This window comes from Micromesistius poutassou (assembly GCF_964030765.1).
Source record: "Micromesistius poutassou genome assembly, chromosome: 3".
Lineage (NCBI taxonomy): Eukaryota > Metazoa > Chordata > Actinopteri > Gadiformes > Gadidae > Micromesistius > Micromesistius poutassou.
In genome coordinates, this window is record NC_140273.1 from 4,793,625 (window position 1) to 4,860,226 (window position 66,602).

At 47.2% G+C, this 66,602-nt stretch overlaps 4 protein-coding genes and 1 pseudogene across 7 annotated transcripts; 4 read left to right on the plus strand and 1 right to left on the minus strand.

Annotated features, from left to right (window-relative positions):
- Positions 1 to 3,899: 3,899 nt before the first annotated feature.
- On the minus strand, positions 3,900 to 26,320 carry LOC311340173 (signal-induced proliferation-associated 1-like protein 2). Of its 3 annotated transcripts, none has more exons than XM_084465055.1 (22): positions 26,113 to 26,320; positions 21,742 to 23,045; positions 19,557 to 19,684; positions 18,707 to 18,895; positions 18,081 to 18,237; positions 17,749 to 17,852; positions 15,884 to 16,023; positions 15,244 to 15,793; positions 14,750 to 15,024; positions 13,601 to 13,822; positions 11,846 to 11,989; positions 10,591 to 10,673; positions 9,564 to 9,670; positions 8,784 to 9,142; positions 8,425 to 8,589; positions 7,494 to 7,544; positions 6,813 to 6,903; positions 6,331 to 6,679; positions 5,776 to 5,877; positions 5,404 to 5,485; positions 4,950 to 5,031; positions 3,900 to 4,162 (listed from the first exon to the last, which is right to left on the minus strand). In XM_084465055.1, exons 2-22 carry the CDS (start codon positions 22,868 to 22,870, stop codon positions 4,013 to 4,015), a joined length of 4,659 nt encoding a protein of 1,552 aa, XP_084321181.1. In that variant the 5' UTR covers positions 22,871 to 23,045; positions 26,113 to 26,320; the 3' UTR covers positions 3,900 to 4,012. The 3 variants fall into 3 exon arrangements, with proteins under 3 accessions (XP_084321181.1, XP_084321180.1, XP_084321182.1); XM_084465054.1 differs by having other exon boundaries at positions 3,901 to 4,162; positions 10,591 to 10,676; XM_084465056.1 differs by lacking the exon at positions 7,494 to 7,544 and having other exon boundaries at positions 3,901 to 4,162; positions 10,591 to 10,676.
- Positions 26,321 to 36,901: 10,581 nt separating this feature from the next.
- rbbp9 (retinoblastoma binding protein 9) lies at positions 36,902 to 39,184 on the plus strand. Its single transcript, XM_084465069.1, has 5 exons — positions 36,902 to 37,044; positions 37,316 to 37,358; positions 37,514 to 37,616; positions 38,234 to 38,319; positions 38,906 to 39,184. The coding sequence occupies exons 1-5, from the start codon at positions 36,949 to 36,951 to the stop codon at positions 39,127 to 39,129; spliced, it is 552 nt and encodes a 183-aa protein (XP_084321195.1). The 5' UTR covers positions 36,902 to 36,948; the 3' UTR covers positions 39,130 to 39,184.
- A 3,308-nt stretch (positions 39,185 to 42,492) lies between these two features.
- pld6 (phospholipase D family, member 6) lies at positions 42,493 to 47,584 on the plus strand (the record flags this gene model as incomplete). The annotated part of the gene is made up of 3 exons (XM_084465382.1): positions 42,493 to 42,665; positions 44,907 to 45,136; positions 47,343 to 47,584. 3 exons carry the CDS (start codon positions 42,493 to 42,495, stop codon positions 47,582 to 47,584), a joined length of 645 nt encoding a protein of 214 aa, XP_084321508.1.
- Positions 47,585 to 48,735: 1,151 nt separating this feature from the next.
- Positions 48,736 to 53,639, plus strand: LOC311341242 (ras-related protein Rab-3D-like; annotated as a pseudogene). The gene is made up of 5 exons: positions 48,736 to 48,840; positions 50,131 to 50,373; positions 51,358 to 51,476; positions 52,825 to 52,949; positions 53,449 to 53,639. The product of its transcript is annotated as a ras-related protein Rab-3D-like (transcript).
- A 3,129-nt stretch (positions 53,640 to 56,768) lies between these two features.
- Positions 56,769 to 59,966, plus strand: LOC311340509 (tetraspanin-1-like; the record flags this gene model as incomplete). Its single annotated transcript, XM_084465383.1, has 6 exons — positions 56,769 to 56,825; positions 57,436 to 57,651; positions 58,314 to 58,388; positions 59,208 to 59,333; positions 59,464 to 59,556; positions 59,913 to 59,966. The coding sequence occupies 6 exons, from the start codon at positions 56,769 to 56,771 to the stop codon at positions 59,964 to 59,966; spliced, it is 621 nt and encodes a 206-aa protein (XP_084321509.1).
- Between the last annotated feature and the right edge of the window lie 6,636 nt (positions 59,967 to 66,602).

Sequence of the window (66,602 nt, forward strand, 5' to 3'; positions counted from 1 at the left end):
GTTGTGGACCCATGATATCTGGCCCCTGGTGATGTACCTACTATAAATACACACACATTATACACACTTTATTCACACACACGCGATCATAGTATATATAGTGTGTGCTGGGGAATGATCATGATTATGAGTCATGGTGTGGAGCCCAAGGGGTCAGCTGCTGTGCTACTACGTCCATTATTAATATTATTCTTAATGCGTGATTGAAGGGATGCCGTGCCACAGTGCTCTGAGGTTTGTCACAGGCTGCAGAGTTCTCACCCACCACCGCACCCTATGTGCTAGGGTTCAGTGGCCTGCATTGGCCTCCCACAGACTCACTACATATTTATTAGCCCATCCTTGGTCTGCTCCCTCCTCACTTCAGACGCTGAGGACACCATCCTACTATCCATCCCTAGCGTTCGCACTGAATCCGGTAAACAGGCCTTTGAGTTTCAGCCCTGCAGCCTGGAACATCTCTCAGACAGATCCGCAGCGGAGGACCTCTTCCATATTGAAGCATTCAAAAATGTAGACTAGGGTTTGGAGGCAAATCGAATTAAATGGGAGTTGCCTGGTAAAATAAAGGTTTTATCCATGTTATTTTAAAAATAGTGCCTTGCTTTAGAGAGGGGGAATGAAACCCCAGCTCTGGAGGTATCTTGCTGTGCTGAGAGGTGAACTGTGTCAGGGCTGGTGTGTGTTAACATGGTGCTGTGGCTAGAGGAGCATTCCGTCCACCCTGGTTAGCATCGCCATGCGTCTGCAGGCACCGCTGGATTACCAGGGCAATGTTTCCACATGACTGGGAGGAGCCGCCAACTAGCTGCTATCAAGTTGAGTAATTATTTTTAAAAAAAGGGGAATCGTCATGCTGTGCTATTTTTAACATAAGATAGGACTGCTACAATGCATGTTGTGAATATGGCAGAATGCAACATGAACTCGATCTGACCCCTGACGCTTTATAGGTCTGATGCTGAAAAGTATGTGTCGATGTGGAATAACCTTTTGACCTTTCTGGTCAAGCTGAACTTTAGAAGTTTAGTACAGAAAAGTTAAGGTTAAGGTAAGGACCTAAAACTACTCGTCTCTTAGAGTTCAGATTCTAAACCCTAGAACCTAAGCCAAAGACCATAAACCCTCTCACTGATCAGGACAGCTCATGTCTCACTGATCTGACAAGACCAGGAGTAGATCTCGTGGTGGAACACAAACTGGACAGAAGACTGTCTTACCCTCAAGTCATCTCCACATTCCGTGTCCATCAATTCAGCTCTGATCACCCTCCTAGCGTCCCTGAAAGGAGGGTCCTCTTGTGTTCCTTCTCACAGTCTCTCCCCTAGATAAAGACAGACTGTAGCTGTGATAAAGACAGACTGTAGCTGTGACGAACAGACTCTAGCTGTGATAAAGGGCAGACTTAAGCTGTGATAAAGACACTTTAGCGGTGATGGACAGACTGTGATAAAGGCAGACTAACTGAGATACATTTTAGACTCTAGATGCGATAAAGATTCAAAAATGAAAAACACACAACCTGCTATTGAAGCAGGTCATCTTCCGTTGTGGTTTTTAGAAGCAGGCCAATCGGTTGAATTATTAAAGCAAAGAACAAAGTGCAGCTGAGGCCTCGCTGGTCTGTTTTGTAGCTCGGGCACGCCTGTACGGCTGGAGGGGCTGCAGGTGCATCATGGGTAATTGGGGGGTCCATTATGGATCTGGGCTAACAGAAGCCGTCTGATATTCAGGGGAGTGCTGGCTCTCTTCCTCTCCCTCAGTGAGGAACCGCCTCAACTTCGCAAGAGCTTCAACACATTCACAATTTATCACCACTTCAACATGAACACATGAAGCCTTCACCCCCCCTCCATTCCATCACTCCGCCATCATACTATTTCTCCTCTCATGCCTCCATCATTCGGTCTCTCCTCTCATGCCTCCATCTGTCTCTCCTCTCATGCCTCCATCTGTCTCTCCTCTATCATCCCTCCATCCTTCTTTCTCTCATTTTCCTTTTATCATCCTAATTGCCATGATATCATTGGTCAGTCAGCTGACCTGTACATTTTAAAGGTTAAATAAAGACGTCACTCCATCTCACTTATTCACACAAAACATTTATTTAAACGGGCAGATAAAACAAGTCAAAACATTTGACACCAAAACCTTTGAATTCGGCTGGGAATCTAAACCAGACTACACCAGGAACCTACTGGTCCAGTAGAGACCAGGATAGACCAGACCAGGAACCTACCGGTACAGCAGAGACCAGGATAAGACTAGACCAGGAACTTACTGGTCCAGCAGGGACCAGACTACACCAGAACTACACCAGTAAAGACAGCGGTAGTCCAACAGCTAGGGGGTCTTTAGTATTTCAGGAGGGAACATCATCATCATCATCATCACTACCACATGACTCATGAAGGTCAGCGGGCTTCCATGTTACCATGGAAACACTGGGTTCTAGGTCAACGAAAAAAACCCTGGCAACATGGGTCAGGTCTGTAGTAATACTACTGTACCATGGTAGTATTACTAACCTGGCAGTACAACTTATGGACCTGGCAGTACTACTTATGTACCTGGTATCACTCCTACTGTACCTGGTGCTACTCCTACTGTACCTGGCAGTACTCCTACTATACCTGGTAGTACTCCTACTGTACCTGGTACTACTGCTAGTACTCCCCCCCCCCCCCACCAGGTATTCGGGTCAGTACTCAGAGCTCAGACCACCAAAGATCCAGCATCTCGCCCAGGCAAAGGTTTTAAATAGTCTTTTTTGTAGCAAGAGAGTTTTGTATTCCCGTTCCCACAACAGTAGAACACATCAGTGTAGAAAACAGAGACATTAAATACATCTCGGGGTAATAAGGATCTATTTACAGTAGGCATCATCGTGGCAGAGGCAGCAGAGGATTATTGTGGCTTGGTTTGTTTGAATCATGCGTGTCCAATTATGAGGACCTAACAGAAGACAGACAGAGGGCGCTGGAGGTTTAGCGGACATAAAAAGAGTTGCACATTATTTGTCTGCTTAGCGACAAAAAAGAACGCACACGCTGGCGTGGCCAGCTCCTTGCGAGCGGGTATGTTGATTGGCTGTTTGGAGCGCTGTAGGATCCAGTGGTTATAGATGGCCTGTGTCTACATAGCACAGGGTTAAGTGGTCCGGACAGTGTCAAGACAACAGATTTAACACACTCTGTGTTAGTGTCACAGCTAGCATCCCTGCTATCACAACAGCTTTTCAGAGGCCTCTGTGTGCTAGCCTCTGCATGTTAGCGTCGTCGTGCTAGCCTCTGTGTGCTAGCCAGTCTTTATAAAGCCTCATAGCCTGGCCCCCCAACAGTGTGTGTGTGTGTGTGTGTGTGTGTCCAAGCACACAAGGTGCATATCTGTGTGCATATTTGACAATGTGTGTGTGTGTGTGTGTGTGTGTGTGTGTGTGTGTGTGTGTGTGTGTGTGTGTGTGTGTGTGTGTGTGTGTGTTATTGGTGGGGGGGCTGGGGGGGCTGGAGGAGCCAGTGTGTGTGTGTGTGTGTGTGTGTGTGTGTGTGTGTGTGTGTGTGTGTGTGTGTGTGTGTGTGTGTGTGTGTTATTGGTGGGGGGGCTGGAGGAGCCAGTGTGTGTGTGTGTGTGTGTTATTGGTGGGGGGGCTGGAGGAGCCAGTGTGTGTGTGTGAGTGTGTGTGTGTGTGTTATTGGTGGGGGGGCTGGGGGGGCTGGAGGAGCCAGTGTGTGTGTGTGTGTGTGTGTGTGTGTGTGTGTGTGTGTGTGTGTGTGTGTGTGTGTGTGTGTGTGTGTGTGTGTTATTGGTGGGGGGACTGGAGGAGCCAGTGTGTGTGTGTGTGTGTGTGTTATTGGTGGGGGGGCTGGGGGGGCTGGAGGAGCCAGTGTGTGTGTGTGTGTTATTGGTGGGGGGGCTGGGGGGGCTGGAGGAGCCAGTGTGTGTGTGTGTGTGTGTGTGTGTTATTGGTGGGGGGGCTGGGGGGGCTGGAGGAGCCAGTGTGTGTGTGTGTGTGTTATTGGTGGGGGGGCTGGGGGGGCTGGAGGAGCCAGTGTGTGTATCTGCTGAACTGAGCTGCAGTACTCAGACTCTCCTGGTGGAGGCGCATGTTGTCGTGACGGAGGAGCTGCACCTCCTGCTGCAGGAGCAGCTTGTCCTCCTGCTCCTGGTGTGTGGGAGGGGGGAGAAGGTCGCGTTAGGGGACAGAGTCAGGTGAGAGGAGAGAGGAGCGAGGGAGTCAGGAGAGCGGAGGGGACTCAGCAGTTGTTTCATGAGGGACTAGGAGTTTGGTCAGAGCTAACCGTGGGTGTTCTGAAGCCAAGGAGGGACGATTAGTCGATGAATCAATAAGGGGATCGACAGGTTTATCTAAATCTATTTTGATAACCGATGAATGTTACATATTTCTTTTTTTTTTTTAAGATTAATTTTAGCATTTTAATGCCTTATTATAGAGTGAGATAGTTAAGGTATGGGAGATAGAGGGGAGGACATACAGCAAAGGACCACGGGCAAGGTATCGAACCCGGGTCGCTGTGATCAGGACTGAGGAATAACCAAACATTGCTGCCTAATGAGGCAGATCAATTCACATATTTGGTTCATGGATCATAATAAAAGGAATAGTTTAGTTTTTCTTGGCTCTTTGTTAGATAAAGAAAGAGCGTTTACGACATCGCTTTGGACTGGATTATGATGGCATTTGGTATTATTAATGATTTTATAGACTCAATTATTTACAGATTAACTATTGAAAATCAATGGCTGCCCTAGAGTGTTGTTAAGGTCAACCTGATAATGGGTTGTGCAGTTTGTATTTGAGGAAGTTATATCAAGTTATTCTGGGTATGATTAGGTAGTATAACCGGTAGTATAACCCCTCAGAAGGGGAAACAGAAACCATGTGCAACATTATGAGTTGTGAGTTTAGCTATGAATTATGGGTAAGCTACCTTCCTCAGGTCCAGCTGCAGCTGAAGAAGAGCCTCCTCCAATTGGTCGACTTTACCTGAGAGCAAGGCAGCAGACTTGTCACTGGATAGAGGAGGGAAAAGAGGAGAGAGGAGAAGAGAGGAAGACAGGAGAGTAGAGATGGACAGAGCAGAGGAAGGAGGAAAGGAGAGAGGTTTGTTCATTAATCAGCACGTTTAAAGATTCAACAGAATGAATTATTCTCCAGAGTAGCAGTGAAACTGATCTGAGGATGTTGCTGACAATGTAATCATTCTGTAGTACTACTACTACTACTGTATTACTGTTTTGATACTGCAGTAGTACATTCTGTGTAAAGTACTACAGTAAAGATTTAATATAACTGCACCAGTGCTACAGTAATACCGTAGTAGTACCGTATTATAACTGTAGTACTACTGCTGTATGTACAGTGCAGGTGGTGCAGTACCATACCCGTCCTGCAGGGTGTCCACCCGGTGGCCCAGCTTCTGGTCCTGATCCAGGTCCAACATGGAGCTCACACCAAATTGGTCCACTAGACACACACACACACACACACACACACACACACACACACACACACACACACACACACACACACACACACACACACACACACACACATATGGAGTTCAGACTCCACTTTGTTCAAACGGTCCACCTCCTCTACCTACTACCTACCAATAACACACTGAACTTGTAAAATGGGAAAGTTGGAGCAGCCCGAATGTGTACGTCATTTCTGACGGTTCTCCCTTAGTCCGCAGAACCTTGTGTGAGCTCTATCCAATCAGAGCAGCCCGGGGGCGTGTCCTGGCGGGTTACCTGTTGAGCTCTGTGCTGCGGTCACCAGCTGAGACCAGGCCCTCCCCACCTCCGCCATCTTGGTCCGCTCTGCCAGCGCTCCGTCAGAGCAGCTCAGCCGGTCTGCAAAAAATGACCACTGTTAACGTCATCACTTCCTGTTAGCATCCTCACTTCCTGTAAGCAGCCGGCATAATCACTGCCTGTTAGCAGAACCACTTAATGTAAGCGTCATCGTTTCCTGTTAGCATCTTTTTTTAGCTACATGTACTTTGTTGACACATTCTTTTGTAGATCTTATCATCACTACTTGCTACAGCATCGCTTCCCGTTATCCACACAACCCCCTCCCATCCTCCTATCTGTCTCTCCTAGTTCCTATCGTCATGGTGATTGCCGCTGGTGAACCAGGCTCAGCGGGGGGGCTTAGGAAACAAGGCCCCCGCGGGGGGTCTCGAAACAGACAGCCACCAAGGGGTCCCCCTTAATGAGCATGTAACCATGGAGATAGAGCACCGCCTCTTTCTCACAGCATCCCCAGCCCCCGCCCCCCCACTTAAAACCCCTTAGACTCACTCTTGCGCAGGGAGGCCCAGGCCAGGCTGCTGTCCCACGGCAGGGTGCTGACGTGTGGGGGCGGGGTGCTGCGGTACGGCAGGGTGCTGCCATAGGGCAGGGTGCTGCGGTACGGCAGGGTGCTGCCGTACGCCAGGGTGCTGCCGTAGGGCAGGGTGCTGCGGTAGGGTAGGGTGCTGCCGTAGGGCAGGGTGCTGGTGTCCGCGGGGGTGCTGGCCTCCAGAAGCGAGCTACGGGAGCTGATCAGAGACAAACTCCTCTGGTGGCTCCAGAGACTCTCCTCCGACATGGACCGCTGGAGGGGTCGCCATGGAGACGCTGGGAACAGGGGCGTAGGTGAGAGTAGAGACTGAGAGGGAGGAGGAAGAGGAGACAGGAAAAAGAGGGGTAGGAGAGGAGAGGAGACGGGAGTTATTTTTTCTATCACATTTAATTTCCTAGTCTTTACATCACGCTCCACGCTCCTGGTTTTCTGCGGTCACCTGATCCGTGTCTTCAGGACCGCAGGAGTCGGACGTTATCATCCGAAGGAAGGCCTCCCTGGCTGGGTAGGGCTGCAACTGGAGCTGCAGGCTTTAGGCCCAGGGAGAAACAAGGGTAGATTTAAATAACCGGAGTGAGTGAGTCAGTGAGTGAGTGAGTGAGTGAGTGAGTGAGTGAGTGAGTAAGTAAGTGAGTGGACCCTGACCTAAAAGCTCATACAAATCCACCATTAGTGTGATTTAGGAAAAAATCTGGAGACAGGCAAAGACAGAGACTATGACACAGGCTAGGGCAAAGGCTTGGGCACAGGCTAGGATATAGGCTAGGAGACAGGATAGGAGACAACCTAGGACACAGCTAGGAGACAGGCTAGGACACATGCTAAGAGGGAGCTAGGAGACAGGCTAGGAGACAGGCTAGGGTACAGCTAGGAGACAGGCTAGGACACATGCTGAGGGAGAGCTAGGACACATGCTAAGGGAAAGCTAGGAGACAGGCTAGGAGACAGGCTAGCAGACAGGCAAGGAGACAGGCTAGGAGGCAGGCTAGGAGACAGGCTAGGAGACAGGCAGGAGACAGGCAGGAGACAGCCTAGGACACAGCTAGGAGACAGCCTAGGACACATGCTAAGGGGGAGCTAGGAGACAGGCTAGGAGACAGGCTAGGAGACAGGTGTCTACCTGGACCTCAGACTGAGGCTGTTAAGCAGGTAGAGGAGGGCGTCGGCTCCACTAAAGGACCAAGACCAAAGGTACGAAGTTCAGCTTCACCGTGACGACGTCATAATGATATCACCACATACACAACCATGTGACCGCTCCATCACCACCCTGAGACGCTCCATCACCACATACACAACCATGTGACCGCTCCATCACCACCCTGAGACCGCTCCATCACCACATACACCACCATGTGACCGCTCCTCATGGAGATGGGTTGTTATGGTGCTGCTCTACACTCTGGTCCCATTCTGCTCTACACTCTGGTCCCATGCTGCTCTACACTCTGGTCCTATGCTGCTCTACACTCTGGTCCCATGCTGCTCTACACTCTGGTCCCATGCTGCTCTACACTCTGGTCCTATGCTGCTCTACACTCTGGTCCTATGCTGCTCTACCCTCTGGTCTCATGCTGCTCTACCCTCTGGTCTCATGCTGCTCTACACTCTGGTCTCATGCTGCTCTACACTCTGGTCCTATGCTGCTCTACCCTCTGGTCCTATGCTGCTCTACCCTCTGGTCATATGCTGCTCTACACTCTGGTCCTATGCTGCTCTACACTCTGGTCCCATGCTGCTCTACACTCTGGTCCTATGCTGCTCTACCCTCTGGTCCCATGCTGCTCTACCCTCTGGTCCTATGCTGCTCTACCCTCTGGTCCTATGCTGCTCTACCCTCTGGTCCTATGCTGCTCTACACTCTGGTCCTATGCTGCTCTACCCTCTGGTCCCATGCTGCTCTACCCTCTGGTCCTATGCTGCTCTACCCTCTGGTCCCATGCTGCTCTACACTCTGGTCCTATGCTGCTCACTTGCGAGTCTCTCTGTAAAATGACAAAATGTGCTCATTTTGAATCTCTCTCTGATTGGCTCGAGAACATGTCACTCACCTGTCAGGACGCTCACGACCGGAGCAGCCCCCCGCCTTCTTCCATCCAATCAGATTGTCCTGTGTAGGTTGCCCCGCCCCTCGGTTCAGAGGAGAGGTAACGTCAGTGGCGGAGGGGGCGGGGCTTCCTCCCATCCTTCTGAAGTTCTTGGAACACCGAGAACCACTAGATAGAAAGAGACAGAGAGTTTTGATTTCATTAAATATTTGTATGACTTTTACACACTGGTTATTTGACATCTGTCAGTTAGTATGCAGAAAGAAAAATAATAATAACAAATGGAGGAAAAAAAAACAACACATTTCACAGAGGACACAGCCAGCCAGCCAGCCCTAGAGTAATCCCAGAGTGTATCCTACCTGGACAGGGAGGAGCTCTCACTCAGGCTCCCCAGGCTGCCATCTCTAGGGTTTCCGGAGGCGGTTGCCCGGGCAACACCCTGAGCCTGAGCCCTGTCGTGCGGAGCCGTCGCCTTGCAGTACCCTTCCGGGCACCGCCCCTCCTCCTCACCCACGGACAGCGGCGGGGCGGGGGGCGTGGCCACGGGGGGGGTGTCGATGCCGCTGTCGGTCGACGCTCCCTGAATGTAGGTGAGGCCCAGTTCCTGGGGGTCCATTGGGTCGGAGGAGCCGAAGGGCCGGTCCGCACCGCTGGAGGCACTGGAGGTTGTGCTGGACATGGTGTTGGTACTGGACACACTGGAGCTGCCCCTCACTGCCTACTGGGCCAGAACACACCATTAGCCTGCTAGCAACTAGCCTCGCTGGGGTGGAACACACCGTTAGCCAGTTAGCAGCTAGCCGTGCTAGGGCAGAACACACACCCACACACACCTGTGCTAGGGCAGAACACACGCGTGCTAGGAGCTAGCCCTGCTGGGGCAGATCATACTATTAGCCTGCTAGGAGCTAGCCCTAGTGGGGCATAACACACACCTTAAGCTTGCAAGGAGCTAGCCCTGCGGGGGCAGAACAAACTGTTAGCCTGCTAGGAGCTAGCCCTGCTGGGGGAGACCACCGTTAGCCTGCTAGGAGCTAGCCCTAGTGGGGAAGAACACACAGGATTAACCTGAGCTTGCACAACCATAGGTTTGTTAGCTGTCTGCTAGCTAAAGGCCCTGCTGGGTAAAGGGGACCCACCGTGGTGCGGCTGCTGGCCAGTCTGGCTCCTGGCTGGGCTGGGGGCCTGACTGGGGGCCGCTCACGCAGCTTGTGGAGCTTGGCGGAGGGGCGACGGCCCTGTGCGTCTGGAGGGATAAGGGACAGGGTTAGTCATGTGTTCTCCCCACACTCAGACCACGTAGGTTCTCTTCAAATAGATAGATGATGCAATAAAAAGACCTTCAGAAAACAAGGAAAGTCCTAATATGGTTTGTGACTGAACCATATTTGACCAGATAAGCCAGGGGTTTACAAACTTTGAGTGTGTGTGGACCACTTTTTATAATCAAGAATATTTGCGGACTACCTTATAACACACATAATAAAATATGTCTACACACAGTCCTACCTGAATTACCCACACCTCTTAATAGGCATATATTAGCACTAAAAGTAACAGAGAATCAGTACAACAGGCTTGTTAAAAGAACGTTTAGGCAAGTGCACACAACGGCTGCCACATATTTAATGTATTTATTTAAAGCGCCCAAGGGCGTAATCAGGATCATTTGAACACCAGGCTTATATCCATAGCAATGATAATGGAGTATTAAATATGTACAGTAATCACAAATGAACTGAACTGAACTGAACTGGATAAAGTCAAATATCAAATCTTCTCAAAGTCCTCAACGAACAGGCTGGGATTTTGTCTAAGTAACATATGCAAAACATTTCAGAAACGGGAGATCAAGAAACTTACTGGAAATTAAAATAATAATAGGCCTTATTTTTTCCATTTATAATTTAAAACAAATCGTTCTAATCTTTGCACTAGCCTATTTTAGTAATCACACAACACCTTCAATTTAATTTAAATTGTATATCATACATACATATTTTTTATTTTTTATGAAAAATATTATTTTATATTTTAGTTTGCTTTTCCACGGACCACCTTCAGTACCGTCACAGACCACAGTTTGAAAATAACTGAGATAAGCTATATTTGACAGGTAATGTGTTCTAGGGATTGATAGATGATAACAGGTCTGGAGTCAATCACCTGAGGATCTGGTTCTCTGGTCCTGTTTTGACTGATCTCTTCCTTCATCACCAGCGGGATGGGTGACCAAGGTAGGAGAAGGACTGCTACAGAAAGAGAGAGAGAGTTCATGGTATGATATAGGTGTGTTTATCATCCCAGTCTTGTTGGAGTCAGTTTGATGGGTCAGGTCATGGTAGTATTTGAGGCAGTATTTGATAGAGTATATGGGTCATATTTGAGATGTAATTGGGATAGTATTTGAGGTGTACAGAGGTGGAAAAGTGCTGTGGTGAGGTGTACAGTAAAGTGGAAGCATTCAAAGCAGTAAAAATGAAGTATAAGAGAGTATTTTAGGAAGTAAAGAGGAAGTATTTGAGGCAGTATAGAGATAGTATTTGAGGTGGTATAGAGGAAGTATTAGGGGCAGTAAAGTTATGGTATTTGAGGCAGTATAGAGGAAGTATTAGGGGCGGTATAGATATGGTATTTGGGCATTTTTTGAGGCAGTATTGAGGTAGAATTTCAGGCAGTATCAAAGCTAGTACAGAGGAAGTAGTTGAGGCAAGATGTTAACTGCGCCGGGCTGGAGTCCCAAGTAGACAGACTGTCCAGATCTAAACTTTGCATTCTATTTCCAGAATGTTCTGATGTAACTGGATCTGGTGGTACTCCGGTATTCCGGCTGCCGCACCAACATTCCCAGCAGCGGATGTGGAAGCTTGAGGAAACCCAAGCCAGGAGAAGCAGGCGAGCGAGGAGCCACCAGACAGGAGCGAGGCAGAGATCTGTGGAATGTGTGGTTGACGGAGCGCGTGTGTTTGTGTGGAGACTTCTAGCAGGTGGAGCTCTCGGTGTGTGTGTGTGTGTGTGTGTGAGTGTATATGTGTGTGTGTGGTCAGGGTCTAGGGGTCAGGGTCTAGGGTCTAAGGGTCAGAGAGTAGATGCTGAAACAGTGAGGATGGTCTGCCTAACAACAAGTTTGTTAGCAACAGCTCACAAACTGGCTGATGCTTACAAACTGGCTGATGTTATTAAAACTTGTTAATGCTAACAAACTGGCAATGGCTAAAAAAACAGCTCATGTTAACAAATTGTCTAATGCTATCGATAGCTAGGCCTAAGTAAAAAAAGAAAAAGATTTCCAGTCAATACATTTTTTTGACTGGAAACAGTACAGCTACATCTCCTGCTGGGAATTTAACCCCTAATCAGCAGTGCAGCTACAACTTCTGCCGGGAATCTAACCCACAACGAGGAGTCTGTAGCGTCTTACCTGCGATAGGTGCTGCACTGGGACCAAGTGCCGTTCGGACCCGGATCGCTGGTGGTTGATTGGTTGCTGGGCGAGCTGCAGAAGACAAGTCCCTCCCCCCGACTCTGAGTTCCGCTCGGGGACACGGCATAGCCCTGGTGCATCCTGGGAAATTAAAAACAACCCAAGCCAGTGGTGGTTAGTAGGGCATCAAGATCAAAGTGACCTTGTTAAAGTGGAATCGCACACTCTGCTATTATCTAGTACTGTTATAATAGAACATGAAGCAGTACTGCTATAATAGAACATGAAGCGGTACTGTTATAACAGAACATGAAGCGGTACTGTTATAATAGAACATGAAGCAGTACTGTTATAATAGAACATGAAGCTGTACTGGTATAATAGAACATGAAGCGGTACTGTTATAACAGAACATGAAGCGGTACTGTTATAACACAACATAAAGCGGTACTGTTATAACAGAACATGAAGCGGTACTGTTATAGCTCAGTGTAGTTAGAAAGGCCCAGTGAGCGTGTTAGGCTTGCTAAAGCTAAGAGCTGACGTAGTGTGATTAAAAGGCCCAGTGAGCGTGTTAAGCTCGCTAAACCTTAGAGCTAAGAGCTAAGAGCTAGCGTGGCGTAGCGTGTTGGGCTCGCTCAAGCGATCGTTCTCCTCGGCTTCGCACAGAAACCACACGGTCGCTTGGAGCCCTGAAACATTATTCACACCCACGTGAACGCAACAACTTATAAATTCATGAATTAATGAACACATCAACTTATCAACTTATTAATACATGAATCGCCTGCTCCTCGGGAACATTTAACAGGGAAGTAGTAGTGCCACAGTCCCCTGCAGTGAGGGGGACCCACACACAGGTCACTTGTGAAGTCCAGAAGGTCACATTCGTATTTTGTTGCTGGACTCTCCCAGAAAAGTAGAAACAGGATTTAAAAATAACATTTACGAAACGATGCAGAACTGACAAAAGACCATGTATAAATATATATCGTGTCAGAAACAGGAATTAAAAATACAACTAATAGAGTATGTAAAAGTATCTCCCAAGATATCCAAAGACCACGACAGTCCCGTCTCTCTGGACTGGGGAACACCGTGGTGCTGATGAACGCAGTGTTAGGAATGTTACCAGCTGGTGTCGGAGGCGACATTCCCACCATGCATTCAGATCCCAAGCAGAACCCAGTGAGCGACCGGACACGCTCCCTCCCCCCGCAGTGGGGGTCCCGCCAGAGAGGAGGCAGAGGTTACGCTATGACTCGCTCCTCAACTCACTTGAATGCGTAGCGCAGTGGTGCGCGGTAGGACCTCGAGATGCCGATTTGACATAGAATTGATTGCATGAGATGTTTAGAGCACATACAAATGTGGTCTAAACATCTCATGCAATCAATTCTATGTCAAATATATTTACAAAAATACACCAAAAAATGTATTTTAACTCATTAGATAGTTCAGTGGAGCAAAAACTATTTGACCGCACAATGCCTAGTCCTACTTGCTCTGTCACCATGGTAACTAGGGTCTGTAACCATGGTAACTATGTTTCTACCTGCTCTGTTACACTGGTAAAATGGGTCTGTAACTAGGGTCCTAACTGCTCATTCACTATGGTAACTAGGGTTTATAACCATGGTAACTAGGGTCTGTACCCATGGTAATGAGGGTCCTAACTGCTCAGTCACCATTTTAACTAGGGTTTGTAACCAAGGTAACTAGGGTTGGTACCCATAGTAACTAAGGTCCTACCTGCTGTTCTCTGGCCGGTCGAAGGAGCTGCTACGCGAGATGGAGCCTGCAGGAGCATAGTGGAACATCTTCTGGGATGGGCTGGGGCCCTGACTGGGCGAGGCCCGGGGGCTGGGGCCCTGATTGGGCGAGGCCCTGGAGAGGGGCGGGGCCCCAGGTAGGCCACTGTGCCAGGGCTGAGCAGCCGTTCTGAAGTGACCCGGGTACATCTCGGTAAAACTCCTATAAAAACACAAACACACTGATGTAGACACAAACACCATCCCCCGAATCACTTCACCCTGGGAAACTCCACCCCTTCAAGAACACCACCCTCAGAAACACACCACCTTCAGAAACACACTAATCCAGAAACACACCACCCTCAGAAACACACCACCTTCAGAAACACAGTAATCCAGAAACACACCACCCTCAGAAATACACTAATCCAGAAACACACCAACCTCAGAAACACACCACCCTCAAGGCCAATTTACACAGTTTTTTAGTCGGCCGTCAGACTTCAGCTAGTGATAGAATTCATTCAAACTAGTGCACTGATTCACACCGGCAGCGTTCTACGCCCGTCTCACGGCCGACCAAAGCTTAACTTTATGCTTCACTTCTATTTTCAAGCGTTTCTGAAGCGTCTCGGTTATGATGTTATCTGATGAATCTTGAAAATATAGCGAAATAAACGGCGGTGGTGTGAATTGATACGCCTACGTTACGCTCACATCTCTCTCTCGCCTGCGGTGTAAATTCGCAGGCGACACACCATCCTCAGAAACACAGTAACCTCAGAAACACAGTAACCTCAGAAACACAGTAATCCAGAAACACAGTAATCTCAGAAACACACTAACCTCAGAAACACAGTAATCTCAGAAACACACTAACCTCAGAAACACAGTAACCTGTTAGGAGGCTGGCTGGTATCTCAAACTGTTTGAAAAGGTCTGGTATCAAACACACTAATGGTTGGTGCCTAATGGTCCAGAGCAGATGTTCTCAAAGCTGTTGATACGTTAGTGGTTCTCCTGGGACCATCCCAGTACCTCCCCCGGCGGTAGTCGTTGTGTAGGCACTAACAGTGGTTGCGGGTACGAACCCTTACGGCATCCTGGTCTAGTCTGCAGGAGGAAGATGACGAAGATGAGGAAGTACCTGCGCGGGGAGCCGTCCTCGTGCGGCGCTATAACGACCACAGCCACGGGGCCCGGGGTCCTCAGCAGCTCGATCATCTGCTGGTGGGCCAGGGTTGCCACGGCAACCTTGCAGATCTCCACCAGGCGGCAGCCGGACCGCAGCCCCGTCTGCCAGGCGAAGCCGTAGGGCTCCAGGTCCGCCACCACGCCCTCCGCGTTGACATGGAAACCCAGCTGGCCCAACGAGTTCCTCCTCAGCACCGCCTCCACCGCCAAGCAGCCCCTCGTCACCAGCTACACACATTAATATATACACACAAACACACATTAATACAATGAGAGATTCATGAGATTCTCTCTCTCTCTCTCTCTCTCTCTCTCTCTCTCTCTCTCTCTCTCTCTCTCTCTCTCTCTCTCTCTCTCTCTCTCTCTCTCTCTCTCTCTCTCTCTCTCTCTCTCTCTCTCTCTCTCTCTCTCTCTCTCTCTCTCTCTCTCTCTCTCTCTCTCTCTGACCTGGAGGCGCTGGCTGAGGTCCCTCCCTTCGTCCTGAAGGCTGAACGTCACGCGCTCTCCTCTGTGGAAGTAGATCTTCCCCTCGCCGCGCGCCACAGTCCAGCCAATCACGTCGCGGCAGGAGCAGTTGAACAGCACCTCCCCCGTGTCCTCCTCCACCAGCACCACCGTCTCCTGGGACACGGCGAGGAGACAGGCCACGCCCGCCACCGCGGCGGGCCAGGCCACGCCCCCGGCGGCGTGCAGGTTCGCTTGGCCCGGGGGCCTGGAGCGCTCCTTCTTCTTCCCGCCCAGCGTGATGAAGCTGAAGCGGGGGGCGGGGCCGTCAAGGGGCGTGGCCGACTGCCAGGTGGCCACCAGCTGTCGCAGGGCCAGGTGGCGCTCCTGGGCGCCGCCGGGGCCCGAGCCGGCCGCCTTGCGCACGGCATTCTGGCCGTTGATGACCTTGGCGAGCAGGAAGTCCCCGAGGGCGGGGCCGTGCGGGAAGGTGGCACCCGGGGGGAGGGGCGGGCCAAAGGCGGGAACGTCTCTGGGTCTCATCACGGCCACGCTGAACAAACAAAGTAAAACAGCAGCTCCTTCACACACGGCCCCCGCTACTGGTTCAGTGAAAGAGCTTCACACGAAGGCGGCCACTGACCTGTAGCAGAGCTCGGCGGTACCGGGCCCATGAACACGGACCACCAGGTAGACCCCCTGGGGGGAGGGGCCGATGGGGGTGAAGGGAGGGGCCCCTGGCTCCTGGAAGACCAGCTGCACCCCCTGCTGGTTCCTCAGCAGCTGGAAGCAGATAACACAATTAATACTCCAATTAACAATCTGATCCTTCAGCAGACCTATGATTCAACACAGTCTGATCCTATAAGACCTGAGACTATGATCCAACACATTCTGATCCTACCAGGCCTGAGACTATGATCCAACACAGTCTGATCCTACCAGACCTGAGACTATGATCCAACACAGTCTGATCCTACAGGCAAAAAACACTGTCTTAAGCAGAATTTGAATTAAACATTAAGTTTCTCCAGCTGCCAACACACACACACCCCAGACCCCCACCCCAAACACACACACACACACACAACATTGAATCGTTGCTACAGCAACAACTCCAGCAACAGCGATTCCAATTATCACGCGCGTGTAAAGAGCTTTCGTTAGCGGGTGAGAAGCCTCCCTCCGTGTGGGAGGCGAGGGGAGGGTGTCAATTCTGGTTTATTTCCAATTAAAAATCTACAACCTCGTTCACACCGAATAATTACAAAGCACAGCCTCCCCAACATCGCACTACAAAAGGAGGAGGGGTAGGGTGTCGGTCCTCCATCAAATCCACTCACCTCCATCTCCAGAACATCAGAAGGTTTATCAAGAGGAGCCACATTAAAAACACATGTACCGTCTGCAAATAGACAGACCGCGATGTTAGTGGTTAGTTAGGTTAGTGATGGTTACTTTAGGAATTAGGTTAGAGATGGTTAAGATGAGGTATTAGATTAGGAGGTGGATACGTTTAGGTATTAGGTTAGAGGTGGTTAGGTTAGGTATTAGGTGAGAGATGGTTTGTTGAGGCATTAGGTTGGAGGTCATTGTTTTGCTATTAGGTTAAATAATAAGTAAAGGGGTTAGGTAAGGGGTTAATGTTTCTGGTCAGCCAGAGTATAGTTTGATCAGAGGACCCTTCAGACATCGGAACAAAGCGGTTGGAGATGTTCAAACCTCCAGAGCTTCAGGAGCACAGGAAGGGAACCTTTCACTCTGCTGTTCAGCCAGCCGCAGGATAAGGGCTTTATGAAAAATGTACTTGAGAACAAGAACTGAACTCTCAGACTACAACTGGTTCTTCAGTGCCTCACTGAACTTCCATGCAGAATCACAATCATTCATAGTGATATTGTTTAAATGATGTTCAGACGTTGTCCGGGTTAGAGCTTTCTAGCTCTAGAGAGTTAGGGTTAGAGGGTTCACAATAAAGGATTGTCGTTGGGGTTAGAGGATCCGTATCAGGGTTGTCAGGGTTAGAGGATCAGTATCAGGTTATCAGAGGATCATTAGAGGGTAAGAGGATCCGTGTGAGGGTTAGAGGGTTAGGGATAGAGGATCTGTGGTAGGGTTAGAGGGTTAGGGATAGAGGATCCATGGTAGGGTTAGAGGGTTAGGGATAGAGGATCAGTGTTAGGGTTACAGGGTTAGGGATAGAGGATCAGTGTTAGGGTTAGAGGATCAGTGTGAGGGTTAGGGATACAGGATCAGTGTTAGGGTTAGAGGGTAAGGGATAAAGGATCAGTATCAGGGTTAGAGGTTTAGGGATACAGGATCAGTGTTAGGGTTAGAGGGTAAGGGATAAAGGATCAGTATCAGGGTTAGAGGTTTAGGGATACAGGATCAGTGTTAGGGTTAGAGGGTAAGGGATAAAGGATCAGTATCAGGGTTAGAGGGTTAGGGATAGAGGGTCAGTGTTAGGGATAGAAGTCAGGGATAGAGGATGAGTGTGAGGGTGTTCACCTGCTGGGGGTCGCTGGCTATGCTGGACGTCGGCGTGGAGATATGGAACATGACCTCGTGGTCCTTGTAGGTAGCATACACACAGTGACTTCCTGCTGAGCCCGCTAGGAGATAGGAAGTCAGAGAGGTCAGAGATACACTGCAGTTAAGGTTTTTTATCTAAAATGAATATATGCGTCACAAATGGGGGAGGGCTAGGGTCTGGGGGAGGGCTAGGGTCTTGGGGAGGGGTTAAGGCGAGGGTCTGGGTCAGGGGTCAGGGTCAGGGCTAGGGTCTGGGTGAGGCTAGGGTTAAGGGGTTAGGGTCTGGTTAAGGGGTTAGGGTCATGTACCATCTGTGTTCAGCTGGGCTGGGTTCTGGGGAATCTTCTGACCCAGGAGATCCAGGAAGTTATTCAGTGCTGGAGTGGACCAATCACTGTCCCCCGTTTGGCCGCCACCCTGGAAGCCCCTACAGAGCAGCACCCCCACCTGGTGCTGTAGACTCACCTACACACACACACACACACACACACACACACACACACACACACACACACACACACACACACACACACACACACACACACACACACACACACACTTAGCAATAGCATAGTAGTAGCATAGTAGTAGTAGTAGTATTATGAGGAGTCAGGGTTAGTAGTATAGTAGTAGTAGTAGTATGACAGTCAGGGATAGTAGTAGTAGTAGTAGTATGAGAGTCAGGGTTAGTAGTATAGTAGTAGTAGTAGTAGTATGAGAGTCAGGGTTAGTAGTATAGTAGTAGTAGTAGTAGTAGTATGAGAGTCAGGGTTAGTAGTATAGTAGTAGTAGTAGTATGAGAGTCAGGGTTAGTAGTATAGTAGTAGTAGTATGAGAGTCAGGGTTAGTAGTATAGTAGTAGTAGTAGTATGAGAGTCAGGGTTAGTAGTATAGTAGTAGTAGTAGTATCAGAGTAGAGGGTCAGGGTGCTCACCCCCTGCTGGTCCAGTTGGAGGAGGAGCTCGGGGACAGCGGGGGCGGAGCTAGCCACACGCAGACAGGAAGTGCTGAGCTCCGGGAGGACGTAATCCAGCACCTCCTTCAGGGGGAGGCCCCGGGGACCCCCGTGTTTAGAGGAGGAGGGGACAGAGTCCTCCAGGATGGACCCTCTTAAGGTACTGGGCTGGGAGGGGGGGAGAAGAGAGAGAGACAGACAGACAGAGAGACAACATAAGCACTGAGAACATAAGGATCAGGTTGAAGGCTTGATTTAGATCCCGTCTCCACATTAATGTTTTGCAAACGTTACATATTTTAAATGAAAGCAAACTGTTTCCAAGCGGGCTGTTTTCTGATATAAGACAGTAGACACTAGAACTCATAGGGACCAGTAGGACCACTGATCTAACAGACCACTGACAGTAGGACTTCATAGGGCTGGACAGATGATGTAATATAAGACAGTAGGACTACATAGGACTGGGCAGATGATGTCAACGGTCCACAGATGTTGCACACGGGACGTTGCACAACAGTACTCAGGCAGTACGCTCAGCTTGACGGTGACCTATATTCTTTACATTCTTAATGTATCCTTTAGCTTTTATTCCTTGAGCCAACAGACCGAAACAGATTCCTACTTTGGGATAGCCTACTTCATCATGATCTATGATAAAGGACAGATTCCTGGTTTGGGATGGCCTACTTCACCGTGATCTATGATAAAGGACAGATTCCTGGTTTGGGATGGCCTACTTCACCGTGATCTGTGATTAAGGACATATTCCTAGTTTGGAATGGCCTACTTCATCATGAACTGTGATAAAGTTAGAGGGGCGTCGTACCTGGCTGGTCCTCAGGATGATCCGGTAGTTGTAGTGAGGTCCATCTCTGTCCTCCTCCAGCTTCTCCCTCCGCACACTGAGAGACACCGGCCCCAGGAACTGGTCCGTCCCCATGAAGTTCTGGTGCTCTGACCCAGGAAGGAGACCAGGAGTTAGTTAAAAGGGTGGGGTCGTTTGGGGTCTATACTTCACTGCTTTGTCATTGGCAGAATCCTTAGCAGTGAAGAGAAGGGAGGTAGAGAGAGGAATGACAGCTCAGGACTGCAGGGGGAATCGAACCTGTGGTTGCTTGATGAGCCAACCTTGTCCTAAACGTTCTGAACCGTTTACACAGCAGGGAGCAAAGCGGCTTCTGCCTTCCCAGGGTGACACCTGGTTTGTGGTGTGCACGTCTACCAACCGCCTGCAGCTCTGTGTTGGTACATGTCTGGACTATGCAGTACATTATAGATGCATCTGAGTCAAGGTTTGCCCGCTCTGTGTTGGTACCAGTCTGGACTATGCAGTACATTATAGATATGCGTTGGAGTAAAGGTTTATCTGCTTTGTATCTGTACCAGTCTGGACTATGCAGTACATTATAGATATGCATCCTCAAGGTTTGTCTGCTCTGTGATGCGTGGTATAATGCTGATATGGAGGAACGTTTGAGATGTCAACCTGAATCCTCACTAATATGTCAGATTGTTGCGTCCTGCTTGTGGCGGTGAGTCAGTATGGACCAAAGGTCAAACGTTATACATCTCAACATCGTGCTCTGACATATGGAAACCCGAGTTCACAGGGTCAGGATTCAGATGAGTCAGAAGCAATTTGACAGATGGAGTGGACAGATTGACGTTGCCAGCTCAGAGTGGAGCTCTTCTTCTGTGGTAGCAGGGCACTCTACTGCTGCTCCCCACAACATCCAACCCGCTTTCAAGAAGAGCAGAAAGTAAACACTATAATGCTGATGATGTACAAGTAGCTAGCTACTCCTACTTTTTCACATAGCTAGTTAGTCCTACCAGAACATGTAGCTAGGTACTCCTACCAGAACATGTAGCTAGTTAATCCTACCAGTACATGTACCTGCTAGTAACTCCTTCTAGTAGCTCATCCAGAACAAGAACGCAGGCTGGTGATGTTGTGGGAACAGTGATTATTATTATTTTTTTTTTCAAAATAATAGTTAGTTTCAACCTAAACCTAGATTTTCTCTTTTTCTTAAACTAAACAGACCAAAGTATATGGTCCATAGTTCGCAGCATCTTAATGAACCAGCTCATTCTACTGTTTAAATGGGGACCATATTATTTTGCAATGTAATATGTCACCGCATCTGTGTTGGCCTGCCACGGGGCCCTTTGTTGTCATAAGGAATGACTGTTGAAAAGGCTGCTGCCTGTGGCTTGAGCTGGCCTCTGCATCTCTTGGTGCAACATACACAATGTGGTTATATGGCAATACAGTATGTCTTACATGATCGTCAAAATAGTCATCTATGCCATTTTATCACTGTTAAGTCAAAGAAGTCCTTAATTCAGCAACAACAGGATTCAAATCCTATGTTTTTGGCGAGTTGTATGTGTACGTGTAGCGCTCGCTGTGTGGATCTGTGGAGCTCTGTCTGAGCAGAGGTTTATTTTGATGTCTGCGTCCGAGTGAAGGATAAGCTACTCAGTTTAACGCCACAGTGAGTGTGGCGCATTTCATATACAACGCCGCTCATTATAAAGCTATTTACAACGTTACTAAAAAAGTATCACAAAGTTGACGCCCCCTCCTTCCTAGAACTCTCTGCACAAAACTCCTTTTTTAAATGGCGTTCGACCCCAGCTGAAACAGCGGGTCTATTGCTCTTTAAGGCAAAACAAATCTGCAGTCTAGTACGTGGTTTGGCAGTTAAGACATTCCACAACCCATAAATGCTAATGATTAATCAATCAAATCGAAAGAAATCGCCAGGTGAGGCTGCTTAAACTCACACTCATATTGTGTGAGGGCTGAGATAGGACAGGGTTGATTGGACACAGAGGAGACACAGAGGAGACACAGAGGAGAGGAGACAGAGAAGAGACAGAGAGGAGAGGAGACAGGGAGGAGACGGAGAGGAGACAGGGAGGAGACAGAGAGGAGACAGGGAGCAGACAGGGAGGAGACAGGGAGGAGACAGGGAGGAGAGGTGGAGTCCAGGTGTTCCTACCTCTGTTGTAGAAGTACTTTTGGTAGTAGAAAGCCCCTTGGTCCAGGTGCTCCACGGTAAAGCCGCTCTCCAGGTCCCCAGGGAACACCGGCCGGCCCCTGGGGACCTCCAGCACCGACACGGCCGCGTTGGGGACCCTGGATGAGTCCATGACAGCGCCCTCCCCCCCTCCACCCCCCTCTCGCTCTTCCCCCGTCTCCCGACTGTACCCCGGCCAGCTAGACACCAGCTGACTGCTCTTCCCCTCTGCGGGGTCAGCCACGCTCCCCGGCACCATGCTGAGGCCCCGGGACGCCACCGAGTCCCCCGGTCCACTGTTCCTCCTCCCGTTACCGCGATTCCCCCCAGCCTGGCTGGGGCTGAAGAGCAGGCTCTGGACGTCGTGGTGGGAGAAACACGTGGGGGCCGTCAGGTGGCGGGGCCCCGGGGCCTCCCGGGACACCGGCGGCGCTTCGGTCTTCGTGCTCTTGAGGCGTTTGAAGATGGACGTCTCCGCCTTCTCCGGCTTGCCCCGCTGCGTAGCGGGGCGGTCCCGCTGGGCACTGAAGAGCAGCGAGGGGTCCACGTAGTCGCCCCGTGCAATCTGGGCGGCGGTGAGGAGGCTGGGCGAGAGCAGCGGAGGGAAGCCGCTGGGAGGAGCACTGGGCTGCTCCTGCTGCACCTCCCTGTCCGGCCCGAGGGCCACCAGGGGCCCGAGGAGGTCCTGAGAAGAGTGGCCCCCCAGCGAGGATGTGCTCCCGTACTCGCGACGCAGTGTGGCCCCACAGTAGTCCTGGTCCTCGTCGGCCCCCAGGTCACTGAGGGTGACCTCGCTGTTGCTCCTCTTGATGCGGGCCAGGCTGCGCATGGGGGCGTGGCTGAGCAGCTCGCTCAGCGGGTAGGGGCCCGCCCGCCCCAGGAGGGCGTCCTGGCCCAGCAGGTGGTCCTGCAGGCTGGGCAGCAGGCTGTCGTACCGCGGCGGGGGTCTGGCTTCCCAGACGTCCTTACGCTGCGGCCATTCAGACACCCTGGCCCGGACGCCCATCTTGGGCATGGGGTTGCAGGGCGGGGTGCTGGTGGGGGGCGGTCCCATGGTTTGCAGACTGTTGCTCTTCTGGCAGACCGGGTTCTGGGTGACCGGGTTCTGCATACAGGCCCAGACTCAGCTACAACCTCAGCACTCCACGGCGTCTGGAGGAAGGTCTGCTCATGTCCTTAGTGAGGAGCCTTTGTGAGTCTGCTCATGTCCTTAGTGAGGAAGCCTGCTAGGCTGTGATGTCATGATTCCAGCGATCAGACTGATTTTTCGGATGGTTCTGGAGGATCTGAAAGACAAAAACGAAGATGTTGTGAAATATTAAAACGTTAATGAGTGTTAAGAGTTAACAATGATGTCCGGTGACGGCCGTAAACAAAACACTTGTTGGGAAATGACGAGGCTTTAAGAGAAACCACAGCTGGTGAACAGAAACCTCAATGTAGACCTATATCCTTCAGTTTGTTTCAGCCACTGATGATATGGATCACATGGTTCTGTCAGACATCTCCTAACAGCACCTATAGGCTCGCTGGCACCAACCAGAGGCAACAAATACAACAGAACAAGCCCTACCGGAAGACTGTTCACACTGTAGGAAAAGGAGGATGCAAGTATGTTATATATACAATTCACTTTAGTCTTCCCTACTCCACTGTGTCATTGAAGGTGATAAATATCACACATTCCTTTTTATTATTGTCATATTTAAACTTTAACTGAGATTAAAATATATTCTCCAAAAGTTTCTGAAATATCCCTAGAACCACACTCTTAGTGGTCCTAATGCTATGGTGTATGATGGAAGTTGTCGTGCTACTGCTATGATGTATGCTGGAGGTTGTAGTCCTACTGCTATGGTGTATGACACACAGGCAGCCTCATCACAACACAGCCTGCCTCATCACAACAACACAGCCTCATCACGACACAGCCTGCCTCATCATAACAACACAGCCTGCCTCATCACAACACAGCCTCATCACAACCTCATCACAACACAGCCAGCCTCATCACAACACAGCCTGCCTCATCTCAACACAGCCTCATCACAACATAGCCTGTACAGCGTAGGTATAGTATATATATATATATATATATATATACACACACATATATATACATATATATACATCAGTTCTGTGTGTATGTTTGTACAGTGCATGTATGCGTTTGTACTTGGTTGGTGTCTGACTAACTGTCTAGACAGCTTGCCAGTGGTTGTTGTTTCTAGAAGATAGGAAGGCTGGCGTGGCTCTTCCTGTTTGACGGGCTGTGACGCATGGGGCGTGTTTGTTTGGCCCTCGGCAGAGCCAGGTATACAAGGCTAAACCCGCCCTGCTCCAAAACACCTTCTACCAATCCATCTGCTCCTCCACCCACCAACTCCTCCTCCCTACACAGGGAGTACAACCCCCAACACTGCAGTCTTGGTGCCTTGCTCTACCTACTGAGCTACACAGGGAATAGAACCCCTAACCCTTCAGTGATGGTGCCTTGCTCAAGCAGAACTTGAACTCTAATTTATGTAATTAGAAGGTGGTGTCCATAAGTCAGAGGTCATGGAGGGGCGACAGGCCGCATCAACAACCTGTAAGAAGATCAGCTGTGACCTCTGACCTGACATGACATGTCTGACATGTTGATTTTCCCATAGGGCTGCCATGCACTATGAGCAAACTAGCATTCAATTAGCATTTTCAAGAGCAATCCCTCGGGTTAAACGGTTCTACTGAGGAGAGGGGGTCTGGTACCTCCAGGATGCCCTAGAGCACAGTACCTTCATGAGTGTGTGTGCGTCCATGTGTAACAGCTGTCTTATAAACCCCATGTGACTCATTACACCTCAGGGCTGAACTGCCTCCACCCACACACCTCCTCATTCAGGCACTTTCATTTGAGCGGATTTGTGCCACTTCTAGGGGCCTGATGAAACACGGTGAGGCCCTCTGGAACATGTTTAGAGGGTTCAGATGTAGAAACACCTGGGAGGAGAATATATTGGTCTGATCTAACTACAACAGAACTACAACTCCCTTTGTTTCTGTTGTCTATACTGGGATTTTGATACGGCTCTTTGGAGCAGGCAGACCACAGGACCGATGACCGTTCGGTGAGCCAGCCCCCATGAGCAGGGAGATGCTGGAATGACGGGCCTGACTCTGCGCTACACTCATGTCCCGTGCTCCAATTGGACAGGCCGACATTTTAAACAGAATCTGTAGTCACAACCGCTTTTCTAATCTTAAACAGATTAGTGAAAAATGACAGGTCAGCAGAGAGACAATACACATGACACACAGGAACTAACTAACCCTAAACCAAACCAACTAACGTAACATCTGTTACTCATTGCGACAGACAGCTACAGAGAGAGAGAGGAAAAGAGAAAGCAAGAGAGCGACAGAGACCATGTGACCTCAAGGTCGTCATGAGATGGACTTCAGGTCGATGATGTTACTGCTGATCCATCCGGCCGGAGGACAGCCCTGGGCCTCTTCCATGATGCGTTTCCGTGGCAACCATACATTCTGTCTCCAACCCCCCCATGACCCGCTTCCCACTATGGTACCCCCCCCCCCCCCCCCCCCCCCACACACACACACACACACACACACACACACACACACACACACACACACACTCTCTCTCTCTCTCTCTCTCGACGACCTGCTGTTATGTCATCTTCTTTAATTTAAATAACTTTAGCAACCCCATGAACACGTGGTTTACACACTAACACCAGACCAACTAGATGAGCCAGACACCTCCTACCGCACAGCGGGGGTCGGGGAGCTCGCAGCGGGGGTGAGGGAAAGGCCTGCCCGCTGAAAGACCCTTTCAGCTCCTCCAAACAAAACAAGACATTTGCCGGAACCGTCGACACCAAAACTTGTTAAAAACCTCTCCAACTCTCAGGCAAGCCGCCAATATCCCACATAGAAACATGAAGTAGAGTGAAACACGACGATAACCAGGACGCGCTAACTTTCCAGTAACGTTGGGCGGACGCTTGTTGTAGTGTGAGGACCGTTTGTCTGAGAGCAGCGGGGTTCGGGAGTTCACCCAACCAAATGGTGTTGTGTTGTTTCAGACTAAAGCCGTTAAACACCGCAGGATTTGGCCCCGCATGGCCGCTCTTAATCTGGCTTGATCGGGAATTACTGTCGATTTGTACCCGCTTTGTTGTGTGTTTATGGAGAGATTAGCGATTTTAAATTCAGTCCCGTCGGGAAGAGTTAAACGCCGGCTGGGAAACCAGAAGTTACTCCTCGCATCGACTCAGCGATCGCAGTGTGCGACGTTAACGTCGACATAACATTTAACTAGAAAAGGATTTACACACTGTGTCCTACCTTCCTACAGAACGATAGAGTTGTGGATCAACGCGAAGCCACCTCGACACACTCCGTCTCCGCTCCGTAAACTTTCCTGCCTCCGGTACATTCCTGTTGCAAACTAAATCCGGGGTTGGGCTCCTCCACACCGATAGTCTCTTCTGTTCCCAGCCGCCTGGTCCTGGTATGGCTCGGCTTGGAACACCCACTGGAATGGCTTGGCTTGGAACACAGGCTGGAATGGCTCGTTTAGGAATTGTTGGTTTGGATGACAGGCTGTGCCGGCGGAACCCCGCCCCTCCCTCTCAGCACTGTGGCCTGAGAAATATAAACCGTCACTCTACAAGGCTTGCCAGAGTGTTTATACGAAACATTAAAATAAATGGCAATCCTGAGTATTATTGCATTTTTTTTTGGTATTTTATTATTTTATTATTATTAATTTCGTTGTGTTCATGAGTAGCCTATGTATGTATTTAATTATGTAGTTAGTGTTATTAGTAGCCTACCTATGTGTTTATTTTGGTTTAACCCCTTTTAATGCCTGCGGTAACCGAAAAAATAGGAAAATAACAATAAATGTACAAATTGTTAACAAAAAATAAAAAAAAGTTATGATAACAAAATAAAATCCACTTTTTTTCAAAAAAAAATCATATACAAATGCAGTAACAAAAAAGGCAACACAAAATCACTCAATTGAGGAAAACATATCTCCCAAACTCCAATATTTCAGTTAATTATGTAAACAATGCTGATTTAAACTAGTTTGTCAGTTGCAGAGCATGGGCGATCGGACATTATACAATTATATGGTCGATTATTTTATCCACGCAAAAGTAAAAATATTCTACATTTTTGAATCCACGGATATTTGAATCCAAATACTCCGCTTTGTAAATGTGCTTCAAATGGGACACAGTGTTCTTATTTCTTTTTACAAAATCTGCATTTAGATGAGGCTTTGTTTGTGGAGGTTAAGTATTATTAATTATTTATGAGGCAATTTTATCTGTGGATTCATCTGGCCCCGTCTGCTTTACGGGGCCAGTTCCTAGAGGATATACTGACCTCTAGCGGCAGAGTAATTGAGGATATAGGCCTACTGACACCCAGCGGCCACCACGGCCTTTTAGCCATCCATCCTTACAATCTTTTAAAATAGAAAATGGAACTAGAACAAAAATAGTCTGCATTATTCACGTTGAAAAATGACACTTACAGCAGAATATAGTATATGGTTATGCTATATAGATCAACATATAGACACACACTGAAGTAAAGTCGAGTACTCAAATGTATGTATAAAACATACAAGGTGACAGAATAATGTGTGAAACTACTGATACAGCTGTTGGAATATAAGGCGTTTAAATTAGAGGAAATTAAATCAAAACCACTAAGATGGTTATTATAACAAAGAGATGCTTGTTAGACACACATAAAGCAGCAATAAAAAGTAGGTTTGACAATGGGAACTCAACTACTAGAAAACATATCATGTAATGATTATACAGTATCATCATGTTTTATTGAAGGAAATGTTATAAGTAATAAGATATATCTTTTGTTTCAAAACAGAATATAAATCGATGTTATACTAAAAATAATATGGAAAAAGAGCAAATATAAAAATATCATGTAAGAAAATTAAAGAACATCAAAGACATTTATGAAAGACATTTTCTCTTGATGTGTAACATTCATGTCTGGTGACCAAACAAGTCATGGTTTAGCAGGTCAGGGTGGAGATGGTTTAGCAGGTCAGGTGGTGGTTAAGCAGGTCACGGTGCTCTCTCTTTAGTCACTGAGTTCCAGATGTCTTCCAGCTCTCCCTCTACCTCCTCAAACTGCCGGCGCTCTGGAGGGAGACCCCCTGCAGTCTGTGGCTGGGGGTCTCCTCTCTGATCGGGTCCAGAACAGAACCAGCAGGTCTGACGCTCTGCTGAGCAGACCACCACCCGACCAAACCTGCAGGCCAGAGGGCTAACAGAGCCAGTCTGGTCTGGGTGGAGGTGGAGGGGGGCTGGGTGCTTGGGGTGGTAATACAGGTGACCCTCGAGGTCAGAGATCTTAGTGTGAACAGATGGACAGATGCAATGTCTGAGGAGCTCTAGAGCTTCTGGGGGTTCTAGAGTTTCTGGAGCTACAGCACGGCTCGATGGACATGAAGCTTGGTCTGGGGCGACAGACATACCTGGGTCCCACCTGGGTGTGCTGACACCCTCAGCGTGAGGTGGAGGTGACCTGGGCTCCTCTGTGGACCGGGAGCTGTGAGGTGTGTCCACCAAATGGCAGCAAAGAGGGGAGATAGATGGCGCTCTGACATGTTCCTCAGACATCTCTCCCTCCAGACGGGGGTCCCTGGAGGTGGGCTGGGGGGTGCCGGGTCCTGGGGCTTTGTGGGAACCACTCAGGCATGTTTTTAGACAGCTTGATCTGACCAGCAGAGGAGAGGTCCTGGCTAGACTGTGACCCTCAGAGGTCAGTTTGGCGAGTTCGTCCAGGCTCCTGGGCAGGTCCAGTCTGAAGGTCGACCCCAAGGGGACAGTGTACCGACCCTCCCCGTGACCTCTGACCTCCACCTGATCTGGACCTTTGACCCCACGGGTCCTCACCCCAGAGTTCTGCTTCATGTAGAGCTGCAGGCCAGGGTTCCTGGGCCTGGTGGTGGCGGGGGGGCAGTCTGAGGTCTGTTGGTCCAGGGGCCAGGTGTTGGCTCTGTGGGGGGTCAGGGAGGGGTCCTGAGGCTCTGCCTGGGGAGGACCAGAGGGTGGACGCCGGGGGGCTGTTCTCCTTCTTCGACCTTTGGTGTGCACCTTCAGGGAGGAGACGGAGGTGAGGGCAGGGGTCGCAGGCAGGACCACAGTGCTCACCTTTGGAAGGAAGGTGGTGGAGGAGGTGGTGGTGGAGGAGGGGACGGAGGTGGTGGTGGTGGAGGAAGAGGAGGTGGTGGTGGAGGAGGGGGTGGTGGAGGAGGGGGCGGAGGTGGTGGTGGTGGAGGAAGAGAAGGTGGTGGTGGAGGAGGGGGTGGTGGAGGAGGGTATGAAGGTGGTAGTGGTGGTGGTGGAGGAAGAGGAGCTGGTGGTGGAGGAGGAGATGTTTGGAAGACCGTCTAGGGGAAGCGGGCCTCCTCTACTCAGGTCTGAGACCTGAAGAAACCTGCTGACCTGCAGGGGAGGAGAACCATAGTTAGTGGGAGAAGAAGGTTCTACTGGAAGCTGCCCAGCACAAAGACAGTCTGCAACTGGTTCTACTGGGAGCTGACCACTACAACTGCAGTCTGCTACTGGTTCTACAGGGAGCTGCCCAGTACAACCACTGACACCCACACCAATCTACTACTTGTTGAGATAGCAGATTGTGTCAGGTCTACAATGAGGTGGTTTCTTTAAGCAGGTTGCTAGTAGGTACCAACCCGGTGGCTTGGTTCTGCGGTCTTCGGTTCATGACCTTTGTCCGGTGACTCTGGGTCAAAGGTCAGGACCAAGCTGATCCCATCACCCCCAGCAGTTAGCATGGTGACCAGACACTGGGGGACCTGGATCGGATCCGGGCTGGGCTGCGCTGGGGACTGAGTCTGTAGTTTCTCATGTGAGCCGCAGGTCGGAGGAAGCAGAGCCTAAAGAGCAGAACCATAACGTCACCTATCGAGTTGTTTCAGCTCAGGGTGGCTATTCCGGCTGACCAGATACCACAGTCCTGAGAACTTCTACTGATAACCATCCATAACCACACGTTTGAATTAATTCCTTCAAAAGCTCCTGAATGAGAATGAATCTCCTGCGTATGAGTGCTTACCTCCGAGGATGGAGACCGGTCGTCTTGGCGACCCATATCCCATCCTTCAAGCTGGTTGCTATGGTAACCAGGGTTCCTCCGGTCCCTGCCATTTAGCTGAATCCATCCCAGCATGCCTTGCAGCTCCTCCATCCTTTCCTTGATCTGGGAACAAAGATTTAAATCTCTTTTGTATATTCAAATCCTGCATTTTCCTGATATTAGGATTAGGATTAGTCTGGGTAAATCGAGTCCACATTACTCCAATGGTGGGTTGGATTGGTTGCTTGTAGGGAACTAAAACCTGTGATTGGTCGATCTTACGGTTGGTGCGAGATGGGAGGATTCGGGGAATAGCAGGCGTCCTTCTGCTTCCAGGACAGACAGGTCCTTCAGCTTCTGCTGGACTCGGTGGTGTACAGGGTCCTGGTGGTGTAGAGCTTCCAGGTGGTCTACAGGGTCCTGGTGGTCTACAGGGGCTGGAGGGTGGTGTAGAGGGGGTTCTGGAAGGTGGTGTAGAGGGGGGTCTAGAGGTTGTTCTAGGTGGGGACCTGGGTGGTCCAGACCAATGGAGGACAGTGGAGATCCCTTAGACAACAGAGCAGTTCTGGTCTCCTCAGCCCAGGATCTGCAGGGGACAGATGAGGAAGCTTATACCAGACTAGACTGAAGATAACATAACACTTTAATTGACCACCAAGGGAAATTCTGCTTATCAATATGGAGATGGAGAGATGGAGATGATGAAAACCATTGGCCTTAAACCAGTATGTAAACTGGTTTCAAAAGGTTGATAGTTGATAACCCCTAGATGTCCTCACATGATGTCCAGGTAGTCCCTCAGGAACCTCTGGATGTTCTCCACGTGTTGGAGACACAGGTTGTTCTCTGCCAAGCCGCGTGTCACTTCCTCCCAGGCCTGAAGACACGCTCCCATATCCTCACACTGGGGGTCAGAGGTCACATGCTCCAGCTCCTCCACGTCTGGGCGCATCACTTCCTGTTCGAGCTAACAGGCCGACCGACAGACAGACAGACAGACAGACAATCAGACAGACTGAGGGAAAGGGAAGGGAGGGGAGGGGGGGAAGAGGAGAGGAGAAGAGAGGAGAGGAGAGGAGAGGAGAACAGAGGAGTGAGAGGAAGAGAGGTAGGGAAAGAGGAGGTGGAGAGAGGAGAATGGAGGCCCAACCTCCAGGGTGTGCTGCTGCTGTGTGAAGGTGTCCATCATGGGGCTTTGAGGCTCACACCTCAGCACCATGAGGTCCTGGGCCTCCAGAATGTCCATGCAGAGCTCTGCACAGCGAGACAGCAACTGGTAGATCCTCCTCCTCAGGGAGCGCCTCTGAGGAGAGAGAGGAGAGGAGAGAGGAGAAGAGAGGAGAGGAGAGGAGAGAGGAGAGGATAGGAGAGAAAAGGAGAGGAGAGAGGAGAGAGGAGATGCGAGTAGAGGAGAGGAGAGGAGAGAGGAGAGGAGAGGAGAGAGAGGGGAGGAGAGAGAGGAGAGGAGAGGAGAGGCGAGGTGAGAAGGAGAGTGGAGTGGAGAGGATTTAAGGATATTAGAGCTATTACTTTTTATCAACAGCCTAGCCATCTGTTAGGTATTAGTGAGTGACATGCGCTGTGATAATATCTGCTCTGGTTGTTGCATGTGCATGAAATGCAACACTGCCCAATGGAGGAGAAGCGTAGGGAGAGAGGGAGCAGAAAGGGAAGGGGGGGGGGTTGTTTTGGTTGTTTAGTTTCCAGTGTCTTTCTGCTCTTACATATATACATATTGGCATTGATCAATTTGATGATATGATTGATGTTATCATATTAATAGTATAATAACAGGATCTATTTGAGTATGTCTGATAGTAGTAGGGTAGTATTATGATAGTATGATACCTTCCTAAAGGGTCTCTTGGTCCTGACTCCGCCCTGTCGACCGGCTGTTGCTAATGAAGCGCTGTCCTCCAACCACCGCAGCGTCTGGTGAGAAACAGGAACGCCGGCTCTGTTACCATGGAGACACTGATTAAAAACATCATCTCCACCACAAGAAAACTAAGATCGACTCGACTTCACTTTGAGGGGTGGCCTGACGGGGGCAGCAGAGGGCCTGGATCACATAAAGAAATTCAGCTCCTCTATTGAAACAGACCCCTGCGTGGCACACAGACTGGTGCTGGGGAGGTGTGAGGAGGTTCTGCAGGAGGTGTGAGGAGGTGCTAGGAGTTGTGAGGAGGTGCTAGGGAGGTGTGAGGAGGTGCTAGGAGTAGTAAGGAGGTGCTAGGGAGGTGTGAGGAGGTGCAAGGAGTAGTAAGGAGGTGCTACGGGTAAACCCAGTGGAAACTAATTGCTACCTTAACAGTGAAAGCTGGAAACTCAACGTCAAGCCCTGATTGGTCTTCTCCATGACCAGGCTTTAAACAGGAAGCACCCTCCACACTAGTGAGAGAGAGAGAGAGATAGAGAGAGAGAGAGAGAGAGAGAGAGAGAGAGAGAGAGAGAGAGAGAGAGAGAGAGAGAGAGAGAGAGAGACAGACAGACAGACAGACAGACAGACAGGTAATTCATCCATTTTATTAAGAACATGACTCACCGTCTCTTACATGTTGGATGACATCAGGTTATTATGTTACCGTGGTAACGGTTGGCAGGCTGAGTGAGTGATTTTATGTTTGCATAAAGATCAGTGATGCCAGAAGATGGATAAGGCAGCCATGTTTTTTTTATCCAACTTTAGCAGTTGAACCCCCTCCGTCTCTTTAAGATAAGGCAGCGATATTGTTTTTATACAACTTAAGCAGCCCAACCCCTCCTCCGTCTCCATAAACTGAGCTCTCAGTTTCCATGACTTCAGGGCAGATAATGATGTCACCATTTTGGACCAACTCTTGGTTATGAAGTCATGTCTCGGGCCGTGCCATCTTGTTGTGTTTGCTTTGTGAGGTTCTGGACTAAATCAAACTCCTGTGGAGCTCTCAGTGTAGCGAGGGTGGTGTCCAGAGATCTCAGATCAACTCAAACTGAACAGAACCTGAGATGGTGCTTAATGTGGAAGCTGTTGCCACATTCAATGAGGCCACAGCCATGTTGGAAGGGGAGGGAGGCAGGGTGAGGAAGGTCTCCTGTTAGGGTGTACATACTGGTGAAGGATCTGGGTTCCATTCCCTATGTCGCAGTCTGTCTGGAGACCTTTTAGAGCTCTGTATCCACAGTCTCTCTGCTAGACCACCAGATAGTTCTAGTGGTAATAATAGGAAGCTCCATCGTGCTGTTCAGGTTAGGTGGGGAAGTACCTCCTCCACTCCAGCAAGCGGTGCCAGCGGTCCCGGACCTCTGTCTGCTTCTGGGTTAGTCTGGACGCCAGGGTGGGGTGGACCGCAGAAAGGCAGACCACCCTGTGGTCTAACATCTGGATAGAGAGACATGAATATATGGTGATGATGATGATGATGACGACGATGACGACGATGACAATGATGATTGTAATAATGAAGTGACACACTGCTATCTTCAAGGTCAGCTCCTCCAGCTCCTCTTTGTTGGTCAGCTCTGCAAGATGCTGTAAAACAAACCAGCCATTACCCAGCATACACCTGGGCCACATGCCTTACTCATATTACACCAATTACTCTCTCCTTTCATTTAACAGCTTTCTATACAACACCAAATGCATGTTGTTAAGTTATCTTACTGTTTATGCTTGCTCAAATTTGATAAAATTTACCCACCACGGGTATAAATAAATCAACCTTGACCTTGACCTTGCTAGGTGATGAAAAAGTATTTATTCGGGACACTTCTTGACAGCAAAGTATCAAAGAGCATTCAGAGCATGGAGTCGATGGTTGGTAGGTTACCTTACTGTCCATGGTTACAAGGTTACCTTACTGTCCATGGTTGCTAGGAGACCGTCGGCTGTTTGGTAGAAGGAGGAGACATCCAGTGCTAGCTTCACATCAAGTTTATAGTTACCTAGCAAAGAAGATAATCTACACAAACACAACCACACACACTCAAATTATATATCTATATATAACACATTATACATGCAACAAACATTCTACACAAACAGACATATATAAATATATATTCATAGATAATTCCCTCACACAAAATGAGTAAAATGTGAACACACAATTATGCAAATGATTATGCAAATGAAGTGTAGACGTGAGTCTGGCATACAGGTGATCTGAGGTTGATTCCCTCTGTGGCTCCTCCTCCTCCTCTACATCTGACCCCGCCACCAGGGGGCGTGACTCCTGGCAAGCAAGAAACAGCCCACATCAAACAACATCACCACAGAAGGTTTAGAGTAGGGGTGATTTGGCGAAGACATTTTGGATCGAAAGCTTTCAGCTGGGAGTCAAACAGCCAGCCCTGTCTGGTCAGGATTGGGAAGTTGCTGATTGGCTCTATCTGACAGTCTAGAGCCTGTGTTGGACACTTTGTTAAAATCGGTCAGTTTGTCATGTTACATTATTAACACATTAATCATAATCGTTAAGTGAGGCATCTTCCTCAGGTTTTCTGATGGGGACCATTAGCATGTGTAGTTATTCAATATGAAACCATTCAAGTATCATTGATCTATCAATCATTTTACTTAACGTAGAGAACTTTCTGAAAAAACACAACTGATGGAGAGCAAGTATCATACAATCATGCTAGCATTAGTATTGTATTAGTAGCATATAGCCATCATGTTAGTATTAGTATTGTATGAGTATCATATAGTCATGTTAGTGTTAGTATTGTGTAAGTATTATATAGTCATCATGTTAGTATTAGTATTGTATTAGTATCATATATTCATCATGTTAGTATTAGTATTGTATTAGTGTCATATAGTCATCATGTCTGTATTAGTATTGTAGTAGAATCACATATTCATCATGTCTGAGTATTGTTGTTGAGTGTTGTGTCATTCTGGATGTCTTACCTCAGGGGGACCGAGCTGCTCCTCCACTCCTGCTGAGACCAGGGCCCTCCGGGCTCCTCCTGGGTGATCCTCCCATGATGCCTGACGACCCCTTGGCCCTCCACGGCCTGGCTCTCTAGGGTCGAAAGATCCAGGGTCTGGAGGTCTTGTGTCTCTAGGGTCTGGAAGTCCAGGGGCTTTCTCTCTAGGGTCAAGAGGTCCAGGGTTGGGAGGTCTCGTGTCTTTAGGGTATGGAGTTCCTGTCACTCTTGGGTCGAAAGGTCCAGGGTCCAGAGGTCTTGTCTCTCTAGGGTCTAGAGATCCAGGGTCTGTAGGACTTGTGTCTCTAGAGTTGAGAGGTCCAGGGTCTGGAGGACTTGGGTCTCTAGGGTCTGGAGGTCCAGGGCTTGTCTCTCTAGGGTCTGGAGGTCCAGGGCTTGTCTCTCTAGGGTCTAGAGCTCCAGTGTCTGGAGGACCAGGGTCTGCCTCGCTAGGGTCTGGAGGTCCAGGCTGCCCCCCACTGCATATGGCTATCTTCCTGATAGAGCGTGAGGAGGAGTAGGCCGGAGACAGGGAATCCTCCTCCTCTTCCTCGTCCTCTTCCTCCAGCCCGGGGGAGCAGGTCCGGTCTGATGCAGCGTGTCCAGTGGGACAGGGAGACCAGCTGGGTTCTCCTTGGTCCTGGGGGTCTGGCAGGGCGGACAGTCTGGTACCGATGACGAATGGCTGGATCCTACGCACCCATCCCCCCTCGGACATGGCGGGGTCGCGACCCAGGCCCTGTGCTGTGTCGCTGGGCTGAGAACAGAACCACTACTGGAGGAGACCTGACCACAGCTGCTGCCTTGCTATACTGCACGTGGGCAACATCTGGAGAGAGAGAGAGAGAGAGAGAGAGAGAGAGAGGGAGTGGTAGAGAGTCCTTGTTGCTCTGTCAGAACAGAGGAACAGAGGGGAAATATGATGTCATCTTTTCCTGTCAGAGGGGCGGGGTTTGGAGTGAAGCTACAGAATGTTCTTCTCTCTCTCTCTCTCTCTCTCTCTCTCTCTCTCTCTCTCTCTCTCAGGGTTGCCAGGTGATGTCATTCTTTTACCAAGAAAAACACCCATTATCACCTCTCTCACCCTCTCACTCCCTCTGTAGTTCTATCACTTTGCCAAGCTTTGTGTGCATGTAACATAAGTGTTGTGGTGTGTGTGTGTGTGTGTGTGTGTGTGTGTGTGTGTGTGTGTGTGTGTGTGTGTGTGTGTGTGTGTGTGTGTATTGAGTATATTTTCTGTGTGTGTGTGTGATTTAAATCCTGAAACTGCATCATACAGCATCTTGCTCAAACATTTTGGAATTGGGTTGAGTGGTTAATGTGGTGGAGGACTAAGAGGTTAAGGGGAGGAGGCTGGAGAGGTTAAGGGGTGGAGGATTAAGAGGTTAACGTGATGGAGGCTAAAGAGGTTGAGGCTGAAGAGGTGCAGATGGTGGAGGCTAGAGTTCTACTCACATCATTTTTAATGTTGACTAGTGGCAGCTGAGATGAGGCTGAGAGGATGCAGAGGGGAGGCAGAGGGGAGGCTAAGAAGAGACTGAGAGGAGGTAGATGGGAGACTGAGAGGACACAGAGGGGTGGCAGTGAAGAGGCAGAGAGGACACAGAGGAGAGGCTGAGAGTAAGAGAGGCGAAGAGAGGTTTCATTAGAAGAAACGTATTCAAACCGAAATATTGACATACAGCTTTTTTCATTAATAGCATGGATCACAAATAGTGATCAGAACATCACATTTGCTGATTTAAAGCTATTAAATTAACAATAAATACAAACACGAGACAAAGTAAAGACAAAGTCACGTAGTTTTGCTTACAAATCTAAATGTAGCCAACGTAGACGTCATTAGGAGAGCTTTTTCACTTGTGTCGCACTTGAGCTGCTCTTGAATACGACCATCATTCATTAAACATTAATAAACTAACAGCGTCAATCAGAATAACTAACTCCTACTGTAACCGGCATAATATAACAAACGTGATTGGCTGCACAGTATGACGGTTGTGATTGGCTTACATTATTCCACGTGATTCGTTCCTGCTCCACTTTTAACTGCTGCTACCGAATGAGAAGTTCACTTCATTTATAATACTGCGATCGTGGTTTCATTCAAAATAAGAAATGCCTCTAAGGAAAGCCGTGATTGTCCCGGGGAACGGAGCCGGGGACGTTGAGCGGTCTAACTGGTACGGATGGGCCCGGAAACAAATCGACAAGGTAAACAAACACCGGGTGAAGCATGTCAAAACAAAGCTACAGAGTAATAGCTGTATCAACTGTACAAACAGCGCAATGTCAATTAGAAAAATATCGAAACGTCGACATTCTTCCCAGATTATAGTTTTGAATATTGTTCAGTTCATAATTGATCTCTCTAGCCAGGATAATATTGCGGCCACTCCAGCGGTACCGTTGTTGGAAAACGTGTGCTACGGGTTTACCAAATTGGTAATGGCCAAATGATGTCGAATCGTTTGTACATTCGTAGATTCCGGATATGACCTGTATCCTGAAAAATATGCCTGACCCCGGTAAGTTAAACGAGAACGCATCCTTTTTTAGTGTGTAGATAATGTGTGTGTACACTGTTAGTGACTGTGGAGTGTGTTTAATAAGTGTGTGTGTGTGTGTGTGTGTGTGTGTGTGTGTGTGTGTGTGTGTGTGTGTGTGTGCGTGTGTATGTTAGTGACTGCCAGGGAGAGTGTGTGGCTGCCCTTCATGGAGGAGATGGGATGTGATGAGGAGACGGTTATTATCGGTCACAGCTCTGGAGCCGCTGCTGCCCTGAGGTGAGAAGCCAAAATCAGTACATCACCTTAACAACATATATATCACCTATACATATAGATCACTTATTATATCGAATACATCACCTATATCAAATCTATAAATTACTTGTATAAACTATAACATCACTTATTACAACATATATCACTTGTATAACATATATAACATCACATAGAACGCATTTAACATCACTCATTATATAGAACCTAACATCACTTATAACATATATACCATCACTATAACATCTTATTATTACATGTAATATCACTTATTATATTGAACTTGTATATCACTTCTTCATATATAGTACATAGAAATGTTCCAGAACGTAGTGAATAGTAGCACTGGCACTAGCACTGCCTGAGAAAATTAGCCCAGTCATTTCCCGGGAACTATGTGAGAAAGTTCATATTAGTGATGATTTCTAATATAACATATTAGACTTTCATACAGCTGAGATGATTAGAAACACAATATGCATGTTATATTGACATAACGTATGTAACTCATAATAACTCATGATGTAGACTTATTGATCATGAAGGCTGAGGTAAGAGATGGAGGTGAAACTGATCAGATTAGATCATATTAATACTAATACTAATAATGTGGTGTCCAGGTATGCAGAGAGCCACAAGGTGTTTGGGATCATCCTAGTGGGAGCGTACGTCTCTGACTTGGGAGACGAGACGGAGCGAGCCAGCGGTAAGAGAACCCACAGAGACACAAAGCCGTGGGAGGGGTTAGACAGTACAGAGACGGGTCATTAAGGAGTAGGTAGGGGTTAGACAGTACAGAGATGGGTCATTAAGGAGCAGGTAGGGGTTAGACAGTACAGAGACGGGTCATTAAGGAGCAGGTAGGGGTTAGACAGTACAGAGATGGGTCATTAAGGAGCAGGTAGGGGTTAGACAGTACAGAGACAGGTCATTAAGGAGCTGGTAGGGGTTAGACAGTACAGAGACGGGTCATTAAGGAGCAGGGGTAAGACAGTACAGAGATGGGTCATTAAGGAGCAGGTAGGGGTAAGACAGTACAGAGCGTTTATTAAGGAGCAGGTAGGGGTTAGACTGTAAAGAGATAGGTCATTAAGGAGCAGGTTGGGGTTAGACAGTAGACAGGTCATTAAGGAGCAGTTAGTGGTTAGACAGTAGAGAAAGGTAATTAAAGAGCAGGTAGGGTTAAGACATTCGAGGTCATTAAGGAGAAGGTAGGGGTTAGACAGTACAGAGATAGGTGATTAAGGAGCGGGTAGGGGTTAGACAGTGTTACAGGTGTTATCGTCCCTCAGGTTACTTCAGTCGTCCGTGGGATTGGTCAAGCATCTCGAGCAACGCGGGTCACCTGGTTCAGTTCGGCTCCTCGGACGACCCCTTCCTGCCCTGGGAGGAGCAGCAGGAGGTGGCGGACCACCTCAAGACAGAGCTCCACCGCTATTCTGACCGCGGGCACTTCCAGAACACTGCGTTCCCCGAGCTTATCGCTGCCGTCAACAAGCTGAAGGCAGCAGCATGAAGCGGCCACACGGGGCTACGGCCCCAGGAGGAGCCTTGTGTGGAGGGGGAGGGGCCTTGTGTGGAGGGGGAGGGGCCCCGTGGAGAGGGGCCTTGTGTGGAGGGGGAGGGGCCCCGTGGAGAGGGGTCTTGTGTGGAGGGGGAGGGGCCCCGTGGAGAGGGGTCTTGTGTGGAGGGGGAGGGGCCCCGTGGAGAGGGGCCTTGTGTGGAGGGGGAGGGGCCCCGTGGAGAGGGGTCTTGTGTGGAGGGGGAGGGGCCCCGTGGAGAGGGGTCTTGTGTGGAGGGGGAGGGGCCTTGTGTGGAGGGGGAGGGGCCCTATGGAGAGGGGCCTTGTGTGGAGGGGGAGGGGCCATGTGAGGAGAGGGAGGGGCTGCACTTCAGGCTGAATGACTCAAACCTTTTCTCAAACAACAAAATCCATCAGAATAAAGTTGTACAAGTCTGAAACATTTGTTTTGGTTTTTATTCCCAAGAATTCTAAAATACACAACAGATTCACAAGCTTTTCATCACAGAGAAAATAATATGGCGGCCAGGTCAGGGCGCTAGAAGTTCAGCCACTCGGCCAGGTAGATGCAGTGAGACGGTGAGATCTCTCCTCCCTCGTGGCACTCGTCAAACATTCCCTTTTTTGCATAGGAAATTTCCATTCCGAACGAGATGACCTGGAAGTACTTGGAGGAAAGGTGGTTCGAATTCTAAATATGCTAAGGAAAGGAGCCTTGATGCATCCTTTAACCCTCCTTTAGCATAGGTTACTCCAGACCAACCTTTACGAAAGGAAAGGAGACATTGGTATCCCATAATCCTTTACGGTGGCAATATTTAAAGAAACTGGCCACCGATGAAGTTTACCGACTCTACGTGAATACACATGAGAGACACGGTAAAGCAGAAGAAGAGAAGAAAATAAAATTGATAATAACAGATACCAATTCCAGAAACATTACTTGAATCTAAATTAATTAATTTATTGCTGGTTAGTAAGCACACAATATACTCCATAAGAAAATAAAATGCTGACTTCACATTTAAGAGACTACTGGAGGCAGTTGATTTCAACATCAACATAAGTTCCTCTTTTTTTTTTCCACATATGCATTGGGATTCAACAAGTTACCTCAAATATTCCCGTTGATCAAATCCGACCAAAGGGATTCTCACTGTTGGCGATAACCTGATTGAAATCAATACGAGAAGAACGCATGGATCAGAGAGCGCTTGTTGTAGTCCCATCTTCAGACAATTGTAGTTCCACTCTAGAGACGCTAGAGGTCGGCAATACCCCCTGTCATGCAATGACGTTGGTTAGGAAAAGTGGAGTCGAATTCATTTAAAATAGTGCTGTCTTTTCCTATGTTCGAAAGGAAGCACCTTTCCATCTCTCCTTGACCCGATGACGTTTTCCACAAAGGTTAAGTAAAGAAGGCATAAAGTTTAGCAGATTTGACTATTCTTAGAGGCCCCTGGAGAACTAGCACAATGTGGTGGGTATGTACAGGCAGTGGTTGGGCGGGGGGGGGGGGGGGGGTAACAGGAAGTGCGTACCGGGCAGAGTCCGCAGGGGGTCTTGACGAGGCCAGTGGGCTGGATGACGGGGTTGACCCCTTTACCACTGAGCTTCATCTGACGTCCACACTGCTCACCGTCCCCTCTTTGGCCGCGATGATGGTCATCTCCACCTTACCGTCGTAGATCAGCGTGTTGAAGATCGTCTCGATGTCCTCCATGGACAGATCCAACTGACGAGCAGCAGAAAGCTTTAATATAGCTGCACATACCCCTAGCTTTGATATAGCTAGCTTCAACCGAGCTGCATATCCCTAGCTTTAATATAGCTAACTTTAATATAGCTGCCAATACACTTAGCTTTAATATAGCTACTGTGTGAGAGTGAGACAGGCAGACTAACATTACTGTGTGAGAGTGAGACAGGCAGACTAACATTACTGTGAGTGAGACTGGCAGACTCACCTTACTGTGTGAGTGAGACAGGCAGACTAAACTTACTGTGAGAGTGAGACAGGCAAAGTAATGTTACTGTGTGAGTGAGACAGGCGGAGTAACCTTACTGTCTGAGAGTGAGACAGGCAGACTAACCTTACAGAGAGTGAGACAGGCAGGTCAGCTTACTGTGAAAGTGAGACAGGCAGGTCACCTTACTGTGAGAGTGAGACAGGCAGACTCACCTTACTGATACCCAGCTCACAGATGTATTTCCAGACCTTGTGAGACGTGGCAAAAGAGCTGTTCCTCTAGATCATCTGACTCCGCCTGCAACACACACCACCCTGGTCCAATCCACCGCCTAACCCTGGTCACACCCACCAACTAACCCCTGGCCTAACCCTTGTAATGGGAAAATTGAATTTTTACTTTCTGTTTCTGTAACTGCCATTTGTTGATTATGCCTTTTCGCTGACACCCTTGGGGTAGTCAAGGGTCAAAGGGTCTAACTGAGAAGTCACCACTATGAGACCCTACATTACAATTATCAATGATCAAATCAAATAATGTTTACTTAAAGGACAGTTTCCTGTATTTCTCGGCCGATTCCCATTAAGTTTTTATTGTAGGGTCAAAATAAATAAATAAAGGATATTAATTACGTGTGTACAATATATATCCTATTATTTATTATCTGTATAAAAACCGACTCATTGAAGAGAAATGTAAGTGTTTTATAGTGCTTTTTATCCAGAAAAAACGGCACCTCTGCCGTTAACGTTTTGTTTACAGGCCTCCCCAACATGGCGTTGACGTGTGTATCGCAGCAAGGGGACCGGTATCGCAGCAAGGGGCGGAAGCATGGTCGGAAGCCGTCAATGCAGTGTCTAGTACGTACATGTCTATGGGTTGAAAGCACGCACGTGAGGTGTGTTGTCTCCACATGGGGGCGACATCAGCTCAGCTATGATGAACTACATGGTCTTTCCTAGTTGAAATCCATTCAAATTGCGTTACATTTCGTTATATGATACGTCGTTCAGGTAAAGTATTAATGCATTCTTGTTTCGATTGTTGCATAGCATTTATTCAGATTCTTCCGAGATGCATTTGCCTACTAGCAGCATGAGGTGTCTTATGGGAATTTTCTTGATCAAGTCATTTTCGAAACTATGGGATTTCTTAACCCTAAGAGTGCCAAACATTTGGCAATGGATCAGAATTGAACTTGGAAAACGCTTGTATGCAGCTTGTATATTATTTTGTTGTTGAATGCTTTCTTGCCAGATTCTCCAGTAACAAGAGCCCGGGCCAGCTTTAAAAGTGTGTATCATACCTTAAACAGCAACCATTTGGACCCAAAATAACGTGGATGAATGCGACTTTTAACTGTAGCGTTGTGGCCCCGTCTCGTCAGATGTCCGCGGTGTGGACTGTGAAGGCCCTGGGTCTTGGGGCCGTGGCCCTGGCTCTAAGTGTGGAGGTGTTGCCCTGGTTCTTCAGGAGGTTCAGGTCTAAAGGATTCCTGAAAGAAGTCATATTCTTCCCCACCGAAGTCGCATGTGTGGATCACGTGTTCAACCCAACTTTGTAAGTGTTTTAATAAGAATTTAACTTGACATCGATATTGTTAAAATTGTCCACGTCCATGGCGCGCCAACATATTTGAACCGGAAACAGGTGACACCTTCAAAAGTCGGCGGGGACTACGATTACGCAGGCTGCAGGAGCTGTGTTCGAAATCGTTCCCTATTACGGATATAGTGCACTATAAAGGGTGCACTATATCCATTTTGTAGTGGTGTTCGAATTCTCAGTGGTTCATTTCATTCACTATATAGTGGACAATAAAATACCCAAAATTTGAGTGAACATACGATGTTCCCTACACGTTACTCCCGTATACCACAATGCAATGCGGGCGCATTTAATGCCGCAAATGACGTTCAGAAATGTTCTGCTTAGTGTCCGAATTCTCGTTTGTTCGTTCCCTACATAGTTCACTATATCATAAACACTATATAGGGAATAGCGAGTGAGTGAATAGGGAACGATTTCGAACACAGCTCGGGGCTTTGAAGACCGATTACGTCACAGCGGCGCGTCAAGGCTGTCCCATTTCGAAGGCTCCTTCAAATGCGGCCGAGATAGAGCTGGTAAGTCCCGCCCCTTCCGCTAAACCCCAGTGGACCTCTAGGTTGAAAAATCGTTAATGCAAGTGAATGTGAGAAAATAATTATTTTCTGGTCCCCTTTGAATTGTGCCATGAATGTCAACATATGTTGTCTGTGAATTTTTTATATAATTTTTCATGTTAAGAGTTTGACAGTATGTTGTATGATTCTTCGGCTAGCAGTTGTGGAAAAGACATAACGAGAAAGAACGTCACCCCATAACACATTTTCCCTCCACTTGTCAAATCACAGTGCTAATACTAATACTGCGTATTTTGCCATAATCTACGGAGACATCCATAGGAAACATTAGATCAAGATGCGTTGTGCGATGTGTTTTGTACTCAAATGTCACCATTCCAACAAAATGGGCTGTTCTTTCTTTAGATTCCCGTCTGATGTTATATGTCATAGGCGACATGTAGTCTTTCTCATTATGTCTTTTCCACAACTGCTAGTTACAATATACTGTCAAACTCTTAACATGAAAAATGATATAAAAAATTCACAGACAATATATGTTGACATTCATGGCACAATTCAAACGGGACCAGAAAATAACTATTTTCTTGCATTCACTTGCATTAATGATTTTTCAACCTGGAGGTCCACTGGGGTTTAGCGGAAGGGGCGGGACTTACCAGCTCTATATGCAGCCTTCTTTTCCCGGATTTGAAGGATCCACCGGCTGGATCCTTCACGGCCCAACGTATCCCAAGATATCCCAAGATTCATTGCGCGTTGGATTTTTTTCTGAAATGACGTGGCGAGAGCGGAAGCGGCAGCTGCAGCGAATACATATTTAATGACAAAACTATGTAAAACCATTTTTTTATGTAAAAGTAAGATTGGGACCATTTTAAATATGTAACTTTATTGTCAAAGTTCATTGACATTAATGCTAGCCATATAACGTTAAACTAATTAACGTTAAGCCAACGTCCTCTCTTCCTCTTCACCTGCCGGCTCCGGCAGTGAATCTTCTCCCACTCCAATCTCCAATAAAAGATAAAACATAACAAATAAAATTATGATTTCTGGCTCAATATTTCTCCTCCGCTGTCCGGTTTGAACCGCAGCTGTCAGGGTTGCTAGGAGACGTGGGCGTTAACGGCTTGTTACGCAATCTGGAAATGCTCCGTAGGCTAAACCGTCTCATTTAACAATGTTCGTTTGGCCTTCAGTGTGGCCTTCGCGGTCTACGAAGGCCACACCTTCATAGACTGCGTCCTTCGAAGGATGCAGCCCCTGAATTGGGACACAGCTGCAGTCTTCTTCTTCTTCTTCTTGTAGGATTCCGGCAGGTTAGACGCTTTTTAGTGTATTACTGCCCTCCCCAGGTCCGATGTTGAATTAGATTTTTACATACAGTCCTGTGTTGTGCAGGAATTGCAGAATTGCCTTGGAGATCAGTTTGTGGTTCTCACAGTGTCCAAACAAAGAAAAAACAAAAAGCCTCAACTCCAAGTCCTAACAGGGATCACGCAGTCTTCCTTGCAGCACAATCACTTCTAGTGATGGATTTCATGATTTGTTTCCTTGATTCGGCGAGTCACTCTGGGAACAAGCAATATACTCACTCCCTGATTGCCCGAACCCAGAACATTAACCAATGATATAATAAAGCAACCGATTTCTCTTTCCTGCTCCTCTCCAGCCAGTGTCTCTGTCCGTTACCACATGGCTTGGAGACGTCTATGGCCCGCCTTCTCCGTCACGTCCTCTCGGCCAACTACACCCTGGACATCTGTGTGTTTGCCTTCTCCAACATGGACCTCAGCAGAGCGGTCCTGGCTGTCCACGCCAGGGGCCTGGTGGTCCGCATCCTCACAGACAAGGACTACGCCAGCATCAACGGCTCCCAGATCGGGCCGCTGCGCAGAGCAGGTAAGGGTCGCCAACATCCCGATGAACGCCAGCCAAACTGAAGGGGACAGCAGCACCAACAATTGTATCACTAATCAGGCGGGGGAGGTTGCTATTTCAGATGGGCTTGTATAAAATTTAAGTCAAATTTAGATAAGTCAATCTGTCATTTAGTGACTTCAGCCAGCCTGGCTTCAGATGGCCAAGATGGTGGTCTAGACATTTGGGACAGTCAATTGGCAGGGACAGTCAAACCACAATGATCCATTGTGAAACTAGCATGTGAATGAATCAAGAAATGGCCTTCATTGTAGAATCATAATGAGCTTCACAACCAGGAGGATGACTCAGGCCTCACCGATTTAATCACCGCAGGCTTGCAGCATCACGATCGGTTTCGATGTGTGTGTCTGATGTGCCATTTTTCTTTCTCTTTCTGTCTCTTTTTTTGAATGCACACACACACACACACACACACACACACACACACACACACACACACACACACACACACACACACACACACACACACACACACACACACACACACACACACACACACACACACACACACACACACACACACTTCTTTCCTTCCTTGTTCCCTCCTTCCTTCCACCTGCCTCACTGCCTTTAAGTTAATTACAGCTCAATAGTTCTGCTTACAATCTGGCATCAAGAAGGCCAATTACATTAAGTGAAGTAGGCAAGGACCGATTCCAGTCTTTGCCACTGACTGAATACCATACTCGTACAAAATCAACAGTATGAACCCAGTGACCACTTTTTATGCTTCATGTTTTTTCTGAATTAAATAATAGCAAATGCCGTCACAATGTATCACAATGTATCACAGTCAGTAAGTGTTAAATGATTGACCTGACAAGCAGCCGAAAAAAAAAAAAAGATTTTCAAAATGAGATTGAATACATTTTCTGTTGATCTGACTCATCGTTGTAGCCCTACTTTACAGATTAATGCTTAATAAGTCGTTTGTTGGAGCTTTTTTGGTCAAGAAAGTTACTGAAACAGCCTTCAGTCAGATTGAGAGACTTGGCCGGTCAATTGAACGTATAGGTGGGATGGGAGGTCCCACCAGGGCTGCTCTGAGAATGCTGCGTTGCGTCACCATCAAACCACTCACCGTTATGTGTTCTTCGGCGATTCTTTGTACATTGAAAACAATCAATGTATAAAGAATGATGTCATTCATGAGCGTTCGCCATCAAGGATTGAAGTCGGAAATTATTATTTCAGTTTGGACAGAGCCGGCCGACGTACCTTCCATTGATTTATTATGGCAGTGTTTCCATGCTGAATGAGAAAGTTGATGAAACGCTCATTAGACGTAGTGCTGAAGGCTCCCGCAGAGCAGAGGGGAAATTGTTGTTATGGCCGTGGTGTGTTCATTTTGCTCATCAAAAGACGCCAAAGACTTTCATCACCTTTTTTTCATCACCTTTTGATCCAGATGATTCCCTAGATTACTGATGAATGGGAGGTGGCTCTGCATTAGTGATGGGTCTTTTGCGACCGAATCAGTTCGAAAGAACGACTCTTTAGAAAAAGAACTAACCAACCTGATTTCACGTTTCAGTTCTCTCTCGTTCGTCTCTATTGTTTGTTCTCCCAGACTCGACTCCCACTCGCTGACTCGCTGTTCACTGTGTTAAGTTAGCAGAGTGGTGAAGAGGGACTGGCCTGGGCAACATCATCCCGATTCCGATCAGCTGAAAGGAACTTAGTTGTAATGTTGTGTGTTGATTGATGACCGTTTGCGCGATTGTTTGAGAACGAGGGAGGAGCTGAGTCTGACTGACTCAGCTGAGAACCGTGCATTCCATGATTCACCGCTACCGAAAACACGAATGAAAGATTCTGAACGATTCTTCTTGGCGAACTGACCGACGCAAACTGAATCAAGGAAAAGAATCATGAAATCCATCACTACTCTGCATACAAACACTTCCTATTTGCTTTTGTCACTTCCTCCCCTGGCTGGACTTCAAGTGAATATTCCGAACGTAAATTTGAATTGACAATATAAACTTGGTTGGTAGAAGTTTGAGGGGTAACATAGTTTACACAACATAACATCGACATGACATAACAACTCGACACTATGAAAGTAAACCATCAGAAACTCAGACCATGAAACGGTTCAATGCAAATGTTTGCTAGAGGTTGAAAGCTTTGTTCTTCTCCCCTCCCGTCGGCCCGGCAACAGGTATCTGCGTGCGCTGTGACTCGAGCGCCGTGCACATGCACCACAAGTTTGCGTTGGTGGACAGGCGGCGGCTGGTGACGGGCTCCCTCAACTGGACGCTGCAGGCGGTGCAGAAGAACAAGGAGAACGTCATGGTGACGGAGGAGCCCCGCCTGGTCACGCCCTTCGTCCAGGAGTTCCAGCGCCTGTGGGAGGCCAACGACCCGAAGCGCTGCGGCCAACTCGGCCCCCTGCCCCCCTAAAGCCCGGAGGCTTTATGGTACCTGGGGACCAAACCACAAGGCACTTTGCCTTGAGGGGTTGCAAGTTAAATTCCCTGCATGCTCCTCCTACCCGTGGACGGTTCTTGTTTTTTTTTATATATATATTCAACCCTTGTCAAATGATAATTCAACCCTTGTCAAATGAAGGAGGTAGTGGAGCTAAAGAACACAAAGTTGGTAGTGTTATAAATAAGGCTTAGCACATTGGGCAGCATCTTATTTTATAAGAGGATATTAACACAAGACCACACTTCAATGGTTTGTTTAATGATGACTGAAGCTGTATACTGAGTGGCATCACCTGACCCTCGTTGGTTTTGGTCATGTCCATTACGCTTGACTCAATCTTGTTTTTTTATTTTGTGTTATTTTTTACTTTATGCTGCCCTGGACTTTTACACTTATGACATTATTCATTCACGACTCATTCATTGTCTGTAACTATTATGTGAAAGAATAGTTCTACATTTACACACACAAACACAGTTTTGCACCCAGATCTTGATTTCAATATCAGTTCATGTATATTTTAAGTTTTAAGAGTCGAGTGAGCAGTCGGTAGCCTGTTATATGCTCAGAGTTGAAGTGTATTCGTTTCCTTTCTGCTTTTGAGTTTACTTTGTCAAGTATATTTCCAATCGTTTTACTTTGTAGTCTGAGGTTCACTTGGTTTCGTTTGTCTGTATTGGTAAAGGATATTTTTCGTGTGAAACCTATCCATGTCTCATCATTATTTTACGACTCAAATCGGTTTAGTGTGGCTACTGTAATGAGTAGGCTAATATTTATATATGCTGCACAGAATGTATTGTAATGAGTAATCCCTTGCCGTCGGCATTCTATAGCACGCTGAGCGAGATGCTGAAAACATATGTATAGGCCCATGCCATTGTATTTGTTTAATGTTACATTGCAAAACAAAACAGAATGTCGTGGTCTTGTCCGTACTAGCCCGGGTGCGTTTCCGTTCAACTATTTAGCAAGTGAGTGGTGCGTCGCAGCTGAAATGCGCACTGGCCACGCTGCTGCCTCGCATCCTTACTGAGGTTCACACGTGGAAAATGACCAAAATGACGCATGCGTTTTCGATAAAGCTTCGCATTTGATCTTTAAACAAACGCATTGACTTCATGGTTGTAGGCGCATCTGAAGATCCGGGAATAAGCGCAAGGTAGGAGGAGCACCCGTGGGCGTCGCGCAAGGTTCAGTTACCGTGGAGGAGCACCTCGACACAGGTACCAACGTTGGGAAAAACCGAAAAGGAATTCAAGGTAAAAATCCCATTTTCTTTGCCTTCCAACGATGGTTGATGGTTTTGACTTTGCATGTTTGTCGTTTGTCCGCTTTACGGGTGGGCAAACCCGCCCAGTCTTAGTAGTTCAAAATAGTTCGTGCACACTTTTGACAGTGATTTTCTAACACATTTACGTTAAAGTGGTTGAGCCATTTTCATAAGTCCAGCAAGTGGAATGGAAGTTAATGTACTCGTACGTCATTTGTTAAGATGTTAGCCGAAGTAACGCACACGTCTTGTGTACACATGTATGTGTAATGCAGTCATTCTCAACAGCTGTTAGTGAAATTCTATCATTAAAAACGCGACTGCGGTGTTTACATGGGTTTGTTTGTAATCTGTGGGTGTGCGTTGAGTTTGAGACAAACTGGCTGCATGCTCATATCGGAGATCTATGGATGCATTTTGCTGAGCGTCCATGCGGGCCAGGATATTCTCTTGATGGCTCACGGAGGAATGTTGCTGAGCTTGGCTCAGGGAGCCCTCTCCTCTGCAGTCCAAGATGGACTCCGCTCAGCATCTGTGCCCTGGAGGCTGGTGTGTGTGTGTGTGTGTGTGTGTGTGTGTGTGTGTGTGTGTGTGTGTGTGTGTGTGTGTGTGTGTGTGTGTGTGTGTGTGTGTGTGTGTGTGTGTGTGTGTGTGTGTGTGTGTGTGTGTGTGTGTGTGTGTGTGTGTGTGTGTGTGTGTGTGTGTGTGTGTGTGTGTGTGTGTGGAATCGTCATTTATCTTAAATATGAGCATTTTTTAAATTTCAATTGGCCTCATTTTTTTTTTTTTTTACATTAAGACCCAACCTCTAACTTGAGCCAATTGCGCTCGTAAATGTAAAGTAACGTGTTACTGTGTCCATTCATTTCCTCCACCGTTTTGGGAGGGCGTAACCAGCTTCATGTGGTTGCGCAGGACGCTCCAACCACTCGCAAGATTGATTACAACAGTGGGGCCAGACTCACTGAAGTACTCTCTGAACTACAGCTGAAGTCCTGATCAATACTCATCCCTCTCCTATCCCCTACGTTCAGTCCCATTCTATGTTTTAAAGGACGGGGCTAACTACACAGAAGGTGGTTTCCCCCCTGTCTGTAAGCAGTGGCCTTGCGCTACAGTCATCTACAGTCATCACCAGGTGATGTCACTTGCACAAATTCAAATGGCCAATTAGTGATTGCAACAAGTCCTAGTACACAAGGGGAGCCCCAGCTCTGTGTTTGCGTTTGTTTGCTGTGTGTAGATGGCTCTAGCCGGAGACCAGGGGGCCGGGCCGGAGACGCAGGTCCAGAGGGACTCTGCCGACCAGAACTTTGACTACATGTTCAAGCTGCTGATCATCGGCAACAGCAGCGTGGGCAAGACGTCCTTCCTGTTCCGCTACGCCGACAACTCCTTCACCTCGGCCTTCGTCAGCACGGTGGGCATCGACTTCAAGGTGAAGACCATCTACAGGAACGAGAAGAGGGTGAAGCTGCAGATCTGGGTGAGGCGAGCCTGCTTGTTGAAGTCATTTTTGGTCTTGCGTCACTCATGTGTCACCGTGTCGCACGTGTTGTGCACGATGTGACCAAAAGGCCCAACATGTCATTCATGTTTTAGTGTGAAAAGTTTCAATGGGGATATTCAATAATAATATGGGGTAAACTGGTGTTATCTATGTTATCGCTAGTCTGTGCCAATAGGTTTGTGTTGGTTCTACTCTGCTTTGAAGTGTCATCGTATTGATGAGGTTGAATTGCCTTTCCAAGGCTCTTTGTCATCAAGGCGAGGGGACACCGACGGTGAGGTGTGTGTGGCTGTGTTGAGCTCCGTCCGAGAGGCTTAAGCTTCTGAAACACTTGGCCGCAGTGGGTGGGAGATTTCATAAACCTCGCTCATTATAACGCTCATGCACTACGACGGTACTAGCTTTAGAAACCATCACACACCCCACCAGCCCCCCCCCCCCACCCCCACCAGAACAGCAACGTTCCGGAAGGTTCCACAGTGCGGCTGATGCTCTTCAATCAATTCACTGCAGCCATTGCTTTTGTAAAAAAAATGTATGGATACATTTTTTTTTGCATTTTTGCTTTTGAGAAGAAATGAATTGTATTGATTTTTTTTTTGCACACATCTAGATAATAGTTGTGATGAATGGATGGCTATAATTAGGGCAGGGTTGAATAGGGCCAGGCCAGGCTCCATCTCCAGGATCGGCTTGTCACTTGGTAGGTCAGCGTCTCATCAGGTGCTGATATGAGGCTCTCTCCTCTCCTGTGTACATGGCTGACGGCCGCACCGCCTATGTGTTGTCATAAGGCAGGCCCTGTATCTTTGTGTGCTTACTGGGTGTGGAAAACCAAGGTGCATGGGAAGGTGGTGGGGGGGGGGGGGGATACAAAATCTTGAGTTAATCATTCACTCTCAAGGGCTCAAGCCGTGTTAACTGTTTAAATGCTGGCCGACTGTGTGTGTGTGTGTGTAGGACACGGCAGGCCAGGAGCGCTACAGGACCATCACCACAGCCTACTACAGGGGCGCCATGGGCTTCCTGCTCATGTATGACATCACCAGCCAGGAGTCCTTCTCCGCGGTTCAAGACTGGTAGGCCTCCGCCATCTGTCTGTCCTGTCCGGGTCTGTCTGGCCCTCCCTCTGGTTCATTCTAATCTCAGAGCCTGTGGATGGTTTGTATTACACTCCCCTCTGTTGTCTGTGTTCGGGCGTTGATTCTCATAAAAGCTACTTATATACAATACTTTACTCACAGTGCGTTTTTTGTGAAGTGATTTAAAGTAACAAATGGGATTGGATTAATGACTGGAACAGGTTGGCATGTTGTTTTCATAGAGATTACTCCCAGTTTAAGTGGAGAAGGGCCACCATCCTTGTAGATAAACATCCTGGTTACACAAGGGGCCACAGCCTGGTCGCTTTCCAATCATAGACTGTGACAACGCAGTCATATACAATCTTGTGACTGCCCCGAAGGCAGGTTGTAAAGTACACGCCAAACCATCAACATATTGATCTTTATAAATGCTTGTGATGTGCTGATGTGGTAATTTCATTGCAATGCCATGACCCAATAAATCTGGTGCAGCAGAGGGATGAGTGAACGGCACTTATTGACTTATTTTCGGATTCTAATTGACGAAAGGAAAATAACCAAAGCCAACGATGCCCGTTCTTCCTTCATTGCATGCAGCGAAATGAGGGGATAATAAAAAACTGTGCTTGCAATAAATAACAAACAATGTCGGCAGTATAAAAAAAGTAAAAAAGTATACGTGTCCCTATAATTCCCTTTCATTGTTTTTATTGTTTAATATATTTACATTTTTTAATAAATTATGACAGGCTAGTCCATCAACGAGATTGTATCTTCTAACTTGAACAAACATTCAATTATGCGTATTGCATGTAAGGAGATGAACGGAAACAGAGTTTGGGATGGCACCTGTTTATTTTTTTATCACGGCATAAAAAACTGAAGCAAAGACCGCCGTCCCTCTGCACACTGTTCCCTCCCTCCTTCTCGCTGGTCCAGCCGCTGGCGACGGATGGTTGGTTGACAACACCTACCAGTAACACGTCTGTCTTGTCAGGTCCTGAAGCCACGCCCCTTTACCTCTGTCTCTACCGATGGCGCTCCACTACATGCTCTACAATTCATGCGTATCAGCCCCTAAAGCCCCGCCCACTGTTTACAAATGATCTGATTCAGTGCCGATTAGCCTCGTGTTGGTGGGACTTATATATATATATATATATATATATATATATATATATGCTGATGAAATCATAGTGAGCGACAGAAAGTAACCCAGCAAAATGTTTGGAATCTGCCTTTTAAGGTATGGATCTGCTATCGAAGGTGCCCTTTATAAAAGGGTTAGGGTTACCTACAGACATATCAACTTCTACGTGACTGTGTTGTCTGTGTTTCCCAGGGCCACCCAGGTGAAGACGTACTCTTGGGACAATGCTCAAGTGGTCCTGGTGGGGAACAAGGTGGATCTGGAGGAGGACAGGCAGGTCCCCACGGTGGACGGCCAGAGGCTTGCCAGCGAGCTAGGTGCCGGCACACACACACACACACACACACACACACACTGTCACCATGATCTCACATCCCCCATCACTTTAGCTGAATCCATTAAAGGTCCCATGACATGCCACCAGGTGTGGTGTGATCATTAGCCGTTACAAGCCGTTTTGAAAATCTGTCTGTTATGACATCACAGGTGGGCGTGTCCACCTAGATGTGTACTGGATAGATCAGTCCACCAGCCTACCCAGTGGACTGTATCAAACATTGCTCATCGATCCGTCAAACATCTAGGTGGACACGCCTACCTGTACAGACAGATTTTCCAAATGGCTTGTAACGGTTAATCACACCACACCTGGTAGCATGTCATGAGACCTTTAATTTTTTCTTGCATCTAGCTGCAAATCCATGGTGAGACAGCAGCCAAACATGGGCAGATGGGTCCATTAAATAGCTGATGAAGTAAGAAGCCAACTAGATAAATGCATCCTTAGTAAATAATCGTTGTCTCTGTCGTGTCCAGGCTTCCAGTTCTTTGAGACAAGCGCTAAAGACAACATCAACGTGAAGCAAGTCTTTGACAAGCTGGTGGATGTCATATGTGAAAGGATGAATGAAACGGTCAATGGTGAGGCGGCCGGTGTCTCGACCAATGAGAAAGGAGCCAGCCTCACAGACACGCCCCTGAACAGTCGAAGTGGATGTGCCTGCTGATTTATCTCTGAACCATACTGCCCGCGCACGCAGAAATGCACGCACGCTCACACTGCAGCTGATTTATAACAGAAAAGGTCTGTCAGCAAAAATTAGGATAAAAGCATGATCACTCGCAGAAAAGAATGCCAAATAACTACAATTGCAAAAAAATGTACAGTAACATTATGAATGTGCCCAATTGTGTTTATTTTCCCTGATGCTTGCTTCTCTGCATATTCCCTTTCATATGCTCCTTATGATTCTAACATGACTGTTACATTCACATCCCAAGAACTAAACAGCACAACTATGCAGTTTGATTCTACTCATTGTCTATCCATTCAGTCATGAAAGCAATTTTCCTTGGAAGCACTTGTATTTAGATGGGAATTTGTAGATTATCTTGTTGCACTGCCCTCATGTGGGCATATTTCAGTACTGCACCGGTGTACATATTCTTCCAATACCAAGTGGCCTATATTTAATGCTATAAAAGTGCCTAAATTTTATTGTTTTTGTCTGAAGTAAATAACATTTTACTTTTCATTCTCCGTTCACAAATGTCTTTGTTACTGCATTTGCCCTTAACTATTCATTTCTGTGCCTGGAGAGAATGTCTTTGAAATGTATTTTTCAGTTGTAAGTCCTTGTTAGCGGTTCTGTTATACCATTTATGTTAGCCTAAATTTAATAAATAATATTGATCCATTCTCAAAATGCTTTGTCGTTCAGTAATTAGGAGTCCTACGAAAAACGTAGGAACCATATTGTATTTTTATTTTTTTCCTGACCAATTCAGCCACATCGTAAAAACTACAAGCTCAAAAATTCTAAATCTGGCAGGATTGTAGAACTCGTAAAATGAGTAAGGGATGAAAGGGAATGTCTATAATAACCCATAGGTGGCGCTATAATAAGGCCTATAAGTTTTCAACAGGCTGTTATTTACCACTAGGAAAGTGCAATATGCATGAAACTTGCTGCACATGCACCATTCGTCACGAACAACTTGATTTGCAACCCATATGGTCAGACCATTTGGTGCCGGAGGTGGTAAAATCTGCAAACTTGGCACACATGTACCGGGTGACTCATAGCAATAAGGCCAAATACGGTGTAGAAGAAATGGGCCCCCAAGGGAAAAAAAAAAATATATATAATTATTTTTTTCTTTTTTAATACACAAAGCAAATTACTTAACAAGAAAGTAAACATTATAAACATACAGCTCATATTAGTATAAGAATAATTTTCTGTCTGTCCCATAGACTTCATAGAGGACAAGGTCTGATCATGAAAACCTAAAATGACCTGATTCTGACTAACCCTACTCATGTTGTTAATGTAATTCTCGTGTTGCTGAGAGGGCAACAAGCAAGGAACATGATGTTTAATTCAGCGCAGGCGCTGACTGATCGCAAACTGGCAACCGTGATGATGACGATACGGTACATGACGAAGCTAAACGAAGCTTCCTACCTTTGTCCGACATCGCCTCTCTCCCGCTCTCTCCCCCAGGGCCGGTTCTAGCTCTTTGGTAGCCCCAGGCGAGATTGCGTTTTGCGCTCCCCGTTCCCATAGCGAGCGGAGCGTTGCCCTGTTAATTGACATACTAAACATCACTGAAGACACATATTAACTGATTTACCTTTACTTTGCTTAGCAGTTTTTTCACCCACTTAAATTCAAATAATGAATTTAAACTTTCACCTCTTTTAAATGTGAAAGGAAAAAGCAGTTCAAAGGGTCAAGACTCCAGCAACTTTATTGAAGATGTTTTAATACTAAAGGTTGTAAGCCGCCTAGTGGACAAAACAGTTAGTGCAGTTTTAACATTTACAAGGCATTCAGACAGTAAAGTAAAAGTAGAAATGTGGTAGGTGTGTAAGCTTTACTTTGACTGTTTCAGTGAGTATACTTAATAAGTAGTAAAATAATTGCGGCTAATCATGTTCAAAGAGGTACGGATAAAAACCGTAAGGGTTATGAATGCATACAGTTGCTTGTTCTCTGTGGCAAAACTACTCTATCAACCGCAAAGCAGGGCCACACAATTATCCTGCTTAGGGCCCCCCAGGTGTACAGGCCCTGCCCAGCATTTTAATGAGTATTGGAATTATTGCTTAGTCATAAAAAAATAGACCTGTGAATCAAATTCCGTTTTGATGAGCGCTGTTCATTGAGGTCAACTTCACAATCAACCATCTTTTATGGTTTTACCTTGTTTTTTTGTGATGCGTGTGTGTGTGTGTGTGTGAGTGAGAGAGAGAGAGTTTAAATACCTGTGAGAGACAAGGGGAGAGATCCATTTGGTCAAGGAGATTTGTGATTGAGCATCGGAACAGACAGATCCATTTCAAGAGAGGTAACATAATTCTTTATCACTACAATGTTATGTGTTCCATTCCATTTATAATATATGCCCTGGTCTTGTAACTCAGATACCATACAAGAACATGTATAGCCTTTTTAGTTCAAATCTAATTTTTGATTTGAAGGTTTCATTACAATGATCCATCATAATTTGGTCCCCTAAGGCATTAGGTTTTTTTTAACAAAGATACTGTTTCATTTAAACCACGATTCATGACTCTGCAGCCACAGTAAAGAAGGTCAGCCCATTCATCAATATCCTTAAATAACAACGTGTACAATCCTACTGAGAGGTTCTGGCTGGATTCTGGAGATCAGACTTGTGTAGTAATGGTCCACTTTCTCCAGGTTTTAGATGGACACTGTGTATACAAATTAAATGCTTTCTGTTAGAGCTATTGAAAGAAACCTGTCTCATATGTTACTTGTTTATAAATATTCATATAAAACCAAACCATTGCATCAAATGCTTGCAATTAACCAATATCCTTAAAGGGCTTGAACAATGTGAACAATGTCATGACCAATGATTTATATTGTCTATAGTGTCTTACATGACTTTGGTTACATGTTGAGATGCTTGCTTTAAGCATTACATCCCCCCAAAACAGAATGCTACAACCTTCCAACAGCCAATCACTATGGTTATTTTGTGTCTAAAACAAACACCACAGGGTCATGTTTAAAAAGAAAGGTCCTAATATCAGAACATGTAAACAGGCTTTATGCTAAACCTTTTTATTTTACAGTTGGACAACTGATCTACCAGACAAGATGTGCTGCTCTTTTTTCTTGAAAACCATGATGTTCATCTGCAATGGCATCATCTTCGTAAGTGGAAATCCTTTTATTATTGTGGCCCCAGAGGTGTCTCCTCCATTTCCTGTCTGCTCCCCCCTATCAGTCTCAGCTGCTTTGAAGGCTTCTCTGTAAATTCCAGTCTGCTATACTTGTATACCAATTGAGCGGTGTTTATAACACAGATACTAGAGAAGACCCAATCAAACCTTATGTTTGGTGACAGCAAGATATCCATTTGGTGGTATAAAACTATACATCATTAGTCATTCAAGTGTCCATGCATTCATGTTAATACACATGTAGCCTAATGCATTTATTAGAATTTGTTGCTACTGATCACTTGATTGTTTCAAGGCCCTTGCTCATTGCTGTCCGCATTCTTTTGCCTTTTCCTACCACTGGTAGTTCACTGTATCCCCTAACTTTGTTCTGCATGCTCTACCATGTTTTGTCCATCTTTTCACCCCGTCCCTTATCTGGCTTCTCAATGTTCATTTTTGTTTCAAAAAATATTTAATTTCATTAATACACAGGATCAGATGTTATAATCCCTTGTGCCAAAATCTTTTCTCAATTATTATAGTACATCGTCTTTATTGTCATTCTTCTCAACTCTCCTCCCTAATCCATCCTCAACCAGCTCGCGGGTGTAGCCATGCTGGCCATGGGCATCTGGCTGAGCATAGACGATGGCTCTCTGATGGAGCTGCTGGGGAACCTTGACCACGTCCCCGGCGGCCTAGCCCAGCTGGCCCACGTCAGCTACCTGCTGATCGGCATCGGCCTGGTGCTGCTGGTGATCGGCTTCCTGGGCTGCTGTGGTGCGGTCAGGGAGAGCCGCTGCATGCTGATGACGGTGAGCACAGCAAGTTTCGCTCCATGATGGAATACAAGTGTGTGTATATAGGAAAGGAAAGGGAGTGGAGTCTCCTCGAGAGTAATGGTGGTTGGGTTACCATCATGACTCCTTTCTATAGCTTATAGAGACCGGGGACGCCACACCTCTCTCGCCCAGAGCAGTTAGGGCAAGGCGTCTTGCTCAGGGACACTTCGACACTCAGCCAGGAGGAGCCGCGGATCGAACCAGCAACCTTCCGGTTACCAGCCAACCCGCTCTACCTCCTGAGCTACTGCCCCCTCGTCTGAGCCTGAGGGATAGCGTTAGTGTTTGACTGACAGACATGGAAGTCCCGGCTTTGATCCCCAAATAGCAGTAGCCTAGAAGTAGGCCAACCCAAAACCCTTGCTTCAGCCCCCACCTGCTCTTTATTACTTGTGTGTGATGCAGACATACTCATTACCGGTATCTTCAACCTGTCAGCTAATTTACGTCTAGAGATTATGGGCATATCGTTTAGTAGGGTCACATGATTTTAGGAAAATGACCAATATGTCAAAATACTCTCTGTTAATTGGGGATATTATTATATATTATATTATACAAAAATATAATCCAGGGTATAGACCAATTTCATAGGTTTCCTCCTTCTCTGTGTCACATGATTCCTGTCCTTCCAGTTCTTCATCCTGTTGTTGATCATCTTCGTGGCTGAGGTAGCAGCGGCTGTGCTTGTGTTCATGTTCAAGGCCGAGGTATGAGACTTCCCTTGTGATGATTTGTGTCTTTATTTGATCTTTGTTTTAGCTTCCCTCCGTGTGAATCACATTTGTTGACAAAAGGGCATTCAACCCAATAGGAATGGTCCCTGTAGGCTTTTATTTTTGTTTTATAGATGCTGGATAACCTTACTTGACTATTTGCTGCTGTGTATGTTTGATAACATGATGTCGATTTCTTCTATGGCTGTCACAGGCTGCCGACATTTTTAAAGATCTGGATGCCAATATTGTTGAAAACTTTGAAAGAAGTTCTGAAGGTACCCTTTCACCTGTCTGGTATACCACCATGCACGATGTAAGTACTTCCTTTAACTACATCACCACGGCTCCCTGCGTGCCATATATGTCTTTACAACACAATAAACACCCTACAAACATTCTGAACTGATGAGTTTTCATCTTGTCTCCAGGAAATCCACCCACCCACCATCATAGACAGAACAACCATCATGTACCTAGTTGTAAAAGTCCCTTGAAACAGAGAAGGAATCAGTCTTTTATTATTCCTTTAGTCGAGAGACAATGGTATCAAAAGTACTCAGTTGTAAAAGTCGCTTGACTAAGAATACATCTCTATTTTATTATTCCTTTTAGAGTCTAGAGACTATGATATTGCATGTTGTTTGCTGCTGGCAATAAAATTGTAGGAATCATCTCACTCACTAACTTACTCCATCTCCCACCTCTAGCCTCCAGAGTGATTTGAATATTCTTGTAAACAACCAAGTTGAAACACTTTTGAAATGCCCAGAGTAACCACTATGTAATGTGTCTTTTTATTGTTTGTTTTAGTTACAATGCTGTGGATACCATAATTACACTAACTTCCACAACGCGACCGACTACCCTACCCCGTGCTGCAACTCTACCCTGGTGGAGACCGACGCCAAGTGTACCGCAGCTATAGCAAAGAAATCGGTAGGCCACCTGTTTGGTTTGTGAATCCCATGCATCTGTCCACGCATGTGCCTTTTTGAAACAGATCCACATATTCAGTTAATCTATAAGCCGGCAGATTCTGAATGGGCTGAAATGCTTCCCCCCGTAGAACATTGAAGGGTGTCATGACAAGATTATCGAGCTGTTAAAGGACAACGCTGTGATCATCGGAGCAGTGGTGGTGGGGATTGCATTCATTGAGGTATGGAAAAAACACTCCCATGTGCTCATTAAAGCTGCTTCTAGAATAGTACACTCAAATGATAGCACTTAAATCTTACCTAGAGCACCTTTTGAGTGGTTATGTTTACTACCTCAGATGATTTTAACAAATTAAGAATGTACAGAAGCTAAGACAACAACATGTATGTTTATATATCTATATCTTTATATAAAGATATAGATATATAAAGAGATATCTCTATATCTATATATCTATAGATGTATATCATATATTTTTATGAACATACCTATATTTTTATGAATCTATCTATGTGTGTGTCTGTGAGCTAATGTAATATTTTTGTTGAGTCATTATTTTTATTTGTTGACCTACAGATTGCAGCCATGGTGGTTTCACTGGTCCTGTACAAAGATATAGAACCGAAATAACACGTGTGTGTGTGTGTGTCTTTTTGTATAAGATAACATATTGTGTATCAATACATGATTTATTTAAATCGGTCCTGTATCTTTATGATGACAATCATTTATCATGTGATTTGATGTTTTATGAGTAATTCAGAAAAGTGATATCACACAAATAAACTTCACCTGTCAATCAAAGCAAAAAAAAGCAACAATGGGAAGACGCCTGCTGGTCATCCATAGCTGGTCCTCTGTGGCTAGGTCTATAGCTGGTCCTTTGTGGCTAGGTCTATAGCTGGTCCTCTGTGGCTAGGTCTATAGCTGGTCCTCTGTGGCTAGGTCTATAGCTGGTCCTCTGTGGCTAGGTCTATAGCTGGTCCTTTGTGGCTAGGTCTATAGCTGGTCCTTTGTGGCTAGGTCTATAGCTGGTCCTTTGTGGCTAGGTCTATAGCTGGTCCTCTGTGGCTAGGTCTATAGCTGGTCCTTTGTGGCTAGGTCTATAGCTGGTCCTCTGTGGCTAGGTCTATAGCTGGTCCTCGGTGGCTAGGTCTATAGCTGGTCCTCTGTGGCTAGGTCTATAGCTGGTCCTCGGTGGCTAGGTCTATAGCTGGTCCTCTGTGGCTAGGTCTATAGCTGGTCCTCTGTGGCTAGGTCTATAGCTGGTCCTCGGTGGCTAGGTCTATAGCTGGTCGTCTATAGGTGACCATGTATAGCTGGTCATCTATAGATGGTCGTCTATAGCTAGGTCTACAGCTGGTCATCTATAGGTGACCATGTATAGCTGGTCATCTATAGATGGTCGTCTATAGCTAGGTCTACAGCTGGTCATCTAAGGCTTGGTCTAGAACAAGCTCTGTCTAAAACCTGTATTAAATTGTACTTTTTTAAATGTTCTTTTTTAATCAATAACACTTGCATTGATGTAGATTTGATGAGAACTTTGATGTAGAAATGACTATTGAATATTAAGTTCAAATGTATTATTATTATTACTATTATATTATTATATTGTATATCATTAAAGGTGATCCATGCCACTTTGTTTTTCAGGAAGTTTGTATCAAACAAGTAGCCCTTTGTGTGACTCAGTACCCTTGAAGACGCTCTCAGGTTCACACAGATTGGTGACCTCTTATCAATAGCTGGTCATCTATAGCTGTCATCCATAGCTGTCATCTATACAAGCATATAGCTGTTCATCTATAGCTGGTCATCTTTAGCTGGTCATCTTTAGTTGGTCATCTCTAGCTAAGTCTATAGCTGGTCATCTTTAGCTAGTCATCTCTAGCTAGGTCTATAGCTGGCCATCTCTGTGTGATTCTTTTCTTATTTGCCTTTTTACCATAGTGATAGCTAGGGTTTTTGCACATTTCAAAAGCCATACATAAAGTAAAAGATATTGTATACTTCTATCAACATTGTTACAGCATGTCAGAATAGTGACCACAGTAAAAACTGTCAGGTGCAGGGGTTAAAAATGTACTTTAGGTATCAGGTCAATGTTGATCACTATGTTGAAAGATGGTGCAACCCTCTGTCACATCTTTGGTTCTGCCATAAATATCATTCAGACAATATTGATTATTCAAAGGCCAAATGTGCTCTTAGCTTTGTTTGTCTTTTTTGTTATTTTTTCCCAACTCTAGTCTAACAAGGACAGTTCTAAAGGAGAATGTTAGGAGAGCATACCATTATAGTTATATAGTTAGATAGTTAAGTGCCCATTGTACAATGGATAGGGGGAAAGCCCTGAAGGGCCTGGTGTGTGTGTGTGTGTGTGTGTGTGTGCGTCTCTCTGTGGGGTATGTACCCGTGTGTGTGTGTGTGTGTGTGTGTGTGTGTGTGTGTGTGTGTGTGTGTGTGTGTGTGTGTGTGTGTGTGTGTGTGGTTAATCTCTGAATATAATAATAAAACATAGAACATTCGGGAATAATTTCTAAAATAACAGGCACTATCTGATTCACCGTCCTCGGAAAGTTAGGATATACGTTTGGTAAATGGCGCTATCTTGTGGACTAAACCGATACCTGCAGATACACATGGCTACCGTAAATCAAGATCAGTGTTTCCCTTTGTTCCCTGTTGTCTTTATAATATGCCCCTAGGGCCACTGCCATTCAGGACGTGTGAAGTCCCCCTTCATTGACACCTCACCAGAAATGTTGTCCTTTTAACTAGTATTAAACTATTATCTGTAGCTTAACTTTTATTATTGTAGGGGCCTTAAAGCCCCAAATGAGCACCAACATTATATTGGAAAAATTAAAACAAATTCCAGTATAATGATATAACATATTTATAGATATTACAGACAGTACAGCTAATTAAAGCTTATTCAATGTATGAAAATGGCTGACCACTCAGCTTTCCATAACATTAGTGACCCCCCCTCCACCTCAATGGCCACAGGTCATTAACCTCTTCTCTGTCTCGCGGCTCCTGACCTGGGTTCGTAACGCTCAGACGTGACCCTGGGAACACAACCCACGGAGGGGCTCTTGCGCCTCTCTCTGACGGCCCACGCTGGTGGTCCCGTGAGGAGGCCCCGCGACTGACAGGTTGTGTCACCTGGGCTCACATTGCAGACGGCTGGGTGACAGCCGGCCCGCTGCCTGTGATCCTGTCACCGTCTAGAGAGCAGCCGGCCGCGTTATGGGTGTTGTGATGGGGGTGTCAGCAGAGGAGAAGGGAGGGGGGCTGGGTGGCCTGCAAGGAGGTAATGGATCTGATGGATGGGAGTGTTGCTTCTTGCACCCACAACGTCAACTCATGAATAGCTTTTAAGTGCCTTGTCAGAGGTGACGATAAGCAGGTTTCTTTGTTGTATTCTGACTCCCGAGTCGGGGACTGAAAGAAACAAAGCAGCTGGATTCATTTGTATTTTAATAAATGGTAAATATGAAAAACTGTCTCAACTATTTCCCTTAAGATTTTGTCCTTTTCTAGCTATTGCCTGCTGTATGTATTGACATACGTACTTTTCCAGGAACTGAAGTACGATGACAACACATTTTTGTTGATGACAACGAGATCTATGTGATGCATGTGAGGAAAACACTACTACAGTTATCACTATTGATGTAAACAAAGGTTCTGTTACCTTTCCTGTTAACAGCTGTTAGTGATAGGAAATCAATTATTATTATCACCTATATCATTATAATTGACCTTTTGATTACTTACTCACTTACTTACAAAATATTTGATCTATGATTTATCCATAGCCCCTGAAAAGCAGGGTTTGCAGGCGACTGTGATGGCATGTGAAGTCCCTCCTCTGAGACGCTTTTTACTGCTCTATTCCAAAACGTAATCCCCTTTTTCTGTCAATTATCCTGGAGGTGGATGCTTTAGCCTAGGTGTGACGTCAGCTCATGTGTGGGAATTATAACACCTTCTGAGCTTTTAAAGTGCAGGTGAGAGCTGTCTCCAGACTGTATAAGACCGTCCCATCGGCACACACCGGCACACAGTCGTCTGCCAGGTACCCCTGGATAATCACCATCCACTTTTTTGTGCATTTTTTTCACCAATCGATTTTCTCCCACGTGCTGCAACCATGGCTGTTCCACCCTGGTACGTCTTTCTGTTAGTGCTGTCAGTGTGGGCCCCGTCAGCCTCCCCCTCGCCTCCCCACGCCATAGACGGCCCCCCGAGCGAGTCCTCCGGCAGCGGCCCCCCCGAGCCCCCCGCCCTCACGCTCCGTCGCGGGGTGGTCAAGGTGGTGCGCCTGGACCCCGACCACCTCCAGGCCCGCTTGGGGCTCTTCAAGCGGGCGCCCCACCACGGAGGGGGCCACCGGATGCCCTTCCCGGCCTTCCTGTCCCGGGGCCGAGCGGGGGGCCCGGCGGGGGGGCGGGCCGGTGCTCCGCCGCAGCCCCCCAGGGAGAAGGAGAGCCCCCGGGCGCTGGAGAGCAGGAAGAGGCAGGGGCTGCAGATGTGGCAGCAGGCGGTCAGCAAGGAGCGGCACAGCGGGAAGGTGTCTCTGGCGCTCAGCCTGAAGGAGGCCCGGCAGCAGACCTGCAGCGCCATCGCCTTCCCCCAGGTACGCCGCGCCGTTCTCTTACAAAATAGAATCTAAAGCATGATTGTTTCTCGTCGGTTTCTATCTAGTAACACTGTGTGATGTATGTCCTTTTTATTGATCCCTTGTTTCCCCTATGTTAGCAAAATATTGAAATGGTTTAAAGTCTAAGTAAGCCCTAGACTTTAAAGCCTCATTAAAAAGCCTTATTAAAAGCAAGTCGTTAGATTAGTTAACTGAGCATTTCTGTCATTAACAATTCATTAAGTTACATGTACAATGCCCTTAATGAACTAAGGAAAGTTAACATATCCTGCAGACGCCATCCCCTCGCTTCCTCACGTCTCTGTCTTACTCCAGCCATCCATCAAGAGAAAGTTGTGTTTTTAGATCCTGTATGAAGCCCATGTTTCATTTGCCCCCCCTGAACCTGAGACCAGTGCTGCAGCACATTAACAGTACTGCCATGACAACCACAACCAGACAGTTGACTCTCCTCCATGCTCCCCCCTCCCCCTCCCTCTCCTCCTCCTCCTCCTCCTCCTCCCGCTGCAGAGGGTCGTCGTGGAGGGGTGCGAAGCGGTCACCGTGCACAACAAGCTGTGCTTCGGCCAGTGCAGCTCGCTGTTCGTCCCGACGGCGGGGCTGGAGGAGGAGGAGGCGGCGGCGGGGGGCCGGTCGCGGCGGCGGGGGGGCTGCTCCCGCTGCTCGCCCTCCCGGACCCACGTGCTGCGCGTGCCGCTGAGGTGCGGCCCCAAGGGCTTCCTGGAGAGGCAGGTGCTGGTGGTGGAGGAGTGCCGCTGCGAGTCGGGCCGGGAGGAGGAGGACGGCGGGGCGGGGGAGGGCGCGGCCGCGCTGCACCTCTGACCGGCCTGTCCGGCCTCTCACCGCTGACCTTTAATAAACCGAAAAAAAATATCCTAATAAACTAACCTAAACTAAACTAAGCCTTTGATCTTCAACCTGGACATCGTCATCCACACTTTACATGAGCTTTGTTGGTTTCTGCGGCTTTCACCACGTGACATTCAATTCAATTCAATTCAATGTTATTTGTATAGCCGTTAATCACCGGTACAGTCTCAAAGGGCTTAACAGGCCAAATATTTATTTACACAAATGCATTTACAGCAATTTTTAACAATGCCGGCCTTGTATGTCAGGGTAGGAATAGGATGGATAGGACAGATTGTCGAATAACTAGAAATAAAATGCTTATGTAAGTGTAGTTTGACCAGATTGGGACATGAGTTCCTGTTCTGTAAGATGAACAACAAACGCTGTCCATGAAGCTGATATAGAATAATCAATGCCATAAGTGCCATTTATTCTCAAATACAACCTGACCTTATGTTGGATAATGGTGTCTCTGTAGCAACTGATTGTTGTCCAGACTGAACTCTGCGTGTTGTCTGACGTTGAACACAGACTTTAGGTTTGTCTAAACTGAAATGTATCATTTGCCTTTGGTAACAGTCTTTAAAATAAATACAGTGAAATGAAAGTTGTCCCACATCCACATCCCTGTGTCCATTTCTTTCAACGTCCTTCATCCCATTATGCTCAACATTGAAAATAAAATAACATTCAGGCTCTCAGGAGAAAACGTTTGTTGTTGTTTGCATCCTATCGCTACGTAGGTGTTGTAATCAACTCTTGTTCAATTCACTTTTTAGCACGTCGTTGCACTTAGGTCTGAAAGCACCGAGGGGGAGCAAATGAGCCATTGAGCGCTGGTGCTCAGCAGTAAGCAAACATAATAGTTGTACTGGTCTCCCCCTGAATTATGTATAGGAAGCACCCATTGTCTCATGGCCCTCTCCCCTTTCAGAGGGGATGTGGGAAACAAACTCCATTGCAAATGCACTTGAGTGTGTGTGTGTGTGTGTGTGTGTGCATGTGTGCGTGTGTGTTCCTCTGTCTATGTGTGTGTGTGTGTGGGTATGTGCGTGTGTGTGTGTGTGTGTGTGTGTGTACGCCTCTGTATGTGTGTGTGTGTGTGTGTGTTTGGGTGTGTGTGTGTGTGTGTGTGTGTGTGTGTGAGTGTCTGTGCCTGCCTCTTTTCTCCTTCCTTTCTTAAGGCCCATATAACCTTTTATTCAATTATGCCCTGGCACCTGGGTCTGGTTGAAGTGAACTCATCCCACACTTCCACGCATACGTTCCCAGAGGAGCATAAAGACGCAGGGCTCTTTGCGTGGGCTTGGCACGCTGTCAGCATGGCTGCTCTGGATGGCCATTTGCATTCACGCGGGCTTTCAGCAGGAGTCGGGCCCTGCTAGCCGCACTACAGGGGAGCATAGAGGCGCCGTGACACCATTAGCATGTGATTAGCATCTCGGGTTGATGGCTATATTTCCCGAGATTGATGGGGACAAATATTTGCTCAGGTCTTTAACTGTGCGGAATTAGGTTGCGTGCGTGTGTGTGTGTGTGTGTGTGTGTGGGGGGGGGGGGTTGTTGTTGTTGTTTCTACAGAATGTGTGGGGTGTATTAGAGCTAATGTCATGCTAAGAGTGAGCTGTATGGTGGCCCTTTAGTAGGCAGGTTGGACACAGAGGAGCATGTGGTGGAGCAGTGGTTTGTGTGGGCCACTAAGTCATCCATTACATTATTTAGATCATATTCTATGAACT

What these genes read in the sequence shown, in the direction of transcription:
- LOC311340173 (XM_084465054.1), bottom strand. Translation starts at nt 22,870, where the DNA reads ATGCAGAACCCGGTCACCCAGAACCCGGTCTGCCAGAAGAGCAACAGT. An exon ending in AGCCCAGCTGAACACAGATG is followed by an intron (nt 17,853 to 18,080) that starts GTACATGACCCT and finishes CCTATCTCCTAG; the next exon opens with CGGGCTCAGCAGGAAGTCAC. An exon ending in TGGCCAGCAGCCGCACCACG is followed by an intron (nt 9,143 to 9,563) that starts GTGGGTCCCCTT and finishes CTGGCCCAGTAG; the next exon opens with GCAGTGAGGGGCAGCTCCAG.
- rbbp9 (XM_084465069.1), top strand. Translation starts at nt 36,949, where the DNA reads ATGCCTCTAAGGAAAGCCGTGATTGTCCCGGGGAACGGAGCCGGGGAC. An exon ending in GAAAAATATGCCTGACCCCG is followed by an intron (nt 37,359 to 37,513) that starts GTAAGTTAAACG and finishes TGTGTATGTTAG; the next exon opens with TGACTGCCAGGGAGAGTGTG. An exon ending in CGAGACGGAGCGAGCCAGCG is followed by an intron (nt 38,320 to 38,905) that starts GTAAGAGAACCC and finishes ATCGTCCCTCAG; the next exon opens with GTTACTTCAGTCGTCCGTGG.